Source organism: Mustelus asterias, chromosome 17 (genome assembly GCF_964213995.1).
Source record: "Mustelus asterias chromosome 17, sMusAst1.hap1.1, whole genome shotgun sequence".
Taxonomy (NCBI): Eukaryota; Metazoa; Chordata; class Chondrichthyes; order Carcharhiniformes; family Triakidae; genus Mustelus; species Mustelus asterias.
The window spans coordinates 83252200-83315363 of record NC_135817.1 but is presented as its reverse complement, the minus strand read 5'-3'; the positions used below and the strand labels follow the sequence as shown (position 1 = coordinate 83315363).

The 63164-nt window shown below is 44.5% G+C and overlaps 1 protein-coding gene across 3 annotated transcripts; it reads right to left on the bottom strand.

The window, feature by feature from the left end:
- Nucleotides 1-6576: 6576 nt before the first annotated feature.
- c17h21orf91 (chromosome 17 C21orf91 homolog) lies at nt 6577-60268 on the bottom strand. 3 transcript variants are annotated; one of them, XM_078233044.1, is made up of 6 exons: nt 59882-60236; nt 42591-42721; nt 35247-35487; nt 15000-15539; nt 12662-12724; nt 10377-10693 (listed from the first exon to the last, which is right to left on the bottom strand). In XM_078233044.1, exons 3-6 carry the CDS (start codon nt 35269-35271, stop codon nt 10527-10529), a joined length of 795 nt encoding a protein of 264 aa, XP_078089170.1. In that variant the 5' UTR covers nt 35272-35487; nt 42591-42721; nt 59882-60236; the 3' UTR covers nt 10377-10526. The 3 variants fall into 3 exon arrangements, with proteins under 3 accessions (XP_078089172.1, XP_078089169.1, XP_078089170.1); XM_078233043.1 differs by lacking the exon at nt 35247-35487 and having other exon boundaries at nt 7607-10693; nt 59882-60268; XM_078233046.1 differs by lacking the exons at nt 35247-35487; nt 42591-42721 and having other exon boundaries at nt 6577-10693; nt 59882-60239.
- Between the last annotated feature and the right edge of the window lie 2896 nt (nt 60269-63164).

The window sequence follows — 63164 nt, the reverse complement described above, 5'->3', positions numbered from 1 at the left end:
CTCCTTCTGCACTGTAGGATTGTATGATTCTATGGAGGGAGTGTTAATCAAGTGAACAGCTGTGTCCTGTCGTATACAGAAACCTGCAGAGGAAGATGAGCAAGGGGAATGAAATTTAACACGGACTGTATGTGACTGTGGAAAGCACAAATTCCGAGACACACACAGTGCCGGGAGAGACTGGTTAAAGTTTCAGTCCAAGCTTCCTGATCACCACATAAGAACATAAGAACATAAGAAATAGGAGCAGGAGTAGGCCATCTGGCCCCTCGAGCCTGCCCCGCCATTCAATAAGATCATGGCTGATCTGACGTGGATCAGTACCACTTACCCGCCTGATCCCCATAACCCTTAATTCCCTTACCGCTCAGGAATCCATCCATCCGCGCTTTAAACATATTCAGCGAGGTAGCCTCCACCACCTCAGTGGGCAGAGAATTCCAGAGATTCACCACCCTCTGGGAGAAGAAGTTCCTCCTCAACTCTGTCTTAAACCGACCCCCCTTTATTTTGAGGCTGTGTCCTCTAGTTTTAACTTCCTTACTAAGTGGAAAGAATCTCTCCGCCTCCACCCTATCCAGCCCCCGCATTATCTTATAAGTCTCCATAAGATCCCCCCTCATCCTTCTAAACTCCAACGAGTACAAACCCAATCTCCTCAGCCTCTCCTCATAATCCAAACCCCTCATCTCCGGTATCAACCTGGTGAACCTTCTCTGCACTCCCTCCAATTCCAATATATCCTTCCTCATATAAGGGGACCAATATTGCACACAGTATTCCAGCTGCGGCCTCACCAATGCCCTGTACAGGTGCATCAAGACATCCCTGCTTTTATATTCTATCCCCCTCGCAATATAGGCCAACATCTCATTTGCCTTCTTGATCACCTGTTGTACCTGCAGACTGGGCTTTTGCGTCTCATGCACAAGGACCCCCAGGTCCCTTTGCACGGTAGCATGTTTTAATTTGTTTCCATTGAGATAGTAATCCCATTTGTTATTATTTCCTCCAAAGTGTATAACCTCGCATTTATCAACGTTATACTCCATTTGCCATATCCTCGCCCACTCACTCAGCCTGTCCAAATCTCTCTGCAGATCTTCTCCGTCCTCCACACGATTCACTTTTCCACTTATCTTTGTGTCGTCTGCAAACTTCGTTACCCTACACTCCGTCCCCTCCTCCAGATCATCTATATAAATGGTAAACAGTTGCGGCCCGAGTACCGATCCCTGCGGCACGCCACTAGTTACCTTCCTCCAACCGGAAAAACACCCATTTATTCCGACTCTTTGCTTCCTGTCGGATAGCCAGTCCCCAATCCACTTTAACACACTACCCCCAACTCCGTGTGCCCTAATCTTCTTCAGCAGCCTTTTATGGGGCACCTTATCAAACGCCTTTTGGAAATCCAAAAACACCGCATCCACCGGTTCTCCTCCATCAACCGCCCTCGTCACATCTTCATAAAAATCCAACATGTTCGTCAAGCACGACTTTCCCCTCATGAATCCATGCTGCGTCTGATTGATCGAACCATTTCTATCCAGATGCCCTGCTATCTCCTCTTTAATAATGGATTCCAGCATTTTCCCTACTACAGACGTTAAGCTGACCGGCCTATAGTTACCCGCCTTTTGTCTCCTTCCTTTTTTAAACAGCGGCGTAACATTAGCCGTTTTCCAATCAACCGGCACTACCCCAGAATGCAACGAGTTTTGATAAATAATCACTAACGCATCCACTATTACCTCTGACATTTCTTTCAATACCCTGGGATGCATTCCATCCGGACCCGGGGACTTGTCCACCTTCAGTCCCATTAGTCTACCCAGCACTGCCTCTCTGGTAACATTAATCGTATTAAGTATTTCTCCTGCTGCCAACCCTCTATCGTTAATATTAACATCAAACAGAGGAACCTCCCCAAAGGCAGCTTGGTCACGGGTTCCTGTCTTCTATTACAGATTCAGCAGGGCTGGCAGTTTTTGTTTAAATTCTGGATGCTCAGTTGTATTATTGATATTGAAATATATGTTTTATTTTGAAATTGAACAATGGCTGCAGGCGATGGAGTTAAACCAAGATTTAAAAACTGCTGCCTGTGACACTTGTGCTGGATATTAATTTGTTGAGGGGAGTTGATTTTGGCCAAGGGAGTTACTGCAGTGTTGGAAATGCAGCCCCTTTGCCATAAAAGAGCCCTAGGCATTATTTGCAAGAAGACCCAGGGGGTTGTACCAGGCTAACAGAAGTGAGTCTCTTTATTTCCCTCGCCATCCCAGTGGCTGCTCTGGCCCAGGTATCGGGCCTGATTTTACCATTGCGTTGCGCCCATTTTTGGGCGCTAAAACTTGGTAAAGCCGGGCGTGAGGCGAATAGCGCGATCCGCGCCCACGTCCACGCAGATTCCCACTTTACCAAGGCTCGGAAATGGCCGTGATCCGAACCGTGCCCGAAATGGGCGTGACATCAATTTATATACTTTCACAAGCAATTAAATTGAATTAATGAACGGCCCGCCCAACTTTACCAGCATTTCCCCTTTACCATCGCGTTCGCCCGTCCAGATTCGCCGCGAATCAGACATGCTCGGCAAAGGTCTATTTCGGGCGCTCCAGCTTCTGAACAGGGAAGTTCAGAGCTTCCAGCGGCTCTCTGGCTCAGATTAGTGGCGGGCGGGGGGGGGGGGTATGGAGGGAAGCGGGTCAGATCATTCTCTGGTGAGGGGGGGAGGGAGGAGGAGGAGGGAGGCCCGATCATTCTCTGGTGGGCTGAGGGGGGGGGGGGGGGGAGGAGGGAAGCCAGATCTCTCTCTGGTGCGGGGGTCGGGGGGTGGGGGGTTGGTGGAGGGAGACCCGATCATTCTCTGGTGGCGGGGGGGGGAGGGTGTGGGGTCCACTGCCACTCTGCGGGTGATCGATGCGGGGGAAGGGAGGTCCGCTGCTACTCTGCGGGTGATCGGTGGGGAGGAAGGGGGGCAGAGGGTCACAATCGGTCTGGGTAGCGGGAGGGGTGGGTGGATAAGGGGGATAGTTATGTTGTGGGGGTGGGGCGATGTCTGTGGGGGCCATCGCTCGTGCTTTTCACTCCCGGGCCGCTTTATCTGCTTTTTATAGCCCAGGAGCGATGTGACAGGGGCGTGTTTTTCAAATTTTCTTTTCACTGTGGATGCGCAGTTGAAGGTTCCGATCGAGCAGCAGCATTTCGGGCGTGATAAGCCCCGCCCACAGCGTGATTCAGACTCGCAATTTGTTTTCAGGCTGAGTGCGTATGGGGGCGCCTGAGAGCAGATTCCCAAGTCGGATCTGAATTGCGCCCAGATTCAGCACTTGGAATGAAAATGGTAAAATCGCCCCCATTGTGTATCTCAAATCCATCAATTAGTCCCAGGGTGCAGTCCACCAACCCCATTTAAATCTGGCCAAACCTCACATCGACAGTGCCCAGCCACCAATCATCCAAATCCTCTCACACATGAGAAACATCTGGAAGAGTGTGCGCAAGTCAGAAAACACTCGCATCAGTGGATGAATGAAGATTGGGAAAATGACCCTCCAGATAGTTCTGTTCACCCATCACCCCTTTCTTCGGTGACCTATGTCACATGTCACCTGGTCCACAAACACCTCAAAGCTAAAATCCTCATCTCTGTTTCCAATCCCTCTCTGGCCTCACCCCCTCCCCATCTTTGTCAACACCTCCGGCTCTTTTTATTTATATTGTTTTAGAGGATGTGGGCTTTGCTGACTAGGCCAACATATAATGCTCATCCCTAATTGCCCTTCAGCAGGTGGTAGTGAGCCAACTTCTTGAACCGTTGCAGTCCATGAGGTGGACCCACACTGCTGTTAGAGAGGGAGTTCCAGGATTTTGACCCAGCGACAGTGAAAGAATGGCGATATATTCCCAAGTCAAGGTAGTGAATGGAGGGGAACTTGTAGGTGGTGGTGTTCCCATGTATCTGCTGCACGTGTCCTAGATGGTAGCATTTGTGTATTTGAAAGGTGCTGCCTAAACAACCTTGGTGAATTCCTGCGGTGCATCTTGTAGATGGTGTGCACGACTGCCACTATTCATCGGTCGGGTGGATGTTTGTGGACAGGGATGCTAATCAAGCGGGCTGCTTTGTCCTGGACAGTGTCAAACCTCTTGTGTGCTGTTGGAGCTGCATTCATCCAGACAAGTGGAAAATACTCCATCACACTCCTGACTTGTGCCTTGTAGATGGTGAACAGGCTTGGAGGTGTCAGCGGGCGAGTTACTCACCCCAGGATTCCTAGCCTCTGATCTGTTCTTGTAGCTGCAGTATTTATATAGCGAGTCCATTTAGGTTTCTGGTCAATGATAATTCCAGAACGTTGATGGTGGAGGGTTCAGTGATGGGAAAGCCTTTGAATGTCAAGGGGTGATAGATGCTCTTGCTGGAGGTGGTCACTACCTGGCATTTATGTATTTGCCTGCCCAAGCCTAGATATTGTCCAGGTCTTGCTGCATTTGGACATGGACTGATTCAGTATCTGAGGAGTCCCAAATGCCATTGAACACTGTGCAGTTATCAGCAAACACCTCCACTTTTGACCTTATGATGGAAGGAAGGTCATTGATGAAGCAGCTGAAGATGGTTGGGTCTAGGACATTGACCCTGAGGAACTCCTGCTGAGATGTCCTGGAGCTGAGATGATTGACCTCCAACCACCACAACCATCTTCCTTTGTGCCGGGTATGACTCTAACCTCAAGTCTCCGAGGTCCAACATATCTCCGACACATACCATTTGTGCATGCCCCACTTCCTACACCGTGCCATTGGATGCACCGATTTCAGCTGTCTAGACCCATAGCACCGGGCATCAGTTCTATCCCTTCAAAGGTGTTCCTTAGAAACCTACTTCTATTGACCAAGATTTGAGTCAACCGTACTATGATCTGTACCTTTGGCCCAGTGTCAATATTTGTCTCATATCATTTCTGAGAAACACCTCGAGTCAATATTGTATTTAATGTGCGATATGAAGTCACATCACTGTCCACTGCAGTCGCACACACACAACATTGATCTGCAGTACCAAATGCTACCACAGGATGGCACATTTTCAGGATGCACCTGGCAATATAAAACCTAATTCTGGCCTCAAAAACACAAAACTTTCTGACCCTCCCTTCCACTCCTGGAACTATCATTGGAACCAAGATTAGAAAGGAAAGTTAACAATATTGAAAGCACGAAGTAAGAAAAGGAGATTTCCTCTGAAAAGTGTTGAGATTTTAAAAAATTGAAAAGTATAAAATGGAAACAATTCCAGAAGGAAACTATCTAGTTCTGTATTTAGGGTTATAGAGGTAAAGTATTAAAAATTAGTTGATTAAAAATGCATTTTAATGAAAATGTTTGGACTCCTATAACTGATGAATTGCAGATTACAAACATACCACCAGAGGGCAGCAGCAGATCAGGTTAAAACCCATGTTTTGTTTGTTTTCTTTACCCTAAATGACCATTCGAAGTAAAGTTTGTTTATCAGTGTCATAGGTAGGCTTACCTTAACACTGCAATGAAGTAACTGTGAAAATCCCCTAGTCGCCACACTCCAGCACCTGTTCGGGTACACTGAGGGAAAATTTAGCATGGCCAATGCACCTAACCAGCACGTCTTTCGGACTGTGGGAGAAACCGGAGGACCTGGAAGAAACCCACACAGACACGGAGAGAATTTGCAGACTCCACACAGTGACCCGAGGCTGGGAATCGAACCTGGGTCCCTGGTGCTGTGAGGCAGCAGTGCTAACCACTGTGCCACCCCACCTCTTTATTACTGTCTGGGTTTGTGTATAATCAGCAAGTTGTTATACCATGAAGAACAGATTAGACAATCCTGACTGTGATGACCCACTGTCCTCAATGTTGTCCATAGAATTCCTACAGTGCGGGAGGAGCATCTTACCCAGGCCCAACCCCCTACCATGGCTAATCCACCGAACCTGCACATCTTTGGACTGTGGGAGGAAACCGGAGCACCTGGAGGAAACCCATGCAGACATGGGGAGAACGTGCAGACTCCACAGTAGGAAATACTGGAGAGCACCTGGGAACAGGAAATCTGGCTCATTTGATCTCATACTTTCAAAATTCTCAGCCATGTTTTGAAAGCTCTTCATGGCCCTCCCCCAACCCCCTTGCCTATCTCAGTAACCCCCAGCCACACAACATTCCCAAGATCTCTGCATTCCTCCAGTTTTTAGCCTCTTGCACAACCCTGATTTTAGCTTCAAGCTGCCCAGGCCTCAGACACTGGTCCAAAATAGATCATATTAGGGGAGCTTCGTCAATGAGGTAGGTGTTGTGGAGAGTATCTTAAAGGAAGAGAGTAAGAGGTGGAGAGATTTTCAGACTAATTATAGGGCCCAAGTCAATGGAGTAGAAACTGTGAATTGAACTTGCAGACTATTTTCGCAAGGGCTGTTGTGGGAGGAGGTGGGGGGGGGGGGGGGGCGGGGGTGTGGGGGGAAAGCACATTCACAAAAACTATCCAGTGAAAAAGCCAGGTCAAAAGAAAACGACAGAGGCAGGCTAAGAAAATATTCTTTATTTAAAATCTATTTTCCGGTATATAGAGTTTTATTTTATACAATGCAAGTGTAAAAAGACTTGCCAGACGATAGAATGCAAATCGCCACATCATCCCCAACAGCAGGAGAGCAACCTTGGAAAGCCTGTTGAGTAGGCAACACAAGTGATTTAACCTAAAGCATAGTCTAGTCAACGCAGGTTAACAAACCCCAGCAATAACCTGGCAACACACACTGGAGGAAATGGCAGTGTCACAGCAGGAGATGGCAGTAAAAATGCAGCACGTTCCAGTCCTCATTGCTGGAGAGCTTCTGGTAAAATCTATGCAGCTTTATTCTTTCTGAAGTCTTTGCTGGTGGAGTGCTCCCAATGGAAGAGGCAGCTCAGAATATTGAGCTGCGTTCAAGATTTCTCCCTGCGCTGAAATTTAACAGGTTGCTTTACAACGTCTGAAAAAAAAAAATGATGTCCGAAAAGGACTTGGTTTCTTTTTTGTAAAGTTACTTTTGGCCTGGCCTTAAAAAAAAAAACACAGGCTGGGTTTCCCGAGCCGACAAGACATTGCCGTCTGGCCAAACCATCAGTGGCCCAGGATATTGTCACTATGGGGCTCGGTACTATATCTGGACTTAAATCCACAGTCATATCAAAATCAAAAAAAAAAACCAGACCTAGAAATGACATAAGACAATGATGAACACTGAAAAAACGGAGTGAAAATTCAGACCGATACAAAGTCAGAGGAAATCGCACGTGGTCAGAGAGCTGCAGATATGACAGGACGATCCTGAGGAGGATAACTGTAAATGTGAACACTGGTCGCAGAGTCTGTTTAAATAAGATAGCAGAAGTGTACACACAGGCTGGGTTTCGATAATCCCTGATAGTGTCAGGTCCTTGGACAATGCAAGCTGATTAAGGCATCCAAGTTTTTGCACTACTACCCTAATCCAAAAGAACATGCACACACACTGCAGTATCTGCAACCATTATACTCCTCATGAGGGCTTTTGATTCAGCAGACTTAATATTCACCGCAAATGGATTTTAATTCCCTAGCATAGGGTAAATGTTGCATCTTAAAACCACTACATCCACGTGGTTTTCACAATATAAAACCCACACCCCAAAACATAGGAATAAAAAACATCCAACACTCCAGATTCAGATAAAAAAATCCTCTGAAATTGATGACAGAGCGAAGCAAAGAATGCTGGAAAATGCTCAGCAGGTCAGGCAGCATCTGTGGAGAACGTTAGCATTTTCAGAAGAGGCCATCAAACTGAAACACTGGGCCGAATTTTACCGACGCGTCCACCCAAGGTTCGCACGATCCCACCCGAGGCCAACAGAGAATGTCGCTCTGGAGGGCGGGTGGGCCCACCGGTAAACTTCCGGCCATTAACCCTGGTTCTCTCTCGCATTGACACTGCTCGACCTGCTGCGCATTTCCAGTATTTTTAAAGAGTTTTTATTTCAGATTTCCAGCATCCACAGTAGTTCACTTGCATTTTGGAATAAAAGGAGATTCTCTACATTAAATCCCGACAGGAATATCTACGAACCCTCATTCCCACCCACACTTAACACTGCACAGGGTTGCTGCACAAAATAATTTACCTACATCACCTTGTACAAAAAGAACATTGAAATGTGAAACTCAATACTCCGGTTGGTTAAAAAACTGGTCAGAAGCTCACACTATGCCAGAATTTTGTAAAAGGATTGCGTTTAAACAGGTGGCAGAAATAAGTTTGTCTTTTGGCCCCCCTCCCTCCAGGTGCAACATTTAGCAAACACCACTTGCAACAGAAGGAAGCCATTCAGCCCCTCCAGCCTGTTCTGCCACTCGAGTCGATCAGAGCTGATCTGAATCTTTTTAGTTATGTAGATTGGCGAAGTTGGGTCTGTTCTCTTTGGAGAGAGTGAGAAGGTTGAGATTAGATCGAAGTGTTCACAGTTATGAGGAGGTCTGTACAGAGTGGACAGGGAGAAACTGTTCCCATTGAAGGAAGGACCGAGAACCAGAGGGCAAAAATTTAAGGTAATTGGTTAAAGAGATACCGTCATGAGGAAAAACCATTTCACAAAGTGAGTGCATTAGAACGTGGAATGTGCTGCCTGAGTATGATGGAGGCAGAGACTCAATCACGACATTCAAGAGGGAATCGGCTTAGTATCTGATAAGGAAAAGCATGCAGGGCTACTGGAAAAGGCAGGAGAGTGACTCTAGGTGAATTTGCCCCTCAGAGAGCCAGCACAGACGCAATAGGCCGAATGGTCTCTTTCTGTGCTGTAGCCATTCTATGATTCTATACTATTTGTGCCAATAGCTAACCGGTGATCGAGTTACCCAGGTAGGGCACTAACCTGTTACAGCTGCCAGTGCAATCAGTAGCTCCCTCCTAGTCACTGTTTGCAGAATGTAGACTTGGTGAAACCAATTTTGCTGCATTGGCGGTGACAGGCATAAAAAGCTGTCGGCAGTTTTTGCAGCACAATATAAAAAGGGGAAAAGGAGCAGGAAAATTCTCCTTTACACTCCACTCACCGATCCCTACACTCCTCTACTCCTCATTCATCAACCTCTGATCCAAGAAGTCGGCTCAATCTGATAAAAATCCCCAATAAAACTGGAATACGCTTCGAAATTGACCTGATGCTCATTACAAACTCACTTACTGGGCGAGTTTCCTACTGTAAATAAAGGGCTACAGATTGAAATACTGAATTGACTGCAAGGTGACTTGGGATGTCCTGAGGTTGTGAAGGGGGCTATAATCTCAGAATCTAACTACAACACTTTCCTTATCCGTTCTGTAGGCCTTGGTTATTAACCCCTACATATTCTACCTCACACCTTGTGGGTTTAAAATGCCCAAGTGTGGCTTTGGAAGATGGTTTTTAAAAAAAAAGTGGAGTTCAAAACATGGGGGTTTTCACTTCCTGATGATACCACCGTTCCAGGGTTAACACAGCTCAAAAGGTCAGGGTGTCTGAGCCAGCTTCGGTGAGAGAGAGAGAGAAAACTGGAGAGAGTTTCCCATTGTACCTTCACTGTCGACTTACACACAGTGTTTGCTGAGCACAGCTTCACACCAATGTTAACCCCAGGAGTGTGAGCGCACTGTGAAATGTACCAGGTAACATCAGCATCCTGTGACTGCCCCATTTTATGCAGAGTCAGAATAGAACTGACTGCAATGTTACTGAATACATAATCAAACGGCACGTGCCAGCGAGACCAAAATAATTGACTCCAGCATCGATCCCATTGAGGAGGGCCTGCAATGCAAGAACGCCATAAACAAAACTATCACGCCAACTTAAATATTTCCACACACCTGGTCCCCCAGGGGTCTCAAGTGGCTGATCTCTAACCTATGAAGCTCAAAAAAGTGAGTGGCCCAAGGCCATTCAACTGCAGTGTGCGTCACAGCCCAGTCCAATCTCGTCACCACGACCCAGCAGATGAGAGGGGGTGAAGATCCAAAGAGGATGACAATCAGTTCTGGAACTTTCCCCCGTTCATCAGCTGGTCCCCAACTTGAGAACAGGTCAGGGGCCAAGCTTCAGAGCTGGGTCAGCTGTACGATAAAAGTCGGGCCGTATATCTAGCCAGTGAGAAACCCAATAAAACTCCCCGCTAATTCGAACACAAGATGTCTCAAATTACATTTAGTAGCATAACGAGTCCAGTAGGAGGTTCCAAAATCCACCAAACCAATAAAGGTTTGAATAATCACACAGGGTTTCAAAATAAAAGTCTTTTAAAAAAACACACAAAATCGACCTAAACAAGTATGTAAAATAAGTTATTTTTTTTTTCTTTTGCAAATATAGATGTAAAATAACGTACAAAATGTTTCCCACAGCAGAGTTCAATCTAATACTGTTGGACATCTTTTTTGGAAAGCTGTTTTCTGATCTGTGCTTCATCAGCGGGCAGTGAGTCAGTTGTCGAGGGGGGCACTGGGTTTGATACCCCCTCGCCCCACCCGCAGCCAGGGCAGCTTGGCCCGGTTCTTGAATAGCTGCTCAATAGCGATATAGCGGACATGTAACTCAGAGGCGAGAGAGTCCTTCTTCTCCAGTTCTTGCGCCAGATCTTCGAAGACCACTTCAAGCAGAGAAAAGGAAGAAAAAAAAATTAGGGTGATCTCAAGTTGAAAAGGAGGGTACATTCTACATTTACAAATTACTGGCGAAGCCTGAAAGGGTAGTGGAAACAGATCCCATTATAATGAAACACCTGAACGGGATGGCACAGTGGTTAGCACTGCTGCTTCACAGCACCAGGGACCCAGGTTCGATTCCGGGGCTCGGGTCACTGTCTGTGTGAACTCTGCATGTTCTTCCTGCATCTGCGTGGGTTTCCTCCAGGTGCTCCGGTTTTCTCCCACAGTGCAAAGATGTGTACGTTAGGTGGATTGGTCATGATAAATTCTCCCTCAGTGTACCCGAACAAGCGCCGGAGTGTGGTGACTAGGGGATTTTCACAGTAACTTCATTGCACCATGAATGTAAGCCTACTTATGACTCATAAATAAACTTTAACTGAACGTGCAAAATCTGAAGAGCAACGAGGGAGAAGCAGAGCAGTGGATCTAATTGGATAGCTCTTTCAAGGAGCTTGCAAAGATAAGATGGGCAGAATGGCCTTTTTCTGTGCTGTATCATTCTATGACTCCTCTCGAGGCATTGATTCCTTGCACCCATGGCAGTTAGATGTTGGTTGAGAAACAAATATTGGGCTGGACACCTCAGAGAATTCCCCCACTTTTCTGCAAAACAGTCACATGGGATCCGAGAGAGCAGATGAGGTTTCAGTTTGATGCCTCATTGGAAAGGCAGCTCTCTCTTTCTTTTTATTCATTCATGGGTCATGGGTGTCACTGGCTGGCCAGCATTTATTGCTCATCCCTAGTTGCCTTTGAAGGGCAGTTGAGAGTCAACCACATTGCTGTGGCTCTGGAGTCACATGTAGGCCAGACCAGGTAAGGACGGCAGATTTCCTTCCCTAAAGGACATTAGTGAACCAGGTGGGTTTTTCCAACAATCGGCAATGGTTTCATGGTCATCGGTAGATTTTTATTCAATTAAAATTCCACCACCTGCCATGGCGGGATTTGAACTCGGGTCCCCAGCACATTAGATAAGTTTCTGGATTAATAGTCTAGCGATAATACCACTAGTTCATCGCCTCCTCTTTAAGGGACTGTCCCTTTTACTTTGTCCCTGAGTTTATTTAATTTAGTTTAATTGTTTGACTCAAGGAAAGGCAGTTCCTCTGACCATGCAGCAGTCCCTCAGTGCGGGACTGGAATTATGGAACGGTTAGAACAACTTTCTGACTCGGATGGGAGAGTGTACAGTCTCCTGGCCAACATTTGTCCCTCAAATCATTACCAAAAACACAATGGGTGGGATTTTACAACCTCACTCGTCCTGAAACAGTAAAATCCCGCTTGAGGTCAATGGACCTTTCCATGGCCCACCTCCTCGCCCGCTCCGATTCCCGTGGCGGGTGGGTGAGTAAAATTCCAGCCATTATCTGGCCATTCTCAAATTGCTGCTTGCTGTGCAAAAGCTGGCTGTGGTGTTTCCTACATTACACCAGTGACTATTATTCAGAAGTATTACACTGGCTGTGAAACACTTTGATACATCATAGGTTGTGAAAGGTGCTATAGAAATGCAAGTCCTTCTATAGGTATTCGGGTTTTCTTTGGTTGGTGGGGTGGAGAACATGGGAGGTGCAGTAAAATTTAAACAGCAGAATCTTTTGAATCTTATTTTCCAACATTGGAATCAGCATCCCCCCTCCACACTCATGGAGCCCAACCCCAATCTAACATTCATGCTGGAACACTAATGACAGCTTGAACTATTTCAGATCCTTTAGCCATTTCTTGTGAAGCGAGAACTAGGTCTAAGACAATAGCTATCAGTGCGACATGGTTTCTAATATCTCAACACTCCAACAAAAACACAGACAAAAAAAAAACCCAAGTTGAACAAGCTTCTTTACTAAAGTGCGACACCAATTTTGATTTTACTTTCCCATGACAGAGATGTGGTAATATACCTTTGATTTGTTTGAGGAGTTGTTCGTTCAAAGACACCAGATCATCAACCGACATGGCACTCACTGCAAGAAACATCAAACAGCATTAGAAACATCACGATGGCCAGCGTCTCTCTACACATGACTAATCATTGCCCTTAAGGGAAACATTCTTCTGTCACCCATCTGATGACTAAGGAAGTTGATAAGGTAGGGAAATCAGGACTGACGTAATCAGTTGACCATGTAACATGGCTCATCTACACTGGTTAAAGTGACATACATTCATATGCAGGGACCATTCACTGTAAATAAAAGGAATATTTTCAAGTCTTGTGCCTTTTTTGAATTACTCAGCAGCTTAGAGTCTCTAGCTCCCCATTGCTTTCTCCATGGCAATGTCTCAGCCAGGGGTTGACTGGCCAACCAATCAGCACCTATTTCTCCTGTCGTATAAATTCTCGAGATTGTTTGAAATTTCGCACTCTTGCGTTTGTCCTGATGGTTAGAAGATGAAAAGCTTTGGAAACATATCTTTCCTGTCAACAATGTTCAGGCAGATAAAAAAGTAAAAGTTTTTTAATGTTCGTTTATTAGTGTCACAAGTAGGCTTACATTAACACTGCAATGAAGTTACTGCGAAAATCCCGAGTCGGGTATGCGGAGGGAGAATTTAGCACGGCTAATGCACCTGACCAGCACGTCTTTCGGACTGTGGGAGGAAACTGGAGCACCCGGAGGAATCCCATGCAGACACGGGTAGAACGTGCAGACTCCGCACAGACAGTGACCCAAGCCAGGAATCGAACCCCGGGTCCCTGGCGCAGTGAAGCAGCAGTGCTAACCACTGTAAATTGTTTCCTCTGGCTGGAGGAATCACAGTGCAGAAAGAGGCCATCTGGCCCATCGAGTCTGCACCGACCACAATCCCACCCAGGCCCTACCCCCATATCCCTACACATTTACCCGCTAATCCCTCTAACCTACGCATCTCAGGACACTAAGGGGCAATTTTAGCATGGCCAATCGACCTAACCCACACATCTTTGGACTGTGGGAGGAAACCGGAGCACCCGGAGGAAACCCACGCAGACACAAGGAGAATGTGCAAACTCCACACAGACAGTAACCCAAGCCAGGAATCGAACCCAGGTCCCTGGAGCTGTGAAGCAGCAGTGCTAACCACTGTGCTACCGTGCTGTCCAGGTAGCCGGGGAAGGTGGAAGGAGTCCAAAAGAAGAAGGGTTTGGGAAATTGCCTTAAAAGTAGAGCTGGGCTGTTCAGAGTTATGTCAGGAAATACTTCCGCCACACAAGGAAATTTCCAATGCTGTCCTTAGAAACTCAGATTGATAGACTTTTGTTAAGCAAAAGATTTAGTGAATATGGAACCAAAGGTGTAGATGGAGTCAAGATCATCGTGAGCAAACTGAATAATGGAGTCAGTCTCAAAAGGGCGAAATGGCTGTCTCACCGTCTCCTGTCCCAATGTTAATTTTCAGCTCTGCTTAGCATTGCAAATCAACACTTCACATGGACAATATTAAAAGACCACTGAATGTCGATTAGAGGCAACTTTTCCTACATTTGCCAAACACTGTCCCACAACCCAGTTGCTTTCTTTGATTTGATTTAATATTCCCACATGTATTGGGATACAGTGAAAAGTATTGCTTCTTGCGCGCTACAGGAAATCAACATTGGAAGAGATACGGTTTTGGGGAAATTGATGGGATTGAAGGTGGATAAATCTCCAGGTCCTGATAATCTTCAATTCAGAGTACTTAAGGAAGTGGCCCTGGAAATATTAGATCCTTTGGCGGTTATTTTCCAAAATTCTTTGGACTCTGGAATAGTTCCTACAGATTGGAGGGTAGCGAATGTAAACCCGCTATTCAAAAAGGGAGGTTGAGAGAAAACAGGGAACTATAGACCAGTGAGCCTAACGTCGGTACTGGGGAAGTTGCTACAGTCTATTATCAAGGATTTCATAACTCGGCATTTGGAAGGCAGTGGTAATAATCAGACAAAGTCAGCATGGATTTACACAGGGGAAATCATGCTTGATGAATCTATTGGAATTTTGTGAGGATGTAACTAGTAGCGTTGACCGAGGAGAACCAGTGGATGTCGTATATTTAGACTTTCAGAAGGCTTTCAACAAGGTCTCACATGACAGACTACAATGTAAAGTTAAAGCACATGGGATTGCAGGTAATGTCTCGAGATTGATCGAAAGCTGGTTAACAGATAGGAAGCAAAGAGTTGGCATAAATGGGTCTTTTTCTGATTGGCAATCAGACCCTAGTGGGGTTGTGAAGGACATTATATAAATGTCAAACAGCCAGCGCTGTACTTACACTCCTCCTGGGTGTAGTGCCTATGACACCTGGCCTCCATGCTGCGATTCCCTGTTGCTAGCTGAGTTTCTGTCCTTTGCGTGAGTTCCTCAGTGGACCAATGGATGTCACCACCTCGAAACCTGCTAGCAGCCGCTCCCAACACCCCCAGGCGAAATTCTCCTTGCGTATCCTGCTCCAAGATTCCCTGTCTGCATTCCGAATAGCCTGGCGAGCTCCCATCCAGCCAGCGTGGGGAGTAGCGGGGCAACCGTGAACTATTCAGCTGGGGTAAGTGTCCCGTGAACAAGCTCGGTTCGGGGTCATGGCCCTTGACCTGCCCTTGTCGGCAGCCCTGGAGGTCAGCGTGCGAGTGCTGATTTTGTGCATACTGAACAATCTGGCTGATCTTTCTGCTTAGGATATCCTTCACGTCCCTGTAGGTGCTCTTGGACACCTTTGGCCGCGGAAGTTCCTGGTTAGCGATGAGGTGAAATTTCTCGAAGCACTCTCTGTGACCACGCATGGATTCTGTGTGGAGGAGGTTTGTCCTGGCCACTCCTGAAAGACATGAACAGAAAAACAAAAACATTTACACAAGTCTGCCAAAACTCAAAAACAGTCAGATTAATAGCAAATTTGAGACATTGTGCAGGTGCGTTGCCAGGCGAAAGCTAACACCAGGTTTACGGTGAAGATATTAGGGTGGACAGATGACCAAAAGCTTGGTCAAAGAGGTAGGTTTTCAGGAAGGGAAAGGGAGGTGAGGGAGGAATCCCAGAGCTTTGGGCTAAGGTTGCTACAGCTGTCATTGGTACAATAGGGGGCATGCACAAAGGCACACAGGTGGCAGACGGAAATACGAGAACTTGAGATAGTTACAGAAATTAGGAGAAGGCGGAGGGATTCGAAAGCAATGGGAATTTTAAAACTGAGGCACTGTCAAACCTGGAATAAATGCAAGTCCGCAGGCAACACGGATGATGGGAGAATGGGACTTGGTAAAAGTTGTGATTATCGAATCATAGAATCCTGACAGTGTGGAAGGAGGCCATTCGGCCCATCATGTCTGAACCGACAACAATCTCACCCAGGCTCTATCCCCGTAATCCTACATATTTACCCTGCTAATCCCCCTGACACTAAGGAGTAACTTAGCATGGCCAATCCACCTAACCCACACATCTTTGGACTGTGGGAGGAAACTGGAGCCACCCAGAGGAAACCCACACTGACATGGGGGAAGAATGTGCAAACACCACAAAGACAGTCACCCAAGGCCAGAATTGAACCTGGGTCCCTAGTGCTGTGAAGCAGCAGTGCTAACCACTGTGTCAGTTAGTAGCAGAGCTTTGATGAGCTAATGGAGGGTGGAACTAATTCTATCTAAAGCAGAAGTCTGGAATTGTCAGGTAACTGAAGAGTGGATGAGGTTCCCAGCACCAGATTAGCCAACAGAAGGACAATATCACAGCAGCAAAAGTAGATGGGTTCGGTGACGGAGAAGATAAGGAGGACTGAAGTGCAGTTCAGGGTGCAGAGATCACAAACCATCTGTTTTAGCCTGAGACCGAGGCCAGCAAGGAAAATGGAATCAGTGGTGAAGAGCGTGGACAACGGCCCCAGAGTCCCAGTGACTGTGAAGCACAACAAAACAGCCTCAACCGGGATATTGGGTTCATGTCACACTATTTGTAACTCCCACAGTTGCGTGGACCTGCAGAGTTTCACTGGCTGTTTTGTCTGGAGACAATACACATCTTTTTAGCCTGTCTTGATGCTCTCTCCACTCACATTGTTTCGTTTCTTAAAGATTTTATTAGTTGTAAGTATTCGCATTCCAACCATTATTCATGTAAATTGAGTCTGTGTCTTTATAAGCTCTGTTTGTGAACAGAATTCCCACTCACCTGAAGAAGGGGCTAAGAGCTCCGAAAGCTTGTGTGGCTTTTGCTACCAAATAAACCTGTTGGACTTTAACCTGGTGTTGTTAAACTTCTTACTGTAGTCTTCAAACCCACAGCGACGGTGCCCAACCAAGGAGAGAAACCACTCAAGACCCAATTCCCCCAAACTTTCTGCACTCCTCACTGAAATCACACTATGTGAGAACCTCATGGGGCTGACAACATGCCCACTTCTTCATCCCTCTCCCAGCCAACAGGTGTGCTCCAGCTATTCTTCCACAGTTGGCACCACAATAGTCAGCAACAAACAACTTCTTTTTATGAAAGCATTAGCACTTTAGTACAATGAAAGGCTGCAAGACGTTTCACAGGTGCATTCTAAAACAAATTAGGACCCTGTGTCACAGAAAGAGCTATCAGGCCAGGTGATCAGAGAGGTAGATTTTAAAGGAGGTGGGGGGGGGCAAGTGTAGGAAGAGAATTCCAAAGCTTGGGGGCCCTGGCAATTGAAAGCATAGCCACCATCGCTGGAGCCATTAAAAATTGGGGATGCACAAGAGGCCAGAACTGAGCATTGCAGATGACCCGGAAGGCTGTAGGAGATTACAGAGATAGGGAGGCGAGAGGCTAAGGTAGAATTTGAAAACAAGGATGAGGTGGTAGCCCAACATTGCACAACGTTTGTGAAACGATGCACAAAAATGTATTTTTTTAAAAAGCGAGCTGGCTGCACCATTTTAACGTTTAAATGTGAGTTGCAATGTTAAGGCTGGCATTTACTCCCCATCCCTAAAATTACATCAAATCATAGCAGAGTAATAGGCCATTCAGCCCAACTGAACAATGATAATGTTTATGCTCCACATGAGGCTCCCTTAAACCCTCTTTAGCTGGGCAGGTTGGGCTTATATCCATTGGAGTTTAGAAGAGTGAGAGGTGACCCTATTGAAAGATACAAGATCTTGATAAGACTTGACAGGGTGGATGCTGAAATTATGTTTCCCTTTATAGGGAGACAGGAACTAATGGTCACGTTTTAAATATAAGGGGTTTCCCATTTAAGACAGAGATGAAGAGATTGTTATTTGAGGGGGTCACAATTCTGGAATTCCCTTCCACAAAGAAATATGGAGGCAGGGTCATTGAATATATTGAAGATTGTGGTAGATAGATCCTTGTTTGACAAGAGGGTTAAAGGGTGTAAGGAATAGACAGGAAAGTGGACGCCAAAAACAGATCAGCCTTGGTCTTATCAAATGGCAGAGCAGGCTTGAGGGGCCAAACGGACTACTCTGGCTCTCAATGTGTATGCAGGTTGGTATGTTCTATGATGGATCAAATACCTGGAACTCCCTCCCTAACAGCACTGTGGGTATAACTACGCCACATGGACTGCAGCGGTTCAAGATGGCAGCTCACCATCGCCTTCTCAAGGGCAATTAGGGATGGGCAATAAATACTGTCCTTGCCTGTGCTGCCCACAACCCAGGAATAAATAAAATAAAACTCACCCTATTCTCATTCCAATACTTAACTGTCTTTCCTTTAATGCATTGTACTATTTACCTCAACCACTCCCTGTGGTAATGGATTTCACAATCACAGACAGCACTCTCTTGGAAAAAGAACATTCTTCTGAATTTCTTCTCTGCTTTATTGCTGACTATTTTATACGCACAGCCTCGATTTTTAGTCTCCTCCAGCAGTGGAAGCCTCTTCTCTATGTCTACAAAATCAAAATGTGGAGATGCCGGCGTTGGACTGGGGTAAGAGCTCCGAAAGCTTGTGTGGCTTTTGCTACCAAATAAACCTGTTGGACTTTAACCTGGTGTTGTTAAACTTCTTACAAAATCAAACCCAAAGTCACCACTTCTGGAGGAAAGCGCTTTGGTTTTTTTTGAGTTTTTCCCCATATTTATAACTGCTCAGTGTACGATCACCATTTACTGTTGGGTGTCAACCGAAAGCCCTGCTGCTGGTTAAAGATAACCTCCATACTTTCCGCCCCAGCACCCTTCCTGTCAGGCACCACATATTTGTGCAGGTTGTAGCAAGTTTGCTCACACAAGTTGCCACATCTGCAGTTTGTTCAAAAGCTGTTGAATTTCACTGCGTTAGGCAAACACGAGGCCAGACTCTCCCAATCTGTGACCTAAGGTTACACAATCGCCGACATGATTAACTAAACCAGGTTTTAGGTGGGATTGAGTCAGTCGCCTGAAGCGTACAAAGTGTAGGATTTGTGGCTTTGCATTGTTCTACAGAGGGGCTCTTTATGTTTTTCTGTTTGGCAGGTGTTTTGTTTTTAATTGAAGGCTGTAGCATGCTCTCTCCCCAAGATATCAACTGTCTCAGGGTTGCACGGGTGTGTGTGTGTGTGTGTGTGTGTCTAGACAGAGTGTGTCAGCAGATAATTTTTTTTAAAAAAAGGAACATTGGGAATAGCATGAGTAGGCCATTCAGCCCTTCAAACCTGATCCACCATTTAATTAAGCCCCATTACTGATCTTTTACCTCAACTCCATTTTCCCACGCTATCCCCAAATCCCTTGACATCTTCAATATCTATTGATTTGCATTTTGAATCCTCAATGAGCCTCCATTGCCCTCTGGAATAGAACATTTCCAAGATTCACAAGTCTTTGAGTGGAGAAAATTCTCCTCATCTCAGTCTTAAATGAACAACGGTGACACAGTGATTAGGCTTCCACTTTTCCACTCGTTCTGGTCTTTTGTAACTTCTTGTATTATGGACTTCTCAAATAAAAAGCCAAATAAATGCAATTTTATAAATGATTAAAAGTGCCATTACAGAGTGACATCAGACATCTTTCCTCAGAACAGAATTGGCCGAGTTTCTGGGTTTTTGATAGACTGATAAAGAAAAACCGAGTGTGATATGAACCAAGTGCTGATTCGCTCACTTTGGGCTCCCACTTCACCCCCATCGAATCTTAGATAATAGATTGGGGGGAAACTTTAGGGCAAATTCCAAGTTTTGGAGAGTGGGACATAATGGAGGCAAGAAGGATTCTGGAGAGAGGGGAGCATGTTCACTCTCCAACCACCAATGATAGAGGAGAGGTTGGAAACCCACAGGTAGGCTTACAATTTCCTCCAGGCGGGGAGGGGCTTTAAGAGTGTCCAGCATTAGTTACAGCATTCCTGAAGTATTTGCACCTTATGCTTATCTTTTCCACTGTGAAACCTCAGGGTTAGTAATATTTTGGAGCCAATTGATGCTTGCTATCTGCTGGTGTTTGACTGATTGTAACTCCAAACTAGCCATCTGGGCACTTTTGACTTTTCAATCCTCAAAGATAATGATGGGCTTAGGCTGGAAGCTACGGTTCAGCTCATGACAAGCTCACCTGGGGTCACCGGAGGTGTTAATTCTAACAGTGCTCCCATGCAGATGCATGGGCATCTTGGTTCTTGCCTCATTAATGAGCTACCGGCCTCTGTGCCTACCTGAACTTTAGCTTTTCAAAACATACATCCCTCCCTTTTCTAGGGTTTGAAAAATAATGAATGGCCCTCCATGCTAATGATCTCCTTCATCAACATCATCATGCATTTATACACAACGTCCACAACTTGTATCCACATCGCACTTGTAATGTTATTAAAAAATCCCTAAAGCAATTCACAGGAGTGTAATCAGATAGAACCTGAAACGGAGCCACATAAGGAAACAGGTGAGCAAAAACAGTCAAAGAAGTCAGCTTCAAGGAGAAGAGAGCAGTTGAGATGTTTATGGAGGGATTTGCAATACCAAGGAACTAGGCAGTAGAAGGCATGGCCACCAGTGGTAGAGTGACAGAAATCAGGAATGCACAAGACAGACAGACTTGGAGAAACAAAGATTTCTCAAGAGGGCTGGAGGAAATTGGAGTTAAGGGGAGGTGAGGTGAAGCCATGGAACTCGTATTCTAAGAGGTCCACATCGTGGACCTCGTTAAAGTCATTACACCTAGCTTGTATAACTTTCCTCATAAGACAACCCAACCATTCCAGGTATTAATTTGGTAAACCTTCTCTAAATTGCTTCTAACATTCTTTCTTAAATGAGGTGACTAATATTTCAATTGAAGTCTCGCCACTAACGCCCTGTAGTGTAGTTTTGTATTCAATCCACTCAGATAAATTAAATACATCTATTAGCTTTCCTAATTAGTTCTTGTACCTACATACTAGTCTTTTGTGATTCATGCACTGGGGCACCCAGATCCCTCTGCATCTCAAGAGCTCTGCAATCTCTCATCATTTAGATAACATGCATATTTTTTATTCTTCTATCCAAAATGCATGCAACTCAATTTGCACACATTATACTCCATTTGCCAAATCTCTGCCCACTCACTTAACCCATCTATATTTTTTGTAGCCTCATGTTCATGACTTACTTTCCTGCCTATCTTGGTGTCATCATCAAATTTGGAAACCATCCCTTCCAAGTGTAAACAGCTGAGATTCCAACATTGACTTGTGTCGCACACCACTTGCTGCACCTTGCCAATCTGAAAAAGACCCATTTGTGCCTACTCTCTGCTGCCGGTCAGCCAGCCAATCTGCCATCCATGCCAATATATTACCCTCTGAAACATGAGCTTTTATTTTCAACAATAACCTTTGATGTGGGCACCTTATCAAATGCTTTCTGGAAATCTAATTACAGTGCATCCACCGGTTCCCCTTTATCCACAACATAGGTCACTTCCTCAAAGAACTCCAATAAATTGGTTAAACATAATTTCCCTTCCACAAAACCATGTTGACTCTGCCTGATTATCTTGAACTTAACAACCTGCCCTGCTATTACCTCTTTAATAATGGCTCTAACACCTCCCCATGACAGAAGCTAGGCTAACTAGCCTATAGTTTTCCACTTTCTGTCTTCTCTTTTTAAGTAGTGGAGCTGCATTTGCTACCTTCCAATCGAATGGGACTTTCCCTGAATCGAGAGAATTTTGGAAAATGAACATCAATGCATCAACTATCTCACTAGACATTATCTTTTAAGCCGCTAGGATGAAAAGCATCAGAACCTGGGCTCTTGTCGACCTGCAGCTCCAACAATTTACTCAGTATCACTCCTTTGGTAATTGTAATTTAACAGAGTGCCCCTCTCCCTTCCATTTCCTGCTTTATTGCTATTTTTGGGATGTTACTTGTATCCTCAATAGTGAAGACTGATGCCAATACTTGTTCAATTCATCTGCCATCTCCTTTATTTTCCATTATCAATTCTCCAGACTCACTTTCTAGAGGACCAACACTCACTTTGTTAACTTTTCTTTTTAAAATATTTATAAAAACTCTTACTATCTGTTTTTATACTTCTGGCTAGCTTTCTCTTGCAATCTAATTTTGCCCTCCTTATTAATCTTTCAGTTGTCCTTTGACATTCCTCATATTCTGCCCAATTCTGCAGAGTCGGAAACTCAGCTCATGGTCGAATAGGGTGCCAGATAGAATTATGAACTCACGACCCAAGGATTATTGGCCCAGTATTTTAATAACTACAATCCATTATAGAATCATCAAATCTTATGGAACAGGGGGCCATTCTGTCCAAAGTTCCTATTCCGGATTTTTGATAGAACTATCCAATTCTTCCTGCTGAGATTTTACAACCTAGTTTTGACTTTCCAGTGCAACACTCAGACCTCGGTGAATTCCGCCTCTGAATTAAGAAATTTCTCTTGATCGCAGTCCTAAATGGTCTTCCTCTTATTCCAACAACATTCAGAGACCAGAGTTCAAAAAGATAATAGGAAGATTAATTTTTAAAACACAACCAAATCCTATCCTCTCTTTAGTTATTCTTCATGGACATGCACTTTAACTGGATTGCAATCAGTAGTCAAGAGTCAGACAGATTTTTCTCCACGGTATGCCAATAATAGATGGCACAGTGGCTAGCATTGCTGCCTCACAACGCCAGGGACCCGAGTTCGATTCTGGCCTCAAGGCACTGTCTGTGTGGAGTTTGCACCTTCTCCCCATGTCTGCGTGGATTTCCTCCAGGTGCCCTGGTTTCCTCCCACTGTCCAAAAGTGTGCGGGTTAGGTTGATTGGCCATGCTAAATTGCCCCTTAGTGTCCTGGGATTTGTAGGTTCGAGGGATTAGCAGGGTAAATGTGTGGGGTTGTGGTGATAGGGCCTGGGGTAGGATTGTTGTCGGTGCAGACGTAATGGGCCGAATGGCTGCCTTCTGCACTGTAGGGTTTCTATTATAATGTGATCACATTGTAACACCCATGTCACTCCTTCAGCTTAGTGTGATCAGCTAACTTAGCAGTCTGGGGTTGGAATCTGGTCAGCCCTCCATCAAGAGGTCTGTAGATTCTCTGTGCCATTTTAGTGCTCTTAATCAGATTGATTGATGGAGAAGCTGGGCACACCCAGGAGCCATCTACTGACCAAACCAGTTTACCTTTACAAAACTGAAGAACCAAGAACATTTTAACCATTGTTAATCCGGGCATTCAGGCAGTTTTCTCCCAACCCATCATTTTTTCCCCCTTACTTCTTCATGTGATTTGGGCATCACTGTTAAGGCCAGCATTTGTTGGCCATTCCCAATTGCCCTTGAACTGAGTATTTGCTGAGTCATTTCAGAGAACAGTTAAGAGTCATCAATATTGGTGTGGGTCTGTAATCACATGTAGGCCGGACCAGGTAAGGACAGCAGATTTCCTTCCCTCAAGAACATAGAAACCCATCTGGTTCACCAATGACAATCACCACTAATTTCAAGATCACCAGTGAAATCAACCATTAATCCTCTCCCCTGATGCCCACCCATCAAGCCCATGATCAAGAGCTGGTACGCAATCTGTTCCCAACACCACTCCTCTGTGTATGACTGCAGTATCTGGTGCAATTTCCCTCATTCACTAATGTCCTTTTGAGGGAAGGGACTCCACCATCCTTACCCTGCCTGGGTCTATATGTGACTTCAGTACCACACGAATACAGTTCACTCCTAAAATGCCCTCAGAAGTGGCATCAAACCACCACAGAGCGTAATCAGGGATGGGTAATAATTGCCAGTAGTGTCCATATCCTCAGAGTGAATAATAAAAAGCCATCAAAGAAACAGCTGATGTTAAACACAGACCAAATCCAATTAATAAGCAATGGTACTGGACTCGCTCTTCCAAATTGCATAGTATAATTCTGGCAAACCAAACACTTTGGCCGTTCCACTATTACACTGAAGTCTTCTCACTTCCTTCAAATCCATTGCAGCACGGACAGTTTGGAAATACTGCAACATTACGCGTGGTACTGCACTGCTCATGGATTGGAATAGCCACTGGAGTCATGCCTGCACAGGTTACATGTAACCGGAAAACTCTGTCTATAACTGTTGGCACAGTAAGAAGTCTCACAACGCCAGGTTAAAATCCAACAGGTTTATTTGGTAGCAAATACCATAAGCTTTTGGAGCAATGCTGTCGTACACACGACACATGACAGCGCAGAGTCGCTGAGCAGAAACTGATAGCCAAGTTCCGCACACATGAGGACGGTCTAAACCGGGATGTTGGATTTATGTCACATTATCAGTAACCCCCACAGCTTGCCTCCTGGACTTGCACAATTTCACAAGCTGTATTGTCTGGAGACAATACACATCTCTTTAACCTGTGTTGAATGCTCCCTCCAGCCACATTGTCTGTACATTTAAGACCTGGCTGGCTGTAGAGATTTGCATTCTAATCAGTATTCTGTAATTTGATTTCTGTGTCTGTGCCCTGTTTGAGAACAGATATCCACTCCATCTGACGAAGGAGCATTGCTCCGAAAGCTTATGGTATTTGCTACCAAATAAACCTGTTGGACTTTAACCTGGTGTTGTGAGGCTTCTTACTGTGCTTACCCCAGTCCAACGCCGGCATCTCCACATTATAACTGTTGGCACAGCCGGTACAAATACTGTGACAAATCATCCAGCTTGTCATGTCCAAACAATACTCTCCAACTGCCTACTTTACTTTACAATTGTTCAAGAGTTGTTTAGCTATGGGATCACCACAGCAGGATTCTTTGTTTAAAAACCACAAAAAGAAACAGCTCTTTTCAAATCACACTGCATAACCAGGAAACATCTGTCACCATCATCGCTGTGACCCCCAAAAAACTGGCACCACATGTAACAAAAGGGAAATTGCATCAACATGTGACAAGAGACAGAGGGCTGATGGAGAAAGAGCACATAAGAAATGGGAAGCGAGAGAGAAAAAAGAGATAAGAAAGAAGAGAAATCTCCCCAATGATGGCAGGGTGGCACAGTAGTTAGGACTGCTGCCTCACAGCGCCAGGGACGCGAGTTCGACTCCCTGCTTGGGTCACTGCCTATGTGGAGTCTGCACGTTCTCCCCGTGTGTTTCCTTCGGGTGCTCCAGTTTCCTCCCACAATCCGAAAGACGTGCTGGTTAGGTGCATTGGCCATGCTAAATTCTCCCTCAGTGTACCCGAACAGGCGCCGGAGTGTGGCGACTGGGGGATTTTCACAGTAACTTCATTGCAGTGTTAATGTAAGCCTACTTGTGACACTAATACATAAAACTTAAACAATGTAATTGTATGCCAATGTCCATCATTCCCAATGCTTCCATTGGTCTTTCCTGTATCTTCTGCAGGGTGAACAGTAGAGCTCCCAATGAATCTTGTGGTATTACTTCTATATCTGGCTCTGTGACTATGTACTTGCACAGTTTCACATGACACTTTTTCAGAGCATTGGCTCCAATACACAACAAAATCACAAACTTATCCCTTTAAATCACACTTACCGTTGTCAACATGAACAACAGACAGTGCTGCACTAAATGGCACTGTGTTTTCTGATTAGACGCTAAACTAATCTGCCCACCCCAGACGAATGTAGAATATCCCACAGCAGTATTTTGAACAATAGGAGGGGAGATGTATCGGAGGGGGGTGGATTCAGCAGGGCCGGATTAGCGCGATCCATGTTGGGTGTCCAACCCTGAACACCCCTCAGTGCCAGATTTTTGGCACAATAGCTCCTTGCCAGAAATAGGTGTGGAATTGTATTAGGTATGTAGGGGGGGGTATTTTAATATAATTTAGCGGCCAGGATATGAAGTCTCCGGGCCCACTAGCCTCTCCCTCCCTGCTAGGAGTGGTTCACTCCAGCGAGGTTTATCGTAGCTCCTCACTTTCAGGAGTTAGCAGCCCGACACTGCTAGGGTGAAGGGGGAGCAATCGGGGTCCCCCAGAGGATCGGACAGCAGGTGGGGGTGTCCCCTGGGCATTGGCACTTTGGCAGTGCCAGCACGTGCCCCCTAGCACTACCCAAGGGCCAAAGTGCCAATGCCCAGGGGGTACCTTGGCACTACCCATCGGGAATGCGGCAGTGCCAAGGGGGTGGGGTGATCGGTGGGGGTGGGGAGTCCCGCTGCCACTCTGCGCACAGGATCATAGAATCTTACAGTGCAGAATACACAGACATCACCAACTAGCCGTCCAGCCAACTGAGCTAACATAATCCCCACTTCAAAAATTACTTCATTTGTTATCAAGTCTCGAGGTGGTGAAAGGTTTTATAAATGGAATTATTTTGTTCGATTAGCCAGCGACTCCCAAATATTAAACAACTAAAAATTCCTAGAATCATAGATATCTATACAGCAGGAGGCCATTCAGCCCACTATGCCTGCTCTGTTCGTAAAAGGACCATCCAGCCTCATTCCACTTTCAAACTCTTTTTCAAGCCTTGTAGGTTATGGCATTTTAAGGGTTCTGCCTACAATTTGCTTTCAGGCAAGAAGTTCCCAGCACCAACTATCCTCAAGTCAATAGAGATAGCTGAAGTTGGAAGGAGAGAGTTTGTAATGGTATTATTGGATGTTCCTGCATTGGTCAAATGGAGATAGCATTTCACACAGTCTGAAAATGTTGACATCAGACCAGTTGTTATCCGATAGCAATCAGGCTATTTTTAAACCACTGCACAAAAGGTTTGCAGCGAACTGGTCGCAGAGAAAGGGGGGAAAAAACAACAAAGTCTCTACATAATCAGACTTGCACACAAGTCCAACATTAGCAACAAGCACAGTGAAAGCTCCCTCTGATTTGAGTTGTCACATGTATTGATATACAGTGAGAAGTATTGTCACTAGCGCCCTATACAGATAAAGCATACTGTTCATAGAGTACATATGGGAGAAGTAAAGGAAAGGGTGCAGAATATAGTGTTACAGTCATGGCTAGGGTGTAGAGAAAGATCAAAATATAAAAGTAGGTCCATTCAAAAGTCTGACAGCAGCAGGTAAGAAGCTGTTCTGGAGTCAGTTGGCATGTGACCTCAGACTTTTGTATCTTTTTCCCGATGGAAGGAGGTGGAAGAGAGAATGTCCAGGGTGCCTGGGGTCCTTAATTATGCTGACTGTTTTTCTGAGCCAGTGGGAAGTGTAGACGGAGTCAATGGATGGGAGGCTGGTTTGCGTGATGGATTTGGCTATGTTCACAACACTTTGTAGTTTCTTGCTGTCTTGGAAGATGACTGTTCTACCCACACCCCTGCCACATCCCTTCCAGTTCCACGGCAATGCATCCAGATACTTCAACACTGGTGAGACTGAACCATGCAGGATGTTTGGGGGGGGGGGGGGTGGAAACACAGAAAATCCTTTGCCAAGAATTCTTCTATCAGATAAAAGTAAAACAGACCTGATGTTAAAAAAAGTTTTGAAAACCTACCTCAAGCTGAGTGTTTTCTATTATTTTTCTTTGTCCCTCTGTAATTAGTGCTTGCAGTTAGTTGGGAAAATAAGCAGTTCAAAACTATTGGTGTCCAATGCATTTGGGTTTACAGTCCCAGGTCCTTATTAAAACAAGTGGGTAACCTGCATGTCTCCAATTTACACAGAAGCACTCCATCTCATATCACTTAATAAAACCAGGACTTAATGTGAGGGTCAGTACCCACTGTCACTGAAGGCACAGGGGGAAATAATAAAACAGTCCTTGTATCACATCATATCCTCAAAGGATCAAAGGCAGCTTTGTTAGCAATGAATTCTTTTGTAGAGCAGTCACCATTATGTAAGTAGTATATGCAGCCAATTGTACACCAGGATTCCACAATCAGTGTGTGAATGAATTGCTAGGCAATGTGCTTTGGCTGGTTTTGGGTAAGAAAATATTAACTGGAGAACTCACATAATGATGTTCGCTCTTTACATCCACGTATGCAAATAGATGGACAGGACTTGAATTTTAAGGTTGTTAGGATGAGAGCACTTCGAACATTGCTGCACTCCCTCAGTACTGACCCTCTAACAATGCAACACAGCCACTGTACTCATTACCTACTCTCCATCAATGCAGCTTAGCCTCCTCATTGATCCTCCAATAGTGCAGCACAGCCTTAGTATCGACCCTCTGACACGGCAGTACAACCTCAGTACTGACAAACAAACAAAGAACAATACAGCACAGGAACAGGCCCTTCGGCCCTCCAAGCCCGCGCCGCTCCCCGGTCCAGGATTGAATCCTGAATCCAGGATCCCCACCCAATTTTCCAGCCTATCTACATCCTAATATCCTATCCACCGAGCTGTCCCTCACACTGACCTTCCGACAATGCATCCCTCTCAGGATTGTGCTCAAGTGTGGTGAAAATGCAGAACTTGCTACTACATGGAGGGGCTGAAACAAGTAACAGCTGCATTGCAGGGGAAGCTAGATAAATAGGGGAGCGAGAAAGGAATCACAAAAAGGTGTGTGTGGCATAAGGACTACTGTTGTGCTGAACGCCTTTTTTCTGTGCTGCAAATTCTCTGCAGGTCCAGGAATGGGGCTTGAAGCTACAAAATTCTGATTTACGAAGACTGCTTACTTATAAAGCTGTACTAATGACACTCCACCTACAGCACAGCTACCAATTCAGCAACACACACACGGACACAAACACACACACAAGCAGTAACTTACTTAGAAACAAGCTGATAATTGATGCTCAATTTGGGTTCCACCAGGCCAACCCAGCCCCTGAACTCATTGTAGCCTTAGGCCAAACATGGACAAGAGAGCTAAACTCAAGAGGTGAGGTGCAAGTGTTAGCCATTGACATCAGGGTCACAGTTAATTGACTGTGGCTTCAAAAGGCCCGAGGAAAACTGGAGTCAGTGGCAATCAGGGGAAACTCTCCAGTGGATGGGAGTCATACCTGGCGCAAAGTAAGATGGTTGCGGTCATTGGAGGTCAATCAACTCAGTTGCAAGACATTACTTAAGGGGTTCCTCAGGGTGGTGTCCTAGGCCCAACCATTTTCAGCTGCTTTATCAATGACCTTCCTGCCATCACAAGGTTGGCAGTGGAGATGTTCGCAGGTGATTTGCCCACGATCAGCACCATTTGCAACTTCTCAGATAGTCCATGCCTATATACCGCAAGACTTGGACAAATTTCAGGCTTAGGCTGTCAGCTGACAAAGAAAACATTTGTGCCACAAAAATGTCAGGCAATGACCATCTCCAAAAAGAGAGAATCCAACACCTCCCCATGACGTTCATTGGCATTATCATTGGTGAATCCCCCACCATCAACATTTTGGGACATTACCATTGACCAGAATCTGGATCCAGCCATATAAACACTATAGCTATTTCAATTTCAGTAATGAAGTTAGATCGGACTGTTCTCCTTGAAGAAAAGGTGGCTAACAGGAGATTTGATAGATGTTTAAAATCATGAAGGGCTGTACAGAGTAGATAAGGAGAATAAAAGGATCAAGAATAAGAGGGCACAGATTTGAAGTGATTTGCAAAGGAAGTAAATGTGACATGAGCAAAGTTTTTCACACAAGTGTTGAGCTGCTGAAAGCGTGATTGACATAGGTTCAATTGAGGCATTCAATAGGGCATTCGATGATTATTTGATTATAAACAATGTGCAAGGGTATTTGGAAAAGTATTTATGTCACTATGCTCATTTGGAGAACCAGTGCAGAAATAATGTCCCAAATGGCCTCCTGCGCCATAACAATTCTGTGAAGAGTAGGACAGAGGCTTGGAATTCTGCAGCGAGTTTCTCACCTCCTGACTCCCCCAAGCCTGCCATTGTCATCATGGAATTCCCCCGCTATCAAAATCTTGGGGGTCACCATTGACCAGAAAAACTGAACTGGACCAGTAATAAAAATATTGGTTACAAGAGAAGATCAAAGGCTGTGGTAACTATTTCACCTCCTGTCTCCCCCAAGCCTATCCACTATCTTATAAAGTCAGGAGTGTGATGGAATGCTTTCCACTTGCCTGGATGAACACAGCTGTGATTGGCACCACATCCACCATATCCACCACTAATGTCCAGTAGCAGCAGTGTGTTCCAACTACAAGATGCACTGCAGCAAATCACCACGGGTCCTTCAACAGCACTTTCCAAGCCCACAACCACAACCATCTAGAAGGACAAGATGGCAGACACACCACCACCTGCAAGTTCCCCTCCAAGCCACACACCGCCCCGAGTTGAAACTATATGGTTGCTCTTTCACTGTCGCTGGGTGAAAATCCCTCCCATACAGCATTGTGGATGTACCTTCGTTGGATGGACTGCAGCATTTAAAAGTGGTGGCTCACCACCACCTTTTCAAGGGCAATAAAAATCTGGCCTAACCGGTGAGGCCCACATCCCATGGAAAAAAAGTTTTTTAAAAACCAGCATTGAACTCAGGTAAAAGCTCACCACCTGGGCTTGAATGCAGCTATTGGTAGCAGAGGGCAACCAGTACATGGAGTTGTACCAAGAATTGGCACTTGCAGTGAAAGTAGAGTAACAAAAGAACCCTCTTTTCCCCTAACCATTTTCCTTAGTGAAAACAGGAATATTTGTACATCTACAATTAAACTTCAAATACCCATTAACTGAAAACAGCCAGGAAAGACATTGTTCGTTCATTAGCTGCCTGGCCTTAAGAAAATTAATTACCACATGTAGCTCATAAAGAAATTAACTGAGTAAAAGGTGCGAAGTGTGTTGCTTCCTTCATCTTTAATTTCAATGTCTATTAAACACACCCAAAATAGAACTTCCTGCTGGTGTTGATAATGTTCTATTTATGCATATGAAAAACTACAACATCAAAACAGCCTTCAATTTACACAATAAAAACTACACCAGGCAATTAATTAGTTTGTATGTATTGGTCAGTCTTGTTTGCAAATTCCAATTTTTAAAACTAAACATTAGTCCCATGCTGATCACAGAATCAAATGCATCATTATTCTCAATTACTGCGGATGCTGAAAATCTAAAATAAAAAAAAGAAAACGCTGGAATTACAGGAGTCAGGCAGCATCTTTGGAGATAAACAAAGTGAAAACTTTTGTGTCTATTCATCAAAATTAATGGAACATTTTCATGTTTCTCTCTCCATCGATGCTGCTGTGAATTGCCTGCATTTTCTGCTTTCATTATCTTAAGAAATGCTGAAGCAGTAAAATCACTTCAAGGCAGTGATGGAGTTGTTGCTGCCTTCCTCTCAAGCAGTTGCTTTTGTGTCAGCCTTGGCTCACTGGGTCGCACACTCACAGCTGAGTCAGAAGGTAGAGTTTCTACTCTAAAGACTTGAGCACATAATCTAGGTTGACGTTCTTAGTGGCAGCACTGAGGGAGGGCTCCGCCATCAGAGGTGCCATCTTTCAGATGAGACTTGAAATGGCGCCCTTGCCCACCTTCTCAGATGGATTTAAAGACCCTATAGCCATTATTTTGAAAATGATCAGGGGAGCTCTCCCCAGTGTTCTGGCCCATTTAGCCATCTGTTCATTCATCTCATTGTTGGTTGCTGATTCCAGTGTTGCTTGTGAACTGGCTGCCTTGTTGGATGTGGCGGCCTTTTAAAAATTAACCTTTCAATCACCTTTTTCGATTCCTCAAAATACGAGGAAGACAATTTAGGAAATGATAAGGAGGAATTTCTTCATTGGAGGCAGAATTCACCAAGGTCTGAGTTTTGCAGTGGAAGCTCTAAACTAGGTTGTAAATTCTCAGCAGGGAGAATTGGACTAATTGAATCGCTCTATCAGAGATTCAGACTAGGAATATTGAGCTGAATGGTCTCCCTCTGTTCAATAAGATTTGGTGATTCTATAATGTATTGTAGCTGTTAAAATACAGGGCCAACAATCCCCGGGTCGTGGGTTTATAAGAGTAGAAGGTGACTTTAGCCACCTGAGGGGGATTGACAGGGATGATGTGGAGAGGATGTTTCCTCTTGATGGAGAATCTAGAACTAGGGGGTCACTGTTTAAAATTAAGGGGTCGCTCATTTAAGATAAAATGAGCAGAAAGTTTTTCCACTTATAGGATCATGAGTCTCTGGAACTTTCTTCAACAAAAAGGCAGGGACTTTGAATATTTTTAAGGCAGAGCCAGATAGATTCTTGATTAACAAGAATGTGAAAGGTTATCCAGGCATAGGCAGGAATGAAGTTCAGATCAGCCATGATGTTATTGAAGGCACGAGGGGCCTACTCCTGCTTTCAGTTCGTATGCCATTCAGTTCAAGGGTGATTGGGGATGGGGCAAAAAAAATGCTGGTCTTGCTAAGGGTACCCAAATCCCATGAAAGAATAAGTTAATAAAAAGTTATAATCTGTGGAATGTATTATCTGGAAAGATGATGGACAAAGAATCAACAGTAACTTTCATAAGTAGTAAAAATGCAGGGCTTGGTGGAAAAGAGCAGACAGTGGCAATAATGTCCAATTCCTATGCTGTAAAAAATCAATGAATTAGGCATTGCTCTCCTGTATTCCACAGCTGTAATCAGTTCCATCTGGGCTCCATGTCAAACATGCCAAGAGATATTGGCAGCACCACCTTTATGGAGCAGCCCAGTCTACCTGATGTAACGCAAACATCCTGCCTCCAGTCATAGGTTAAAGCTTCAAGTCTCAACACGATTGTGATACAAAAAGGCTTTGAATCATCAATGCAGGAAAACTTCCAAATTCAGGAAGCTGAATACTTCCAGAACGATAGGCTGCTTGATCTGTGAAGAAATTAGAATTGTTCTCTCTAGAGCAGGGAAGATTTCATGTTGAAAAATCAATGAATGTTTTCAGCAAAGTGAAAGGAGAATCCAGCAGATCAGCAACCAGAGGACACAGGCTTAAGATAATTGGCAAAAGAACCAGGATGGAGGAGGATGAGAATTTTCTTTTTAAGCTGGAGCACACTGCTTAAAAAAAGTGGTAGAAGCAGATTCAACAGCAACCTTTAAAAGGAATTTGGATAAATACTTTAAAAATGAAAGAATTGCAATACAGTTAAAATTTAATTATTGTCACAAATAGGCTTACATTAACACTACAATGAAGTTATTGTGAAAATTCCCTAGTTGCCACACTCTGGCACCTGTTTGGGTACACTGAGGGAGAATATTAGCATGGCCAATGCACCTAACCAGCATGTCTTTCAGACCGTGGGAGAAACCGGAGCACCCGGAGAAAACCCACACAGTCACCCAAACTGGGAATTGAATCCCAGTCCCTGGCGATGTGAGACAGCAGAGCTAACCACTGTACCACCGTGCAGCCCCATGGCAAGAGCAGGGGGAAGGCACTAATTGGAAAGCTCTTTGAAAGAGTTAGCAGGGACGTAGTGGACCGAATGGCCTTTCTGTGCTGTGATCCCAAGTCTCTCACTTCCTCCCCAACTGGCTGAATTGTCCTGCTTAGCTCAGTCACTCAGCACAAAATTGTTTTCTTCAGCCCACTGTAAAGCTACTTTTACATGAGAAGGACGTAGCCAAATGCAGAACGCGGAATCATCCCATGGCTGCTTTCACTCAGACAACCCAACAAGCATTGCTCTAGTAACAGCAGGGTCTTGCACTTTGCAGGTTTTACCAACTGCACCCTCCTATCAGACAAACATGGAGAGTTTGTTTAAATGATGCAAGGTTGAAAAATTACTGTATAGACTTGGAAGTGGGCAAAGTATTTTTAAAAATTGTAACTGTGGGAAATGTCAGGGGAGAGAAAGAAAGGAAACAGCTTGTATTTAGCAGTTTTAACACAACATAATAGGGTCCCAAGGCACTTCACAAGGACATTCTAAATTAAAATTTAACATCAAGTCACATAAGAAGATATCAGGGCAGGCAAACAAAAGCTTGGTTAAAGAGATAGGAGCCGCTTCAAGGATAAGAGTCAGGTAGGGAGCAGAGAGGTTTCGGGAGGAAATTCCAGAGTTTAGGACCTCTGTAGCAGAAGGCATGGCCACCAGTGGTGAAGTGATTAAAATCAGAGATGCTCAAGAAACCAGAATTAAAGGATACTGGAGAGCTGCAAAACTGGAACATATTACTGAGAATCAGAGGGACAAGGCCAGGGAAAGGATGAAAAAGACAAGAGGTTTAAAAATGGTGCTGATTAACCAGGAGCCAATGTAGGTCACCGAGCTTTAGATGACCTCATACGATAGATAGGAACAGAGCCAGCCAAGTGCAGTTCCACCCACTGGACTCTGAAAGAAAAGCACTTGAGGAGGAAGGTTCAACTGTGCCAACCGCCGCAGACAGTAAGCGGGATGAGGAGGGGTTAGTTTACATTTTTCACAGTCATAAAAGGAGCAAGAGAAAAAAAAACATGTATTCACAGACTGAATCAAGGTAAATTCTTCAAACTTTGATCGTTGTTTCTGGCTTATTGCCAAACATAGCAAAACAAATCAGCCAATTGCAGGAATCTACGAGATGCCAGAGAGTCCATTGTTAAGAAATCTAGATGCAAATGCATGCACAATGTCCATTTAGGAACAAAATGGAACAAAAATTGCCAGGGTCAGCCAACAGCCAATGTTAAACATGCACGACTAGTCACAATGTGTCGTATATACTGCATACCAACAATGTCATGTAGCACACACTGAGGATCAGTCGAAAGATATTCAACATGAAACCCTTCAACCAATTTCATTAGTTTTTTTACAACTCACTACCAGATCACCAATTCTTGAAAAAAAGGACTGAGTTGTAGGTCATCGTCCAGTGTCACAATGGAATTTTGGGGGAAGACAATGGCATAACGGTTATGTAACTAGACTAGTAACCCAGAGGCCCAGGCTCTGAGTATGTGGGTTCAAATCCCACCACGTGCTGGTGGAATTTAAGATTCAGTTAATTAAATCTCAAATTGAAAGTTAGTATCACTGAATTTCTAAACTGCCATAAAAACCCATCTGATACACTAATGTCCTTAAGGGAAGGAAATCTGCAACCCTTGCCTGGGCTGGCCTATATGTTGACACCAAACCCACATTATTGTGGTTGACTCTTAACTTCCCTCTGAAAGGCCTCGCCACTGACCTTGCCAGTGATGGCCACATCCCATGAAAAGAATAAAACAATGCTGTTAGCTGGTGCTGGAGATGCAAACCCGATATCACCATCAAGGGAAAGATTGCACCATGTAAAGGTAAGCTTCGTCATAAGCTATACACTTGGTCCACGTGATGTCCTGGACTCATTTTGATCACTTTAGGCCAAGGAGGTCAGAGAAGAATTTTTCCCCAGAATGTTTTTTGCTGGAGACTTTGTTTCCCAGGGGCTGTGGAAGGACAAAGGGAGGAAGCATTCAGTCTCCAGCCATGAGTGTGAGGCACGTTCCATGCACCAACCGGTCTGTTCCTGCATGCCAATTCTGCACAACTGTATGTTAATTGATAGACGCTTGATTTGAAGAGCCCCTGATAGCCATGCAGAGCCATTAGGCAGCAAGAATCATTTGACTGTGGACAGGGGCAAGCAAATAAAATCAATCTCTTAAGACCATTTTTGGTTGCCTTACTTTTTGGAAAGGTATTCAGGGACTGAAGAATGTGATTTCACCAACATGTTCAGAATCATTTTAACTTGCAAATTTTCCCAAAAAGGGTTGTAGCTTCATTTCGTGCAACCATGGATGGGCTTCAGAGGAGTGTTATCAAACAACGTTTCACACCAAGCATGTTAAGGATACATTAGAGCAAAAAAGGCGGGTTTTAAGGAGCATAGAGGTGGAGAGAATTTTGGGAGGGAATTCCTGAGATGAGACGAACTTGATCGAGTTTTTCGAGGAAGTGACGAAGATGATTGATGAGGGTAGAACAATGGATGTTGTCTGCATGGACTTCAGTAAGGCCTTCGACAAGGTCCCTCATGGCAGACTGGTGCAGAAGGTGAAGTCGCATGGGATCAGAGGTGAGCTGGCAAGGTGGATACAAAACTGGCTCAGTCAAAGAAGTGATGTGGAGATGCTGGCGTTGGACTGGGGTAAACACAGTAAGAAGTCTCACACCAGGTTAAAGTCCAACATGTTTATTTGGTAGCAAAAGCCACTAGCTTTCGGAGCACTGCTCCTTCGTCAGGTGAGCAGAACTCGTCTGGAGTTCTGCTCACAAACAGGGCATATAAAGACAGACTCAATTTACAAAGTAATGGTTGGAATGCGAGCCTTTACAGGTAATCAAGTCTTAAAGGTACAGACAATGTGAGTGGAGACTCTACGACTCTACTGTTGCGACACTACGGACTTCCTACAGAAACTCAGCACACATGGGAGCAGTTGAACCAGGAGCACTCCTTGTCACAATGGATGTCTCGGCACTCTACACCAGCATCCCCCACAGCGATGGCATTGCTGCAACTGCCTCAGTACCCAACGCCGACAACTGCCAATTTCCAGATGCAATTCTACAACTCATCTGCTTCATCCTGGACCACAATGTCTTCACCTTCAACAACCAGTTTTTCATCCAGACTCACGGAACAGTCATGGGGACCAAATTCGCACCTCAATATGCCAACACCTTCATGCACAGGTTCGAACAAGACCTCTTCACCGTACGGGACCTTCAACCGATGCTATACACGAGATACATCGATGACATTTTCTTCCTTTGGACTCATGGTAAACAATCACTGAAACAACTATATGATGACATCAAAAAGTTCCATCCCACCATCAGACTCACCATGAACTACTCTCCAGAATCGGTTGCATTCTTGGACACACGCATCTCCATCAAGGACGGTCACCTCAGCACTTCACTGTACCACACGCCCGTGGATAACCTCATGATGCTCCACTTCTCCAGCTTCCACCCTAAACACGTTAAAGAAGCCATCGCCTACGGACAAGCCCTCCGTATACACAGGATCTGCTCGGATGAGGAGGATCGCAACAGACACCTCCAGACGCTGAAAGTTGCCCTCATAAGAACAGGATATGGCGCTTGACTCATCGATCAACAGTCCCGACGCGCTGTCAGCGGTCACGGGCATTCGGCCCCTGATCTTCAGGTAAGCGTTCTCCAAGACAGCCTTCACGACACACGACAACGCAGAGTCGCTGAGCAGAGACTGATAGCCAAGTTCCGCACACATGAGGACGGCCTCAACCGGGATATTGGGTTCATGTCACACTATTTGTAACCCCCACAGTTGCCTGGACCTGCAGAGTCTCACTGGCTGTCTTGTCTGGAGACAATACACATCTTTTTAGCCTGTCTTGATGCTCTCTCCATTCACGTTGTTTTGTTTCTTAAAGACTTGATTAGTTGTAAGTATTCGCATTCCAACCATTATTAATGTAAATTGAGTCTGTGTCTTTATATGCTCTGTTTGTGAACAGAATTCCCACTCACCTGAAGAAGGGGCTTGGAGCTCCGAAAGCTTGTGTGGCTTTTGCTACCAAATAAACCTGCTGGACTTTAACCTGGTGTTGTTAAACTTCTTACCATGAGACCATGCAGACGCTACGGCAATGGATGAATGAACACCACTCGACAATCACCAGGCAAGAGTGTTCTCTTCCTGTTGGGGAACACTTCAGCGGTCATGGGCATTCGGCCCCTGATCTTCAGGTAAGCGTTCTCCAAGACAGCCTTCACGACACACGACAACGCAGAGTCGCTGAGCAGAGACTGATAGCCAAGTTCCGCACACATGAGGACGGCCTCAACCGGGATCTTGGGTTCATGTCACACTATCTGTAACCCCCACAACTTGCCTGGGCTTGCAAAATCTCACTAACTCTTCCTGGCTGGAGACAATACACATCTCTTTAACCTGTGCTTAAAACTCTCTCCACTCACATTGTCTGTACCTTTAAGACTTGATTACCTGTAAAGACTCGCATTCCAACCATTATTTTGTAAATTGAGTGTGTGTGTCTTTAAATGCCCTGTTTGTGGACAGAACTCCCACTTACCTGACGAAGGAGCAAGCGCTCCGAAAGTTAGTGGCTTTTGCTACCAAATAAACCTGTTGGACTTTAACATGGTGTTGTGAGACTTCTTACTCGGTCAAAGAAGACAGAGGGTAGAATTGGAAGGGGGCATTTCTGAATGGAGGGCTGTGACATGTGGCGTTCTTCAGGGATCAGTGCTGGGACCTTTGCTGTTTGTATATATATATATATATGTAGAATAAATGTTTGGAGGAAAATGTAACTGGATTGATTAGTAAGTCTGCGGACGACACGAAGGTTGGTGGATTTGCGGATAACGACGAGGACCATCAGAGGATACAGCAGGATATAGATCGGTTGGAGACTTAGGCGGAGAGATGGCAGATGGAGTTTAATCCGGACAAATGCGAGGTAATGCATTTTGGAAAGTCTAATACAGATAGGAAATATACAGTAAATGGCAGAACCCTTCAGAGTATTGATAGGCAAAGGGATCTGGGTTTACAGGTACACAGGTCACTGAAAGTGGCAATGCAGGTGGAGAAGGTAGTCAAGAAGGCATACGGCATGCTTGCCTTCATCGGCCGGGGCACTGAGTTTAAAAATTGGCAAGTCATGTTGCAGCTTTATAGACCTTAGTTAGGCCGCACATGGAATATATAGTGTTCAATTCTGGTTGCAGACTGCCAGAAGGATGTGGAGAGGGTACAGAAAAGATTTACCAGGATTTTGCCTGGTATGGAGGGCATTAGCTATGAGGAGAGGTTGGAGAAACTTGGTTTGTTCTCACTGGAACGATGGAGGTTGAGAGGTGGCCTGATAGAAGTCTACAAAGATTATGAGAGGCATGGACAGAGTGGATAGTCAGAAGCTTTTTTCCCAGGGTGAAAGAGTCAATTACTAGGGGGCACAGGGTTTAAGGTGCGAGGGGCAAGGTTTAAAGGAGATGTAAGAGATAGATTTTTTTTGTACACAGAGTAGTGGGTGCCTGGAACTCGTTGCCGGGGGAGGTAGTGGGAGTGGATACAGTAGTAGCTTTTAAGGGGCATCTTGACAAATATATGAATAGGATGGGAATAGAGGGATATGGTCCCCGGAAGGGTAGGGGGCTTCAGTTCAGTCGGGCAGCATGGTCGGTGCAGGTTTGGAGGGCCGGAGGGCCTGTTCCTGTGCTGTAATTTTCTTTGTTCTTTGAGAGAACTGAAAGCACAGCTTCGAATGATGGAGCGGCGGAAATCAGGGATGCACGAGAAGTTGGAATTGGAAGAGATCTCAGATAGTTGTAGGAAGTCATAGAGGGTGGCAGATACCAATACTAAAACTGCACAGACAACACCTCACAATCCCACTTTGGTTACTTTTCAGCAAAATGTGGAAATATTGTATCAAATAATATTTATGAAAAACAGGAAACCGCAAATTCCACAATCACTCTGAGATCAGCTCCCTTTATACAACAGAAGGTCACACTGTTTGCAAAATTTAACCTTGTACAAAATAGGAGTGACAATCTAAAAGCGGAGGTAAAATTCCAGGAACTGAAACAGGATAGTCCAATTTCTCCAATGACCTCATATATTCCAAGCAAACCTGCGTTTTGTTTTTGCTGTGAATTTGCATTCTTCCATGCCTGACAAGTGGTGAATATAGTAGATACAACTGCATAGTGCCTGAAGCCACGTGTGCAAGGCTACATTGCATCCATATCTTATAAACAGCAGCAGCTATGGGAATCGCTTTGAGACAGGAACAGAGTACTGCAGCATGGTAGTTGTTTTACTAGACTAATAAGCCAGAGAGCTGGGGTGGAATTTTCTGGCCGTTCACACCGACGGGTTTCTCTGGTGCCGCTGCAGTGAATGGAGATTTGGCTGAGTGCCAAATTATCCGCCCTTGCTTGCAGCAGCGGCTGGTGGGGGTGGGTGGGGGTGGGGGGGGGGGGGGGGGGATGAACAACCGGAAAATTCCAACCCTGGACTACAAATTTGAAGACTCAAATTCTAATCTCATCATGCAGCTGGGGAATTTAAGTTCAGCCAATTGGATAAATCTGGAATTTTTTAAAAAGTCCCAGTATTGGTGACCTTATATCTGCTGACTTGTCATAAAAACCCATCTGGTTCACTTATGTCCTTTTAAGGGAAGGAAATCTGCTGTCCTTCCACTGTCTGGTCTAAGTGACTTCCAACCCACAGCAATGTGGTTGATGTTTAACTGCCCTCTGAAATGGCCTAGCAAGCACTAAGACATAATAAAACCGATACGACAGACCACAAGATCTTCACAACATTCAAGGGCAGCGATGGCCAGTAAATATTGGCATAAACTCACACACTCACTCAGGAAACAAAAAATTACAGACAGCAAGAACCTTATTTTTATTCCACCCTTCTCCAGTTTAGAGATATGATGTCAGTTGTAGCTTTCCAACTGCTGCACTGACTGAGACCCAACCACAACTGCCTTGGTGAAATGCTAATGCCTAGATCTTTGGTTCTGCATGCTTCAGGGAAGGTGCCTTTAGTCACTGTGCCTCTTGAAGAGGTCCTGGAGAGAGACGTTTGGGACCAAATTCTAGGTAAGGCTCTTCTTCAGAAAGCTCCAAAGATGTGCACTTGTGCATTAATCTTCACTTTGTGATATTCAATGGGAAGATTTTGGATAAGCAAAAACATTTCTACAGCAGGGATTGATCTTAACACAATCCCACTCCTCTAGAGAAGAGCCTCATCACTTTTCTTCACATTGCTCAGTTGACATGTTAACTCCCAACATCTTTGTCAAATAATGTCATGCTTGAAAGTGACAATAATACAGTTCATCCCTGTCAGTGAAATTTTAAAAAGGAATTTGGCCGCTCTTTTGTCCCCTGAATCCCTGCACCTGGAATTGAAGCCCAAGGTCTCACTGTCCCCAGTGTGGGAGCTGACACATTGGGGCTCAGCCTACCTGGTGTTGAGGGGCCAGTATGTGTCTATACACACAGTAACCCTGCACAATTGTGTGTTTTGTTTTAAATTCATTGCTGGGATGTGGACATTGCTACCGGGGCTAGCATTTATTTCCCGTCCCTAATGGCTCTTGAACGGAGTGGCTTGCTAGACCATTTCAGAGGGCAGTTAATCATATTGTTGTGGGTCAGGAGTCACATGTAGGCCAGACCAAGTGACAATAGTTTCACGGTCAGCATTGAACTTTTAATTCCAGAGTTTTGTTGAATTTAAACTTCACCATCTGCTGTGGTGGGATTTGAACTCAGGTCCCCACACCATGGGCCCTATTTTACCATTGTGATGCTAAATGCTGGGCGGATTTGAAACTAGGAATGTTTGAGATCTGACTTTCAGACTTGTTCTCAGGCGTCCCCATACGCACACTGCCTGAAAAATTATCAGCGATTCCGAATCGTGCAGCGGAAGCCTGTGGGCGAGGCTTAACGTGCCTGAAACCCTGCAGCTCCGAGTGACACCTCCAACTGCGCATGCGCAGAAAAAAAAAAGATCGACTGTTGCTCCTCTGCAACATCCCTCCTGGGCCAGATAATGCCTCCCCCCGGCCTCCACAGACATTGCTCCAACCCCCCTCCCCAACATTACTGACCCCCTTATCCTCCCACCATCCAGACCAATTGTGGCCTCCTCCACCCCCCCTTCCCCCTCACTGATCTTAGGCAGAGTGGCAGCAGCCTCCCCCCATTCCCACACACTGATCTGAGGCAGAGTGGCAGCAGCCCCCTTCCCCCTCACTGATCTCAGGCAGGTGGCAGTGGACCCACCCCTCTCAACCGATCTCGAGCAGAGCACCGTCGGACGCCCGGCACTTACCTCCTCATTAACTGGAGCGCCCGAATCAGACTTTTATGGAGCATGTCTGTTTCGCGCTGATTCTGGATGGGCGAACGCGGTGGTCAAGGGGGAAGTGCCGGTAAGGTTGGGCGTGCAGTCCATTAAGTCAATTTAAATGCATGCAAATGCATTAAAATGGCTGTTGCCATTCAGGACACGGTCCCAATCGTGGCCATTTTCGGGCCTTGGTAAAGGGGGAACCGGCGCGGAGGCGGGTGCGGATTGCACTACTTGCCTCATGCTCGACTTTACCAAGTTTTTGCGCCCGACTTAATGGTAAAATCGGGCCCCATTAGGCTGGGCCTCTGGATTGCTAGCCCAGTGACAATACCACGACACCATCGCCTATCCAACATGATCAGTTAACTTAAGTATTTGCAAGTTACATCCTTAACATGAGAGTTCTGGACAAGACCAGGAGTGGGGCCATACATGTAAGACCATCAGCATTTGAATGGTGGAACGGGCTTGTGAAGCCGAATAGCCTCCTCCTGTTTTTATGCTATGCCTTTTGTCACCTACTGATTGACCTGGACTTCATTCCTGACCCTTATTTTATTGGCCGTGTCTGTTGTCTCTGGCAGATATAGATGCAAAAATGCTGTCAAGTGCTTCCTCTCGCCCAAGGCCCCTTACCTTCGATGCTGAGCTCAAAGCAGACGTGGCAAAAGGAAAGCATCTCCCTCGCAGTCTCAAGCTTACAGACTCCGCAGATATTGTCATCATTTAGGTCAATGTTAACAAACTGCTCCTCGTTCATAGCGAATCTGAAAACAGCAAATAAAGTGCCACGGTTCATCAAGCAGAACAGAATAATTGCCCAACGACAACTGAAAATGTCGACGAGGTCACAGTGAGCTGAAAACATGGCTTATTTCATCAGTTACATTAAAAATATATCCCCAGAAAGCGTTTTACAAGAATGTCAAGGACTCACTCAATGTCACCTGTTGAATAAAAAGCAACTTTTATGGTGTGTGCTGCAGGTTTGGTGGGGAACTGTACTATTTTAATGCAGGCGCTACAGAATAAAAAACATTTCTCGCATACTCATCGCCTTGAGCTATTTTAGCTTGAAATTTCAATGCACGGACCAAATTTGCAGTTAAAATGGAGTGTTAGAAGGTGCCGATGAAACAAGGTTCCCTTGGCACCATTGTATAAAAGCCCATTGCACTTTAACCTCATTTGTTTGAACAACCTTAATAAAGCTGGTATTAGTCTGGAATTGTGTTTAGAAGTGACAAATAGAGATTAGTTTACACAAACTGCAGAGCCTGGGAGTTTGGCAAACTGCCCGAATGGCAACATCTGCTTGGAACAAGAACAATGCTTTTTAACTTCAGCATTCGTGGGTCTACTGTAGTTTATGGCAGTGGTGGACAACCCTGCAGCCCAGGGGCCATTTGGGTTCGGAGTACAGCCAAAAATCATACTAAGACATTTTGTTTAATCCATGTGCAGGATTACCACGTCGCACTGATTTCCATCCGTGTAGTTGTTTTCCTACCGGTATGACTGAAGAGATACGCACGTTAAGCAAAGGCAAGTGAAGTGAGGTGTGTGCTGATTGCACACATCGACTGTGAGAGCCGTGCGCACTCAATCTGTGTCCAAAGTATAAATATTTATTTTGTTTTTACTATTCAAAGTAAATGAAAATTCTATTAATATATGAATGATCAATTATTCTTTATAATTTGTCATAAAATATTTGGTGTGTATTAAATATATTCAAACTAATTCATAGAGTTATGGTTAGTGAACAAGCCTGGATTCAATCTTTTGGCCCACTAAGATGAAGGAGGGTCATTCATGCAACCCACTCACTAGCCTGGGTTGCCTACCACTTGTTTATGGTGACTCAATGCTAAATCCAGTTCCTATTGATGGGATTCGTTATACAACCTTTTGGAGATCCCATTAGTCATTCTGTGATGAGAATTAAATCATTAGCTTCGTTCAAGCGTGTCAGTGCACAAAGTCTTGTATCCCTTCACTTGTCCAACAATGCTTCGCCTCCAGTGATTTAGGTATTGAAGTATAATCACGGTCATGTGTTTACAAGCACACATCTGCAAGGGAGATGAATGGCCAATTCATCTGATTTTGGGAGATGAAGAAATGTTGCCCTGCTTTTTAATGAATAGTGTCAGGTGAATCTTCCATTTCCTCCTCCTCAGACAGACAGGACTCTCCGTTTGATAACTCATCCATAGGCCTCTGATAATGTGAACCCCCTCGGTACTTCAGCAAAGTGCCAACCGAGATTATGTAGATTTGTCTGCAGGAGTTCCAACTCTGTGCTTGGAACACAAAGTCTGTCATTTTACATCAAGTTACAGACCACCTCACTAAAAATAGGCTCGAATACTGAAGTTAAAAGTAGAATTTGTATTTACATAACACCTTTTATAACCTCAGGACATCACAAAGGGCTGTGCAACTATTACTCTTGACAATAAAGTCACTATTGTAACGTAGGAACACAGCAACCAATTTGCACACAGCAAGCTCCTACAATATGTTAAATGACAAGAGTATCAGTTTTTAATAACGTTGAATGAGGGACAAATACTGACCCAGGACATCGGAAAGAACTCCTTTGAAAAATAGTGTCGGATATCTTTAACATCTACCAAAGACAGACAGGGACCTTGGTTTAAAAATCTCGTCAAAAAGATATGTTACATGGACACAGAGATGATAATCTCATGTTAGTGTTAATAGGAGTGGAGCAAACAGAAGACCTCAGTGTCCTGGGAACCAATACCAATTGGCACAAAAGAAATAGTCAAGAAGCGCAGGCTGCAGTGTTGTCACTGGGCCTGCTGGTAATACATTGCAGAGGACAAACAAGAAACACCCAGTTAAGCCTGTCAACAGCAATGCTTCTCATGTAATCCTCTTAAGTCATCATCTTTACTTGCAAATATGAAATGCTCCACCCTGAAATTACACCACTCAGAACAAGCCCTGAAGATGTAGCCCAATTTGGGAGGAAAAAAAAATCTAAAAGGGCTTTTACAAAGTTCATGCATGAACTGGGCAAAAGTTTTCCGCACATCCTTGATTTCAGTCCTATGAAGGATTTGACCCACTGCCACTGGCCAGAGTATCTGTTGTTCATAGTGCAGGGGTCAGGAACCCCCCTTTACCTGAATGGACCTTTTAAAAAAAATTTGCTGAAATTAACTATTGGGAATCGCAAGATAAACATTTAGCATTTCTAAACCAAATTCTTGACCCAACTTTGATTATTGCATTACTTGACTTTTTGAAATTATAATTTTGTCATTGAAATTATCTTTAAAACAATCTAAAACTTAAAATGGGTAGAATTAAGACTATTTTTATCACCATCGATTCTTGCACAAGAGTATGTTCAGAATAATTTATCACCTCAGCTATGTTAGAACTGCTCGCAGTCATGAAATCTTGAACCAAAGCCATTATCTATAACCATGGTGTAGCACAAACTGCAACAATATCACTCGAGTAGGTTTACTTGGGCGCACCATTTTTCTTCAAAATAATCATTTGAAACTGTCAGCATACGAAGTTTTTTATCGCCACAATTAAAATATGGTTCATTATCGTGACAATTATTTTTGAGGTTTTTTTTCATGCTAATGCAATCCACTGGAAAAGGACGGATCCACAAATTAAATTTTAAAGAGCCGGAGGTGGTGCCAGAGCTGCTGACCCCTCTTTTAAGCGCATCATCACATTTCTGTTGTGCATAAATCCAACATCTGTACAGCTGTGCTTCAAGCTGCCTGGAGCTTGTAATGTTTGGGTTGATTTGTCACATGTATTGGTATACAGTGAAAAGTATTGTTTCTTGCACACTGTACAGACAAAGCATACCGAACATAGGAGAGTGCAGATTGTAGTGTTACAGTCATAGCTAGGGTGTAGAGAAAGATCACTTTAATATGAGGTAGGTCCATTCAAAAGTCTGACGGCAGCAGGGAAGAGGCTGTTTGAGTCAGTTGGTATGTAACCTCAGACTTCTGTATCTTTTTCCCGATGGAAGGTGGTGGAAGAGAGAATGTCCGGGGTGCGTGGGGTCCTTGATTATGCTGGCTGCTTTTCTCAGGCAGCAGGAAGTGTAGACTGTGTCAATGGGTGGGAGGCTGGTTTGAGTGATAGGCCAAGCTTCGTTCACAACCTTTTGTAGTTTCTTGCGGTCTTTTGGACAGAGCAGGAGCCATACCAAGCTGTGATACAACCAGAAAGAATGATACATCTGTAAAAATTAGAGTAGTAGCAGACATGCCAAATTTCCTTAGTCTCTTGAGAACATAGAGGCATTGGTGGGCTTTCTTAATTATAAAGTCAGCATGGAGAGACCAGGACAGGTTGTTGGTGATCTGGACACCAAAAAACTTGAAGCTCTCGACCATTTCCACTTCATCCCCATTGATATAGACAGGGGCATGTCCTCCACTGCACTTCCTGAAGTCGATGACTATCTGCTGCGTTTTGTTGACATTGAGGGAGAAATTATTGTCATTGTACCAGTTCACCAGATTCTCTCTCTCTTTCCTGTACTGCATCTCGTCATTGTTTGAGATCCGAGCCACTATAGTAGTGTCATCAGCAAACTTGAAAATTGAGTTGGAGGGGAATTTGGCCATACAGTCATAGGTGTATAAGGAGTATAGTAAGGGGCGGAGGACACAGCCTTGTGGGGCACCGGTGTTGAGGATGAGTGTGGAGGTGGTGTTGTTGCCTATCCTTGTGGTCTGTGGGTTAGGAAGTTCAGGATCCAGTCGTAGAGGGAGGAGCTGAGCCCAAAGCCAAGGAGGTTGGAGATGAGTTTTGTAGGAATAATGGTGTTGAAGGCTGAACTGTAAATCGATAAATGGGAGTTTGACATAGGTGTCTTTGTTATTCAGGTGTTCCAGGGTTGAGTGCAGGGCCAAGGAGATGGCGTCTGCTGTGGACCTTTTGCGGCAATAGGCAAACTTTAGTGGATCCAGGCAATCTGGGAGGCCAGAATTGATTCATGCCATGACTATCCTTTTGAAGCGCTTCATAATCATGGATGTCAGAGCCACTGGATGATAGTTATTAAGGCACGCTGCCTAACTTTTCTTTGGTATGGGGATGATGGTCATCTTCTTGAAGCAGATAGGAACCTCAGATTGTTGTAAAGAGAGGATGAAGATGTTTGCGAATGCCTCGCCAACTGATCTGCACAAGATCTGAGTGCTCATCCAGGTACCCATCCGGGCCAGTCGCTTTCCATGGGTTGACCTTTGAGAAGGCAACTCCGACATGTGCAATGGTGACCTTGGATACAGGTTCATCCGAGACTCCCAGAATGGAGGGCTTGCTCTCACTGACCTCTTGCTCAAAACGGGCACAGAATGCATTGAGCACACTGGGGAGGGGTGCATTGGTATGGCGATTTTACATGCCATCGTCTTGTGGCCTGTTATGTCTTGCAGACCTTGCCATAGTCGGCAGGGGTCCGTGTGGCTCACCTGGGACTCTAGCTTGGTCCGGTACTGTCTTTTGGCATCTTTGATGAATCTCCTTAGATCATATCTGGATTTCTTGTATAGATCGGGGTCGCCTGACTTGAATGCCTCAGACCTGGACTTCAGCAAGCAGTGGATATCTCTGTTCATCCATATTTACCAGTAGGGAAACACGTGGATTTGCTTCTTTGGCATACAGTCTTCTACACACCAATGAAATCAGTTACTGTAGTGGCGTACTCGTTCAGGCTGGTCAGAGTTTTTAAATAACGACCAGTCTATTGACTCTAAGCAGTCAGGTAGGAGATCATCCGATTCCTCAGACTAACATTGCACTACTTTCTTTGACGAATTTGGTTTTGTGAAGGGGAGGTTGTGTCTCATTAACTTGATTGAGTTTTTCGAGGAAGTGACGAAGATGATTGATGAGGGTAGGGCAGTGGATGTTGTTTACATGGACTTCAGTACGGCCTTTGACAAGGTCCCTCTAGCAGACTGGTGCAGAAGGTGAAGTCGCATGGGATCAAAGGTGAGCTGGCAAGGTGGATCCAAAACTGGCTCGGTCAAAGAAGGCAGAGGGTAGCAGTGGAAGGGTGCGTTTCTGAATGGAGGGCTGTAACAAGTGGCATTCTTCAGGGATCAGTGCTGGGACCTTATCATTTATATATATATATATATTAGGAGGAAAATGTAACTGAATCGATTAGTAAGTTTGCGGATGACAAAGGTTGGTGGATTTGCAGATTGCAATGAGGACCATCAGAGGATACAGATCAGTTGGAGACTTGGGCGAAGAGGTGGCAGATGGAGTTTAAACCGGACAAATGTGAGGTAATGCATTTTGGAAGGTCTAATACAAATAGGAAATATACAGTAAATGGCAGAACCTTTAAGAGTATTGATAGGCAAAGGGACCTGGGTGGAGAGGTTCTTAAAAGTGGCAATGCAGGTGGAGAAGGTAGTCAAGAAGGCATATGGCATGCTTGCCTTCATTGGCTGGGGTATTGAGTTTAAAAATTGGCAAGTCATATTGCAGCTTTATAGAACCTTAGTTAGGCTGCACTTGGAATGTAGTGTTCAATTCTGGTTGCCACACTACCAGAAAGATGTGGAGGCTTTGGAGAGGGTACAGAAAAGATTTACCAGGATGTTGCCTGGTATGGAGGACATCAACTATAAGGAGAGGTTGGAGAAACTTGATTTGTTCTCACTGGAACGACGGAGGTTGAGGGGTGAGCTGATAGAAGTCTACAAGATTATGTGAGGCATGGACAGAGTGGCTAGTCAGAAGCTTTTTCCCAGGGTGGAAGAGTCAATTACTAGGGGGCACAGGTTCAAGGTGCGAGGGGCAAGGTTTAAAGGGGATGAACGAGGCAGGTTTTTTTTTTGTTACACAGAGGGTGGTGGGCGCAGTTGCGGAAGCAGATACAATAGTGACTTTTAAGGGGTGTCTTGACAAATACATGAATAGGATGGGAATAGAGGAATATGGTCTCTGGAAGGGTAGGGGGTTTTAGTTCAGTCGGGCAGCATGGTCGATGCAGGCCGAAGGGCCTGTTCCTGCGCTGCTATTTTCCTTGTTCTTGAATTCTCCCGTTTCAATTACCAGTCTCACACTAAGGAAACTTCAGAAACAACTTTTATTAAGATAGTAATTTAAAGGATTTTCCAGCGTAGCATCAGATTGAGCTACATCATAGAATCCAACAACCCAGAAGGACAACATTTGGGCCATGCCAGTTCTTTTAAAGAACTATCTAATTATTCCCACTACTCTCTAATCTTTCCCCAGAGCCCTGTCTTTTTATCCTTTTCAAATATTATATCCAATTTTTTTCTGAAAATTACTTTTAGATCTGCTTTCACCACCTTCAGGCAGTGCATTCCAGACCACAACTCGCTGCCAAAACAAAAACTTAATTTCTTCACCTGCTGAACTTGTATAGATGATGTGGAGATGCCAGTGTTGGACTGGGATAAACACAGTAAGAATTTTAACAACACCAGGTTAAAGTCCAACAGGTTTATTTGGTAGCAAAAGCCACAAGCTTTCGGAGCGCTGCTCCTTCGTCAGGTGAGTGGGAATTCTGTTCACAAACAGGGCATATAAAGACACAAACTCAATTTACAGAATAATGGTTGGAATGCAAATACTTACAGCTAATCAAGTCTTAAATGTACAAACAATGTGCATGGAGAGAGCACCAAGACAGGTCAAAGAGATGTGTATTGTCTCCAGGCAGGACAGCCAGTGAAGTTCTCCAAACTGATAGCCAAGTTCCGCACATATGAGGACGGCCTCAACCGGGATATTGGGTTCATGTCACACTATCTGTAATCCCCACAGCTTGCCTGGACCTGCAGAATTTCACTGGCTGTCCTGTCTGGAGACAATACACATCTCTTTGACCTGTCTTGGTGCTCTCTCCACTCACATTGTTTGTACCTTTAAGACTTGATTAGCTGTAAGTATTCGCATTCCAACAATTATTCTGTAAATTGAGTTTGTGTCTTTATATGCCCAGTTTGTGAACAGAATTCCCACTCACCTGACGAAGGAGCAGCGCTCCGAAAGCTTGTGGCTTTTGCTACCAAATAAACCTGTTGGACTTTAACCTGGTGTTGTTAAACTTCTTACTGAACTTGTATAGGGCAGTTGTTGGATCGCAGCTCAAGTATTGCGTACAGTTAGAGGGATGTGAACACATTGGAGCGAGGGCAGAAGAGGTTTCGAAAAATGGTTCCAGAAATGAGAAACTTCCGCCGGGGAGGGAAAGGCTAATAGAAAATTTGATGGAGGTGTGCATAATCACGAGGGGGCTGGACAAAGGAAATAGGGAGAAACTGTTCCTACTCACAAAAGGATCGAGAACAAGAGAGCATAGGAAGCAAGTGAGATGTCAGAAAAAAACAGAGTGATTTGCGTCTGGACAGCTCTGCCTGGAAGTGTGGTGGAAGCAGGTCCCATTGGGGCATTAGATGATTATTTGAACAGAAATAATATGCAGGGTTATGAGGAAAAGACAGGAGAATGCACTGCATAGTACTCATTCGGAAAAACAATAGTCACAGTGGGCCGAATAGTCCCCTTCTGCACTTTAACAATACTGTGATAAGTTTCTGTTGCCAACTTAAATCTGTTTTTTCTGATTACCAGCACTGCAGCCAACGGAACGTGTTCCAAAATTTGATTTATTGTCACATGTATAACATAGTGAAAAGTATTGTTTCTTGCGCGCTATACAGACAAAACATTCCGTTCATAGAGAAGGAAAGAAGAGAGTACAGAATGTCCTGTTACAGTCATAGCTAGGGTGTAGAGAAAGATCAACTTAATGTGCGGCAAGTCTATTCAAAAGTCTGACAGCAGCAGGGAAGAGCTGTTCTTGAGTTGGTTGGTACGTGACTTTTGTATATTTTTCACGAAGGAAGAAGGTGGAAGAGAGAATGTCCGGGGGATGTGGGGTCCTTAATTATGCTGGCTGCTTTGCCGAGGCAGCGGGAAGTGTAGACAGAGTCAATGGATGGGAGGCTGGTTTGCGTGATGGATTGGGCATTTAATAGTCAACCATATTGCTGTGGATCTGAAGTCACATGTAAGCTTGACCAGTTAAGGACGGCAGATTTCCTTCCCTAAAGGACATTAGTGAACCAGATGGGGTTTTAAACAACAATCGATGATGTGCGTCATTGTAGCATTACTGAGACTAGCTTTATATTCCAGATTTATTAATTGATTATAAATTCCATGGTGGATAAAAACACACATCCCCAGAGAACTAGTAATTAGCATGCCATGCTAGTGAAGTGACTTTAGCACCACTCCATTAGCTGTCTCCTCCTGTTCAGGCAAGAAGAAGATCATGTGCTTTCACCACAAACTGAGTTTCACCCTGATGAATGGCCACTTTTGAGTTATTTGAGGATCATCAGAATTTGGTAACTGATTGTGGGTCAAATAACACTGACAGAAGAGGAAAAGGAAAATAGGACTTGGAATAGGAGGAGGCCTTTAAACTCTTAAGTGCCTCACACCCAATGGTTGATCTAAACCTCAATCCAATTTATCAACCTCGACTCCATATCCATAGAAACATAGAAATAAGGGGCAGGAGTGGGCCATTCGGCCCTTTGAGTCTGCTTCACCATTCAATCTTCGCAGATCCCCGATCTCAATGCCATAACCATTGAAAGCCATACCCAACAACAAAAATCAATCAGTCCTGTAAATTTCAATTGACCCAAACATCCAGAGAATTCCAGATTTTTTTTTGCTGCTGCATGGAAGAAAATATTTCCTGAATTGCGTCCTAAATGGCCTCATTTTGATTTTAAGATCATGCCCGCCCAGCCACTTTATACGAGAGAGTGCATAGGCTATTCAAGAAAAATCACAAATTCAACGCATCCCCTCCTCAATCAAACATCTAGATATCCACACTTTTCAGCAAGGCTCGCCTCGGAACAGGAATAAGCCACTCGAAGCATGGAATGATGAAACAGAGACAACCATTTTCCACAGAGATCCTATCCCAGCTCTCTGGTAGAGCTATCCAATTGGTCCCACTGCCTGGCTCTTTTCCCAGAGCTCTGCCAATATTTACCATTCAAGTGTTAAAAGATACATGTTTTAAAAATTACTACCAAATCTGCTTCCACTGCCCTTTGCATGCTAAATCATAACTGCATGTTGCATAAAATGTATTTTCATGTTGCCTAATACTTTCAACTATCACTTTAAATCCACATCTTCTGGTTACCAAACCCTCTTCCATCCTTAATCTTTCAAGTCAGTTCATGATTTTGAACACCCCTCTTAAATCTCCTCTTAAAACTTTCACTGTTTTAAGAAGAACAATCTTGCTATTCCATCTACGTGAAGTTGCTTATCCTTGGTCCAATTCTAGTAAACATCTCCTGCATCCCAAGATGGGAGGCTCACAACTGAACACAATACTCCAGTTGAGGTCTAATCAATCTGTGGTTCAAAAAGGTTTTGAATTACTTTTGTATAATCTACTCTGCTATTCAATTAGATCATGGTGGAGCTGTATCTTAACCCCATCTGCCTGACCCTTTATGTCCTTGCCAATTTAAGCTTTGAAATTCTCAATTGAGCTGCAGATTCAATAGGCTTTAGGGAAAAGGGTTCCAGATTTCCACTCATCTTTTGTGTGAACAGGTGCTTTCTGATAACACCCTTGAGAATTATGCTTCTGGGACAGTGATAGAGAAACAGAATGCTGAACTATTTATCCCCTTCCGTTAATAGGGCAGGATGGGCTGGTGCACATATCTGGAAAAACCCATCTGATGTCTATTACTTCAGTACAGAGCAAGATACTTTCATTTCCCCTTTCAAAATAAACTCAGGCAAACCAAATCAAAGAGTTAGGCAAGAAACAGCCGGCCCAGCTTTCAGACAAGCCCAGGACATCCTACACAACTACACTGCTCAGCTAGATGTTGTTTTGACTCTTTTTGTTCAGCTGCTTACACAGAGTTTCTTTGTGTTGGGCTGAAGACCTCACTGCGACATCTCCCAACCTACGCCATGCCTCGTTGAGACCCCATGACATGAGACACAAGTTGACGAGAAATCACAAGAGGTGTGTGTGACTGACAATGTAGCTACAGCTGTTTCACTGTAAATAAAGACAGTTAGATCACACATGATTTCAAACATGCATTCCAATAGTGGGAAGACCAAAGCCATTGTTTCTGCAACCTGTGATACCTCCCTGTGGCGGCATGGTGGCACAATGATTAGCACTGCTACCTCACAGCGCCAGGGACCTGGGTTCGATTCCCGGCGGAGTCTGCAGGTTCTCCCAATGTCTGTGTGGGTTTTCTCCGGGTGCTTCTTTTTCCTCCCACAGTCTGAAAGGCGTGCTGGTTAGGTGCATTGACCGTGCTAAATTCTTCCTCAGTGTAACCGAACAGGCGTCGGAGTGTGGAGACTCAGGGATTTTCACAGTAATTTCATTATGATGTTAATGTCAGCTACTTGTGACACTAATAAATAAACTTTAAACACTGTTCCTCCCATTCCTGGCCATTGCAAGACTTGCATTTATATAGCACCTTTCAGGAACCACAGGACCCCCAAATCACTTTACACCCCTGTAAAGTACCTTTGGTTACTTTACGACATTATGGGTGCTACACAAATTAAAACTCGTGTTAAGCTACTTGATATCAAATTGACCACATGAGCTGGCTACAGCTGTAGTGCAGATAAAACATTCAACAGAAACTCTCCATGCCCTTTCCCGAGCCAAGGTCACCCACTTGGTCCAACAATAACCCTTTTCTTCAAAAACAGAAACTTCGTAACACTTTGAAAACAGAAAATAGTGGAAATTCACAACAAACCCATCAGCATTTGGAAGCTTTAAAAACCCTCAGTTTTTTTTTGAAGAGCAAACAGTTCCAGAGTAACTGACTGCTCCTTGTAACTCCTATCCCTCTGATCCTGTAGCCCTGCTCTCTTATAATGTTACATCCTTAGAAAAAAGACATGAAGGCTGCATTCCAGACACGTCTCGTCAAATATAATTTTTAGATTTGCATGTCTTGACTTGTAAATTACTTCCCTAGCTACAGGCCAAGTGTGCTAAGGCGAAGTACCTCATCGCTGTCGTCACGGGAGTCAAGATCAGAAATTGACCTGGGGGCCCTTCCAGGTCTACACAGCTTCACACCAATGGCAGACTGAATTTTTCCACACTAAAAATGTGGTCTGTGTACACTATTGTCAGTGTTGAACTCAACTCCCCTACCAACACCACCCCCCCTCCCAATCTGCAATGTTCTCCTCATTTCTCCTGCTTGTGAAACCACTTGAACCACCGACAGCCCCTGCCCCACCCCCTCCTCCCAGCCACAATTTGAACATAATTAAACTTTGCAGTTAAAAGTTGCTCAGGAACTCCCCTGCTGTGTTAAGCTGCAACTTAATCCATTAACTTCAAAGCTGCACACTGAGCCCTTTATACTTCAGTTGTAAAACATCAAGTTTCTGGCAGCTGTCAACCCCACTTAAGTTTGTTTGGGTTTATTAGTGGACTGAACTGTTGCATTAACTGAACGCTGCTTTAAAACTCAGCTTGCTCCACACACCACTGTTTTGTTGACCGACCGCAGCTTTTCTACTAACTGCAATGAAACCTTGCCGCAAAATGGACGTGCAGAGTTTCTCCTTCCCCCTCCCCTGTCTTATGATTACACAGATACAAAGAGAAAGAAAAGTTCATGTGGTGATTTAAATGAGGTGTTCAAAACAATGATGGGTTCTGATGGAGTAAATAAGGAGAAACTAGCAAGAGGATTAGCACCTGGAGGAAACATATTGAAGGCGAAGGCAAAAGAATGGGGGGGGGGGATGGGGGGGGGGAATTGTTTTTTAATTATAACAAAGTGAAAATCTGGCATTTTGTGCCTGACTCCAGACAGACAGATATGCAGACACCACACATCTCATCTCCCCCACCCACCTTGTGGTCTGCCTGCATTTCTTCTGATGTGGAGATGCCGGCGTTGGACTGGGGTAAACACAGTAAGAAGTTTAACAACACCAGGTTAAAGTCCAACAGGTTTATTTGGTAGCAAAAGCCACACAAGCTTTCGAAGCTCTAAGCCCCTTCTTCAGGTGAGTGGGAATTCTGTTCACAAACAGAGCTTATAAAGACACAGACTCAATTTACATGAATAATGGTTGGAATGCGAATACTTACAACTAATCCAGTCTTTAAGAAACAAAACAATGGGAGTGGAGAGAGCATCAAGACAGGCTAAAAAGATGTGTATTGTCTCCAGACAAGACAGCCAGTGAAATTCTGCAGGTCCAGGCAACTGTGGGGGTTACAAATAGTGTGACATGAACCCAATATCCCGGTTGAGGCCGTCATTGTGTGTGCGGAACTTGGCTATCAGTTTCTGCTCAGCGGCTCTGCGCTGTCGTGTGTCGAGAACAAGACTGTTCTCTTCCTGTTGGGGAGCACTTCAGCGGTCACGGGCATTCGGCCTCTGATATTCGGGTAAGCGTTCTCCAAGGCGGCCTTCGCGACACACGACAGCGCAGAGTCGCTGAGCAGAAACTGATAGCCAAGTTCCGCACACACAATGACGGCCTCAACCGGGATATTGGGTTCATGTCACACTATTTGTAACCCCCACAGTTGCGTGGACCTGCAGAATTTCACTGGCTGTCTTGTCTGGAGACAATACACATCTTTTTAGCCTGTCTTGATGCTCTCTCCACTCCCATTGTTTTGTTTCTTAAAGACTGGATTAGTTGTAAGTATTCGCATTCCAACCATTATTCATGTAAATTGAGTCTGTGTCTTTATAAGCTCTGTTTGTGAACAGAATTCCCACTCACCTGAAGAAGGGGCTTAGAGCTTCGAAAGCTTGTGTGGCTTTTGCTACCAAATAAACCTGTTGGACTTTAACCTGGTGTTGTTAAACTTCTTACTGTGCATTTCTTCTGCCACATTGACAGGTCTAGGGATCCTTTGCATCAACACCGAATTTTCCATGCTTCCCCTCCCTCTCTGCTGTTCTGAGTAAACGCTGACAACTCTTCTGGACCCCATCTTTCATTTCTTCTCTTGCCCCATTACCATTCACACCATTATCCCCTATAATCATCCCGGCCTTCCACCTCCCCCCCGCCCCCCCCCCCATACACCCCTTTACCACTGAGCACCCGGTGCTCCTTACTTAAGAATCTAGCATTCTCATTTTTTTTTGTTCATGGGATGTGGGCACCACTGGCTGGGCCAGCATTTGTTGCCTTTCCCTGCTCTTGTTCAGAGTAGTCATGATGTGGAGATGCCGGCGTTGGACTGGGGTAAGCACAGTAAGAAGTCTCACAACACCAGGTTAAAGTCCAACAGGTTTATTTGGTAGCAAATACCATAAGCTTTCGGAAAGCTAATGGCATTTGCTACCAAATAAACCTGTTGGATTTTAATCTGGTGTTGTTAAAACTCTTACTGTGTTTACCCCAGTCCAACGCCGGCATCTCCACATCAGGTCTAGGGTTACACATTGTCCAGACTAGGTAAATATTTCCTTTCCTAAAGAACTTAGTAAACCAGATGGGTTTTTACAACAATTGACAGGGTGGCACAGCGGTTAGCACTGCTGCCTCACAGCACCAGGGACCCGGGTTCAATTGCTGGTTTGGGTCACTGTCTGTATGTTCTCCCCGTGTCTGCGTGGATTTCCTCCGGGTGCTGCGGTTTCCTCCCACAGTCCAAAAGACATGCTGGTTAGGTGGATTGGCCATGCTAAATTCTCCCTCAGTATACCCGAACAGGCGCTGGAGTGAGCGACAAGGAGATTTTCCCAGTCACTTCATTGCGGTGTTAATGTAAGCCTACTTGTGACACTAATAAATCAACTTTTTTTCAAATTTCACCATCTGCCATGGTGGGATTCGAACCCAGGTCCCCAAAGCATTATCCTGGGTCTATGGATTACAGTGACAATATCACTGCCTCCCGCTGAGTAAAGACCACTGACTTGAAACATTAACTCTGGTTCCTCTCTCCACATATGCTGCCTAACCTGATGAGTATTTTCTGTTGTTTCAGATTTTCAGTATTTCACTTTTGATAAAAACACTGAGGAGGCAAACAATAACACCATCTAATATTATCAAAAGTATGGAACACCGAAGTGAGACTTTTTTTTTAAATGGGAAGGATGGGGAGCAGGATCCACAGATCCTCAAGTTCACTGCACAGCAAGTTCCCCACCATCCTAACTTGGAACTAGCTCCGGGATTCTAACCCAGCGATAGCGAAAGAATGGAGTTATCCCTCCCTAACACCACTGTGGTGTACCTACACCACAGGCTGCTGCAGTTCAAGAAGGCAGCATCTTCTGAAGGGCAATTATGGACAGGTAATGAATGCTAGCCTAGTCAACGAAGCCCACATCCCATGAATGAAATTTTTAAAAAATTGATCCATCACATCAGTGTTGGCATTTTGCTGAAGCGTTCCAAACTAATCCCATTGATGTATTCCCTCACAAGGCTCTGCACATCTTCCTCCACTTGACATATTTATTCTCTTTACCCTCTTTTCTCTTAAAAAGGCTATGTTATTTGTATCAGTCAATGGCCAAGTGTTCCAACTTGGTCTGAAGAATTTTCTCCTAACCTCTCAAATGAGGATTTTGAACTGATGATCTCTCAACAATAATTCCCTTACCACAGGAAATAATTCTTCCCTATTCACTATACGTGGACCGTTATAAAAGCCTCTATTAACATTCTCTGCTCCAGTGGAAACAATATCAGTATTTCCTCTTAGAATGGCAAATGGAAGCTGTCATCAACCCCAGTCAATCTATTCCGTACGTTCTGTGGTTTTAATGCTCCTTTTTATAATGAAGCACTTAGAAACACACATTACAATTGCTGCAGCAGCTGGCAAACTCAAGATCCAACACCAATTACTATTAACATGCAGATATATGTCCAACCCAGTGCTGTCCAATTGAAATTGCTTTCCACAGGCACTAATTTGAATTCCTCCATTTATATCCACGTAAACATCTACCGCCAATCAGGAACCAAGGAACTACAAATAACTCGATCAAAAATGAATACTTGCAATTGGTCTTTCATCTCACCATTTTGCCAAGAAACATACAAAAGGTTAAAGTTCACATGCATGTCGATGATAACATTGCACAGTCAGATGCCTCATAACAGTGTCTGTTTATTAACCAGGAATACAATTAGTTACATCTGGATCTCCATTTAACCCACATGCGGCGTGGTACGACATGCTGGACAACGCTGACTAACACAACTGTTACTGTTGTCCAAAGACCAAGTGCTTTACATTAGGACCAGAAAGTACATGCCAGTGCTAATTGGCACCTCCCAATATTTCATATGTTTTGACATGAAAGCTTTGAATAAATGGAAGTTCTTTACCTGCTTTAACACTATTAGCAAACCACAAATTGTCTGCACAACCAAGGCACCGCAGAAATTGTTGAAACACCCATTTCCCCCCCCCCCCCCAAAAGAAAACCTACCAAATTCTATTTTAGTTAAAAACTTCCAAAGTGGGTAATTTTAGTGGATAACTGTTTATAGCTGACATTAGGATGACTGAAACATGAAATATATTCTACTCTGGGAACGAAGTAAAGGAAACACATTTAGCAGAATACAATTATTGAACCCTTTCTACAGCCACATACATATGGAAGGGTAAGCAAACAGAAAAAAAAACACACAGAAAGACTGTTTCTCTAAATCAGGAAATCTAAGAAAGTACACGGCACTAAAGAAGGCCATTCCGTCAATGGTGCCAGTACCAGCGCTTTGAAAAAGCTACCTTTCCCCAGAGCCCTGCACATTATTACTTTTGGAATAAACTTGCCGAACATTTCCAGCTTTTTGTTTGTTTCCAGATAGCCAGCAACTGCAGCATTATTTCTTGGAACAGCAGTATGTTGTGTATGATTTCAATCACTAAATTATCATAGAACAGTCTTTGTCTTGCTTTGGTTAACAAAGCAGGAGGCAAGTTGTAACAGATTATAGACTGAAGTGCATTAGCATCCAGAAGAACAATTTTACATCTCCAAAAGCAATTTGCATTATATCACACCCTTCACAAACTCAGGACAACCCAGAGCATTTGCAGATACTGGAGTGGAGCCACTGTTCCTTTTCTCTGCACCCACCAACGCACACACCCCTCCACGCGCACACACACAGAATTCATGAAATTTGTTTTTAAGAAGTCTTTTTAGTAATGGGGCACTTCCCTGCATTTGGTTCAATAATTCTACACATACATAAAAGCAAAATATGACAGACGCTGGAAACCTGAAATAAAAACAGAAACTGCTAGATAAACTCAGCACGTCTGGCAGCATCTGTGGAGAGAAACAGAGTTACAAGTAGAAGGGTCATTTAGACTCAAAACATTAACTCTGTTTCTCTCCATAGATGCTGCCATACATACATGTATAAAGCATAAATGTAGTTTAGCACACAAACAGAAGGGCTCAAATAGTCTGAAGAGGAAAGAGTGGAGGCAAGGGAACAATGTACAGGAGCTGGTCTACCAAGTCAGGGGGTTATTACAATCACCCTATTATAATGTACACAGTCCAACAGGGAGATGTTTACCCTCAGGAGGGTTGGGAGGGAAACAAGCTGTAAAACTAGGGGCAGAGGGGAGTCGAGTGTTTAAACAAGTCAGTCAGACCTGTCAATAAAGTTCTCGCATTAAACAGACATTTTAATCAGCCTAACCCAAATCCCCATCATAGAGAGAGAGTGAGAGAGGGTGCGGGGGAGGGAGTTACTTCATCTTTTTGGCTCAGAATTTCTCCCTTATACACATACACATACAGACACAATCCGTTGTCACATTAAAGGTCTTTACTCACTCTGATCTGCCAGCTGTAGCAGTAGTGCAGTGGCCCAGGGTTACACTGTGTCCCTCACTCACTTTAATACACTGGATCCTCTGTATTTCACTGTATCCCTCACTCACTGACACACTGAATCCAATGTGTTACACTGTATCCCTCTGATACACTGGATCCTGTTACAGTGGATCCCTCATTCACTCTGATACACTGAATCCTGTAATACACGCTGTATCCTTCACTCACTCTGATACACTAGATCCTGTTATACAGTATCCCTCTCACTCTAGTACACTGGATCCTCAGTGTTACACTGTATCCCTCACACGCTAATACACTGGATCCTCTGTGTTACACTGTATCCGTTCCCCTCACTAAAATACTCAGCGTTCCACCAGAGAACCCGAGGGATCCAGCTAATAGCACACACACATATAGCGGGAGGGGGTGTATTGGGGGAGAGGGGGGTTGACAGATAAAACCCAGTCACATCCCCAACAAAAGATCCTTCTCCACATCACAACATATATTACACGATGAATTAGTCAGTATTTTTTCTAATTTCAATTATTTTCCAATTAGCCCTGGTGTTAAGAGCTGAATAATGCTCTGCTGACCACTTGCTCACCCCCCTTTTGCATTTGGTTTGAACCAACCCGTCATGTTCTGTTATAGAGCATCACACTGCTTTATTTCCCGGGGGACGATTGTAAAATACAAGATTTAAAATAGAAAATGTAGAAAATGTAAAGCATTGATTTTATTTTCCATGATTTTTGCATATATTATAATTTCTTAGATTGTGTTAATTTTTGCATGTAAATATTGGGCTGATCTATTAAACGTCACCAATATTCACCCTCCCCCCTGAGTTTCAGTGGTGTAGTCCTGGTTTAACTCCAGAGGCCCCGCCCCATTCTCACTCCCCCTGCTGGAGAGTCGCTGGTACTGCAGCTTCCCAGAAGCTGCTGGGAATTTCCTACTCTGCTTCACATGAAGGGCAATACGTAATTGAAGGGCTGTATCAAAACAGAAGCTGGGGCTTTCCCCGCCTGTACTCCTTAACAAAACTTGAGTTGTGTCATTTGGCCCGGAATTTCCGAGAAATTCTCTTCATAATATAGACAAATACAGTGAAATACTCTTCATAATATAGACTTCTATGTTTAACAACAAGATTAGGAACATTTCCCACTCCCTCACACTCTCCAGTCCCCCATTCTGTTGAATTTTATTTATTTAACATTTATTTATTAGGCTTACATTAAAACTGCAACTAAGTTACTGTGAAAATCCCCTAGTCACCACACTCCGGCGCCTGTTTGAGTACACTATGGGGAAATTTAGCATGGCCAATGCACCTAACCAGCACATGTTTTGGACTGTGGGAAGAAACCAGAGCACCCAGAGGAAACCCACGCAGACACGGAGAGAACGTGCAGACTCCATACAGACAGTGACCCAAGCTGGGAATCAAACTTAGGTCCCTAGTACTGTGAGGCAGCAGTGCTAATAACTGTGCCAGCATGCCGCCCCCAATTATGGCTGATCTGTATATCTGTATGATTAAGGAAGTAATAACAGGACATTTGGAAAGTCAAAATGCAATCCATCAGAGTCAGCATAGTTTTATGAAGGGTAAATCGTGTTTGACTAATTTGCTAGAGTTCTTCGAAGATGTAAGAAGCAAAGTGGATCATGGGGATCCTGTAGCTGTAGTATCTCTGGATTCCCTGAAGGCATTTGATAAGGTGCCGCACAAAACTTTAATACACAAGGTAAGATCACATTGGGCTAGGGTAATTTATTAGCATGGATAAAGGACTGGCTAAACAACAGACACACGCATCTCCATCAAGGACGGTTACCTCAGCACTTCACCTCAGCAAGCGCACGGATAACCTCACGATGCTCCACTTCTCCAGCTTCCACCCTAAGCATTTTAAAGAAGCCATTTTAAAGATGCCCTCCATATACACAGGATCTGCTCAGATGAGGAGGATTGCAACAGACACCTACAGATGCTGAAAGATGCCCTCATAAGAACAGGATATGGCGCTCGACTCATCGATCGACAGTTCCAACGCGCCACAGCGAAAAACTGCACTGACCTCCTCAGAAGACAAACATGGGACATGGTGGACAGAGTACCCTTCGTCATCCTGTACTTCCCCGGAGTGGAGAAGCTACGACATCTTCTTCGGAGCCTTCAACATGTTATCGATGAAGACGAACATCTCGCCAAGGCCATCCCCACACTCCCACTTCTTGCCTTCAAACAACCGCACAACCTCAAACAGACCATTGTCCGCAGCAAACTACCCAGCCTTCAGGAGAACAGTGACCACGACACCACACAACCCTGCCACAGCAACCTCTGCAAGACGTGCCAGATCATCGACACGGATGCCATCATCTCACGTGAGAACACCGTCCACCAGGTACATGGTACATACTCTTGTGACTCAGCCAATGTTGTCTACCTGATATGCTACAGGAAAGGATGTCCCGAGACATGGTACATTGGGGAGACTATGCAGACGCTATGACAACGGATGAATGAACACCGCTCGACAACCACCAGGCAGGAGTGTTCTCTTCCTGTTGGGGAACACTTCAGCAGTCACAGGCATTCAGCCTCAGATCTTCGGGTAAGCGTTCTCCAAGGCGGCCTTCACAACACACGACAATGCAGAATCGCTGAGCAGAAACTGATAGCCAACACACACATGAGGACGGCCTCAACTGGAATCTTGGGTTCATGTCACACTATCTGTAACCCCCACGACTTGCCTGGGCTTGCAAAATCTCACGAACTGTCCTGGCTGGAGACAATACACATCTCCTTAACCTGTGCTTAACCCTCTCTCCACTCACATTGTCTGTACCTTTAAGACTTGATTACTTGTAAAGACTTGCATTCCAACATTATTTTGTAAATTGAGTTTGTGTCTATATATGCCCTGTTTGTGAACACAGTTCCTCATTCACCTGATGAAGAAGCAGTGCTCTGAAAGCTTGTGCTACCAAATAAACCTGTTGGACTTTAACCTGCTGTTGTGAGACTTTTTACTAACCAACAGAAAGCAGAGAGTTAGGATAAATGGGTTTTTTTCTGGATGGCAAGAAGTAACTAGTGGGGTGCCACAGGGGTTGGGTCCTTGGGCCCCAGCTACTTACAATCTATATTAACGACTTGGATACAGGGATAAAAGGCTCTATAGCCAAATGTGCAGATGACACAAAAATAAGTGGGACAGTAAGTTGCAAAGAGGAAATAAGAATCTCACAAATGGATAGA

Coding starts and splice junctions, on each gene's coding strand:
- c17h21orf91 (XM_078233043.1), bottom strand. CDS start 42,714: ATGAACGAGGAGCAGTTTGTTAACATTGACCTAAATGATGACAATATC. Junction 15,540..42,590: donor CTTTGAGCTCAGCATCGAAG/GTAAGGGGCCTT, acceptor CATGTCTTTCAG/GAGTGGCCAGGACAAACCTC. Junction 10,694..12,661: donor ACTCCTCAAACAAATCAAAG/GTATATTACCAC, acceptor CTCTGCTTGAAG/TGGTCTTCGAAGATCTGGCG.